Genomic DNA, 72089 nt, shown 5'->3' with positions numbered 1-72089 from the left:
CATCAGGAAGTCCAGTACCCAGTTGCACAGGGCGGGGTCGAGACCCAGGGAGCTTGATGACGAGCTTGGAGGGCACTATGGTGTTAAATGCCGAGCTGTAGTCGATGAACAGCATTCTCACATAGGTATTCCTCTTGTCCAGATGGGTTAGGGCAGTGTGCAGTGTGGTTGAGATTGCATCGTCTGTGGACCTATTTGGGCGGTAAGCAAATTGGAGTGGGTCTAGGGTGTCAGGTAGGGTGGAGGTGATATGGTCCTTGACTAGTCTCTCAAAGCTCTTCATGATGACAGAAGTGAGTGCTACGGGGCGGTAGTCGTTTAGCTCAGTTACCTTAGCTTTCTTTGGAACAGGAACAATGGTGGCCATCTTGAAGCATGTGGGAACAACAGACTGGGATAGGGATTGATTGAATATGTCCGTAAACACACCAGCCAGCTGGCAGACCAGCATGCTCTGAGGGCGCGGCTGAGGATGCCGTCTGGGCCTGCAGCCTTGCGAGGGTTGACACGTATAAATGTTTTCCTCACGTCGGCTGCAGTGAAGGAGAGTCCACATGTTTTAGTTGCGGGATGTGTCAGTGGCACTGTATTGTCCTCAAAGCGGGCAAAAAAGTTATTTAGTCTGCCTGGGAGCAAGACATCCTGGTCCGTGACGGGGCTGGTTTTCTTTTTGTAATCCGTGATTGACTGTAGATCCTGTCACATACCTTTTGTGTTTGAGCCGTTGAATTGAGATTTTACTTTGTCTCTATACCGACGTTTAGCTTGTTTATTTGCCTTGTGGAGGGAATAGTTACACTGTTTGTATTCGGTCATGTTTCCGGTCACCTTGCCCTGATTAAAAGCAGCGGTTCGCGCTTTCAGTTTCACGCGAATGCTGCCATCAATCCACGGTTTCTGGTTTGGGAATGTTTTAATCGTTGCTATGGGAACGACATCTTCAACGCACATTCTAATGAACTCGCTCACCGAATCAGCGTATTCGTCAATGTTGTTATCTGACGCAATACAAAACATATCCCAGTCCACGTGATGGAAGCAGTCTTGGAGTGTGGAATCAGATTGGTCGGACCAGCGTTGAACAGACCTCAGCGAGGGAGCTTCTTGTTTTAGTTTCTGTCTGTAGGCAGGGATCAACAAAATGGAGTCGTGGTCAGCTTTTCCGAAAGGAGAGCGGGGCAGGTCCTTATATGCATCGCGGAAGTTAGAATAGCAATGATCCAAGGTTTTTCCAGCCCTGGTTGCGCAATTGATATGCTGATACAATTTAGGGAGTCTTGTTTTCAGATTAGCCTTGTTAAAATCCCCAGCTACAATGAATGCAGCCTCCGGATATATGGATTCCAGTTTGCAAAGAGTCAAATAAAGTTTGTTCAGAGCCATCGATGTGTCTGCTTGGGGGGGAATATATACGGCTGTGATTATAATCGAAGAGAATTCCCTTGGTAGATAATGCGGTCGACATTTGATTGTGAGGAATTCTAAATCAGGTGAACAGAAGGACTTGAGTTCCTGTATGTTGTTGTGGCCACACCAAGTCACGTTAACCATGAAGCATACGCCCCCGCCCCTCTTCTTACCAGAAAGATGTTTATTTCTGTCGGCGAGATGCGTGGAGAAAGCAGCTGGCTGCACGGACTCCGATAGCGTCTCTCCAGTGAGCCATGTTTCCGTGAAGCAAAGAATGTTACAGTCTCTGATGTCCCTCTGGAATGCTACACTTGCTCCGATTTCATTAACCTTGTTGTCAAGAGACTGGACATTGGCGAGAAGAATGCTAGGAAGTGGTGCACGATGTGCCCGTCTCTGGAGTCTGACCAGAAGACCGCTTCGTTTCCCCCTTTTACGAAGTCGTTTTTTTGGGTCGCCGGCTGGGATCCATTCCGTTGTCCTGGGTGAAAGGCAGAACACAGGATCCGCTTCGCGAAAGTCATATTCTTAGTCGTACTGATGGTGAGTTGACGCTGCTCTTATGTTCAGTAGTTCTTCTCGACTGTATGTAATGAAACCTAAGATGACCTGGGGTACTAATGTAAGAAATAACACGTAAAGAAACAAAACAACTGCATAGTTTCCTAGGAACGTGAAGCGAGGCGGCCATCTCTGTCGGCGCCAGAGTGTGTGATTATCTGTAAGGTCCCTCGGTCGAGCAGTGAATGTCAAACACAGATTCAACCACAAAGACCAGGGAGGTTTTCCAATGCCTCGCAAAGAAGGGCACCTATTGGTAAATGGGTATACATTTAAAAAAAGCAGACATTCAATATCACTTTGAGCATGGTGAAGTTATTAATTACACTTTGGATTGTGTATCAATGCCCCCAGTCACGACAAAGATACAGGTGTCCTTCCTAACTATGTTGCCTGAGAGGAAAGACACCACTCAAAGATTTCACCATGAGGCCAATGGTGACTTTAAAACAGCCAGAAGAGGACTGGCCACCCCACATATGCGCTCTCTTTCTTTCTCTCTCTCAGAGGACCTGAGCCCTAGGACCATGCCCCAGGACTACCTGACATGATGACTCCTTGCTGTCCCCAGTCCACCTGACCGTGCTGCTGAGTTTTTCTTAGCCACAAAACAAAATGTGGAATAAATGGAATAAGTATGAATACTTTCTGAAGGCAATGTAAATACCTTCATCATCCTGTTTCAATGTCATGTTCAACATTGTACCCAAAAGCACAGTAACACTACTGAAGGATCCGTGAGAGAGACAGGAAATAGGATGTGACCGACTCACTGATACTTTTACAGTTTCCCCCTGAGGCTCGGATGTATGGCCAGGACATCCATGCTGATAGGGACCGCATGGGATGAATGAAGTTGCAGCATGAGAATGACTTGGTATTAACTCCATGTCATTATTAACTCACAGTGATTGTCCACAGACATGGTGGGATGGTTGAGGGGTTCTCACATGAGGCAGGGCGCTAGCGTATGGGTGATGTAATGTAGAGCTGATTCAGACATAGGGAAGGAATAGAAGAGTTACAGTGTGTGGCAATGGCAAAAATATATATTACAATTGAAAGATAACAAGTTTAAAGTGATATTTCCTCTCCCAAAAGCAACAGGTGGTGGTATTTGGCTTGATGCTAACTGAGCAAGTGCAAAATCACACTTGAATTCAAACCTTATGGAAGCGGAAATGTTGAATAATACTCTATTGCTTGAAGCACTTGAAGATCCGTTTTCATCCAACGTTTTCCATTGATCAAATCATGGCTTGGCCTAGCTGTTCTCAAATCACTTTGGTTTGCCTTTGGTTTACAGCTAACAATACTGTGTTGTTACTGTCTTAACCTGCAGTGAGCAGATATCAAAGAGTTCCTTGCAGATGAGGGTTAGACAGTTGTTATAGGCGAGGCAAGGGTTGGTAGTGATGGTAGGGGGGCCTTTGTTTACACAAGCCGATATTCCCTTGTGGAGATTTTTCTTGGATAAAAGCCTGGAGGATGTGCTTTCTGAAAACCCATTGCACAGAGGCATTCTCAATGAATGTACTGCTGAACTCTCGTGTTTGTCTGCAGCTGAATCCAATTCCAGGACTAAACGATAAAACAAAGCGTTATGGCAGATGAAATGGTGGACTCATCCTTGCCAAGATCCATTTGATTTCCACGATTGATTCTCCACTCACCCTTATTTGGGGGTAATTGGTGCTCTGAGGCAAGAGAATGCTTTTTGTAAAAGGACATCAGCCAACCCTCTCAGTAATCTGCTACAGATGGACTGGTGTTTCTATATGTTGAGTGTAGTTTTGGAGATTTTCCACAAAAATGTAATTATCCTTGTCCTTTTTATTGTTTTGACATGAAGCAACAGAGAAAGTGGATCCCACCATACACAATTGACACCAAGAGACATGCAATAAGTCATCACATTAAACAGTCAGCTTCATACATATACTACTATTCAAAAGTTTGGGGTCACTTAGAAATGTCTTTGTTTTTGAAAGAAAAACATTTTTTTTGTCCATTAAAATAACATAGAATTGATCAGAAATACAGTGTAGACATTGTTAATGTATTCTAGCTGGAAACAACATATTTTTTTATGGAATATCTACATTGGCGTACAGAGGCCCATTATCAGCAACCATCACTCCTGTGTTCCAATGGCACGTTGTGTTAGCTAAAAGGCTAATTAATCATTAGAAACCCCTTTTGTAATTATGTTAGCACAGCTGAAAACTGTTGTCCTGAATTAAGAAGCAATAAAACAGTCCTTCTTTAGACTAGTTGAGTATCTAGAGCATCAGCATTTGTGGGTTTGATTACAGGCTCAAAAGGGCTAGAATCAAGGATCTTTCTTCTGAAACTCATCAGTGTATTCTTGTTCTGAGAAATGAAGGCTATTCCATGCGAGAAATTGCCAAGAAACTGAAGATCTCATACAACTCTGTGTACTACTCCCTTCACAGAACAGCGCAAACTGGCTGTAACCAGAATAGAAAGAGGCGTGGAGTAGTACTCCCGGAGTCGCCTCTTCACTGTTGACGTTGAGACTGGTGTTTTGCAGGTACTATTTAATGAAGCTGCCATCGGATTCCAGCCGGTGACCCAAAACAACGGCGCCGCAGAAGGGGCAGACGGAGCGGTCTTCTGGTCAGGCTCCGTAGACGGGCACAACGCGCACCGCTCCCGAGCATACTACTCGCCAATGTCCAGTCTCTTGACAACAAGGTAGGCGAAATCCGAGCAAGGGTTGCCTTCCAGAGAGACATCAGAGATTGTAAAGTTCTTTGTTTCACGGAACCATGGCTCACTTGGGATACGTTATCAGAGTCGGTACAGCCACCTGGTTTCTTCACACATCGCGCTGACAGAAACAAACATCTCTCTAGTAAGAAGAAGGGCGGGGGTGTATGCCTTATGATTAACGAGATGTGGTGTGATCATAACAACATACAGGAACTTAACTCTTTTTGTTCAACTGACCTAGAATTGCTTATAATTAAATGCCAACCACATTATCTACCAAGAGAACTCTCTTCGATCAAAATCACAGTCGTGTATATCCCTCCCCAAGCAGACACCTCGACGGCCCTGATAGAACCTCATTGAACTCTATGTAAACTGGAAACCACATATCATGAGGCTGCATTTATTGTTGCTGGGGATTTTAACAAGGCTAATCTGAAAACAAGGCTCTCAAACTTTATCAGCATATCGAATGTGCGACCCGGGCTGGCAAAACCCTGGATCATTGTTATTCTAACTTCCACGACGCATACAAAGCCCTTCCCCGCCCTCCTTTCGGAAAATCTGACCACGACTCCATTTTGTTGCTCCCAGCCTATAGACAGAAACTAAAACAGGAAACGCCCGTGCTCAGGTATGTTCAATGCTGGTCTGACCAATCGGATTCCATGCTTCAAGATTGCGTCGATCACGTGGACTGGGATTTGTTTCCGCATAGCGTCGGCCAATAACATTGATCAATACGCTGATTCAGTGAGCGAGTTTATTAGCAAGTGCATCGGTGATGTTGTACCCACAGCATCTATTAACTTCTTTGGGACTGGGGGGGCAGTATTGAGTAGCTTGGATGAATAAGGTGCCCAGAGTAAAGTGCCTGCTACTCAGGCCCAGTTGCTAATATATGCATATTATTAGTATATTTGGATAGAAAACACTCTGAAGTTTCCAAAACTGTTTGAATGATGTCTGTGTGTATAACAGAACTCATATGGCAGGCAAAACCCTGAGAAAAAATCCAACCAGGAAGTGGGAAATCTGAGGTTTGTAGTTTTTCAACTCATGCCCTATTGAATATATAGTGGGATATTGGTCATGTTGCACTTCCTATATAGTGGGATATTGGTCATGTTGCACTTACTTGACATTTAGGCTTCCACTAGATGTCAACAGTCTTTAGAACCTTGTTTGAAGCTTCTACTGTGAAGTGGGGGCTCATAAGGGTTGTTTAAGCCAGGTGTCTGGCAGAGTGCCATGTGCTTGTGACGCTCGTTCACGTGAGAGCGACCTCTGTTCCATTGCATTTCTGAAGACAAAGGAATTCTCCGTTTGGAACATTATTGAAGATTTATGACAAAAACATCCCAAAGATTGATTCTATACTTCGTTTGACATGTTTCTACGAACTGTAATATAACTTTTCGTCTGAACTTTCGCATGGACTTGCCGGTGCGTCGTGATTTTGGCTTGTGTACTAAACCCATGAACAACAAGGAGGTATTTGAACATAAATGAGGGACTTTATCGAACAAATCAAACATTTATTGTGGAACTGGGATTCCTGGGAGTGCAGGATGATGAAGATCATCAAAGGTAAGTGAATGTTTATAATGCTATTTCTATATATATATATAATAATAATATATGCCATTTAGCAGACGCTATCCAAAACGCGACTTTTCTATAATGCTATTTCTGACTTCTTCTGTTGACTGCACAATATGGCGGATATATGTTTGGCTGTTTTGGTCTCTGTGCGCCGTACTCAGATTATTGCATGGTGTGCTTTTTCGGTAAAACTTTTTTGAAATCTGACACAGCGGTTGCATTAAGGAGAAGTTTATCTAAAGTTCCATGCATAACACTTGTATTTCCATCAACATTTATGATGAGTATTTCTGTAAATTGATTTGGCTCTCTGCAAAATCACCGGATGTTTTGGAACTACTTGTAATGCGCCAATGTAATCTAAGATTTTTTAAATATGAACTTTATTAAACAAAACATACATGTATTGTGTAACATGACGTCCTATGAGTGTCATCTGATAAAGATCATCAAAGGTTAGTGATTAATTTGATCTCTTTGTGCTTTTTGTGACTCCTCTCTTTGGCTGGAAAAATGGCTGTGTTTTTCTGTGACTTGGCTCTGACCTAACACATTGCTTTCGTCATAAAGCCTTTTTGAAATCAGACACTGTGGCTGTGTATCTTTAAAATGGTGTATCTTTAAAATGGTGCAAAATACTTGTATGCTTGAGGAATTGTAATTATGAGATTTCTGTTGTTTTGAATTTGGCGCCCTGCACTTTCACTGGCTGTTGTTGAGGTGGGACGCTACCATCCCGAATATCCCAGAGAGGTTAAAGCCTTCCCCAACCAGAAACCGTGGATTGATGGCAGCATTCGCGCAAAACTGAAAGCATGAACCATTGCTTTTATTCAGGGCAAGGTGACCGGAAACATGACCGAATACAAACAGTGTAGCTATTCCATCCGCAAGGCAATCAGACAAGCTAAGCGTCAGTATAGAGACAAAGTAGAGTCGCAATTCAACGACTCAGACATGAGGTATGTGGCAGGGTCTACAGTCAATCACAAACTTCAAAAAGAAAACCAGCACTGTCGCGGACCACGATGTCTTGCTCCTAGACAAACTAAACAAATTCTTTGCTCGCTTTGAGGACAATACAGTGCCACCAACACGGCCCGCTACCAAAACCTGCGGGCTCTCCTTCACTGCAGCCAATGTGACTAAAACATTTAAACGTGTTAACCCTGGCAAGAATGCAGGCCCAGACTCGTCCTCAGAGCATGCGCAGACCAGCTGGCTGGTGTGTTTACAGACATATTCAATCAATCCCTATCCCAGTCTGCTGTTCCCACATGCTTCAAGAGGGCCACCATTGTTCCTGTTCCCAAGAAAACTAAGGTAACTGAGCTAATTGACTATCGCCCCGTAGCACTCACTCTCGGGGACAAACTACCTGCAGTCCAGGACACCTACACCACCCGATGTCACAGGAAGGCCATGAAGATCATCAAGGACAACAACCACCCGAGCCACTGCCTGTTCACCCCGCTATCATCAGGTGTGAGTGTTGACGAGGACAAGGCTGGAGATCACTTTGTCATGCTGATTGAGTTAGAGTAACAGTCTGGAAGCTTCAAAAGGTGGGTGGTGCTTGGAATCATTGTTCTTCCTCTGTCAGGAAACATGTCCTGTCATCATGTCCTGTCATCATTGCTTTGCACAAAAAGGGCTTACAGGCAAGGATATTGCTGCCAGTAAGATTGCACCTAAATCAACCATTTATCAGATCACCAAGCACTTCAAGGAGAGCGGTTCAATTGTTGTGAAGAAGGCTTCAGGGCACACAAGAAAATCCAGCAAGCGCCAGGACCGTCTCCTAAAGTTGATTCAGCTGCAGGATCGAGGCACCACCAGTACAGAGCTTGCTCAGGAATGGCAGCAGGCAGGTGTGAGTGCATCTGCACGCACAGGTGAGGCAAGACTTTTGGAGGATGACCTGGTGTCAAGAAGGGCAGCAAAGAAGCCACTTCTCTCCAGGAAAAACATCAGGGACAGACTGATATTCTGCAAAAGGTACAGGGTTTTGGACTGCTGAGGACTGGGGTAGAGTCTTTTTCACTGATGAATCCCCTTTCCGATTGTTTGGGGCATCCGGAAAAATGCTTGTCCGGAGAAGACAAGGTGAGCGCTACCATCAGTCCTGTGTCATGTCAACAGTAAAGCATCCTGAGACCATTCATGTGTGGGGTTTCTTCTCAGCCAAGGGAGTGGGCTCACTCACAATTTTGCCTAAGAACACAGCCATGAATAAAGAATGGTACCAACACATCCTCCGAGAGCAACTTCTCCCAACCATCCAGGAACAGTTTGGTGACGAACAATGCCTTTTCCAGCATGATGGAGCATCTTGCCATAAGGCAAAAGTGATAACTAAGAGGCTTGGGGAACAAAACATTGATATTTGGGTCCATGGCCAGGAAACTCCCCAGACCTTAATCCCATTGAGAACTTGTGGTCAATCCTCAAGAGACAGGTGGAAAAACAAAACCCCAAACCCCAAACTCCAAGCATTGATTATGCAAGAATGGGCTGCCCAGAAGTTAATGGACAGCATGCCAGTGCGGATTGCAGAGGTCTTGAAAAAGAAGGGTCAACACTGCAAATACTGACTCTGCATCAACTTCATGCAATTGTCAATAAAAGCCTCTGACACTTATGAAATGCTATCTAAAGACACTGAGGCAGCAGACTTTGTGAAAATTAATATTTGTCATTCTCAAAACGTTTGGCCACGACTGTATATACTGTACTCTATACCATCTACTGCATCTTACCTACGCCGTTCGGCCATCGCTCATCCATGTATTTTTAAGTACATATTCTTATTCATTCCTTTACACTTGTGTGTATCAGGTAGTTGTTGTGAAATTGTTTGATTACTTGTTAGATATTACTGCATGGTCAGAACTAGAAGCACAAGCATTTCACTACACTTGCATTAACATCTGCTAACCATGTGTATGTGACAAATAAAATTTGATTTCTCAGAACAAGAATAGACTGACGAGTTTCAGAAGTCTTTGTTTCTCTACTTCCGGGTTGGAGTGAGTGGTCGCATCGGCACTTCGCTCCCGCAGGTAGTATAACTTTTTCATTACATTTCATTATATTTCATTATAGCACAACGGTTTGATTTGTCTAATCTTAGCAATTTCTTCTCAGCTAGCTACTTAGCCGTCTTTGTTTCAAAGATAATTGCGTAATTATCGTATTTCGCCGTCCTAACGTAGTCTTCATTAGCCAGCTAGCTAACGTCCACTGATTAGCTGCACTGGAGAAACTATTACACTCAACTGAATGACTTGATTAGTGTAGTGTTAGCTAGCTACATAGCTGTCTTTGCTGTCTTCGTATCTTCGTATCCAAGATAATTGTGTGGTTTAGGTTTAGAGTGTGTAGTCTTAGAGTGATTATCTTAATTTACCGAGGTTAGCTAGCCAGCTATTTGTCGTCCTTAACGTAGGAGACTCTGCTAGCTAGCCAACAGCTAGCCAACAGCTAGCCGACAGCTAGCCAACGTCTACCGAATAGACTCACAACCCGGTCGCATTCACAGGTAGTATCACATTTTCATTTCATGTCATTACAGTACAACGGTTTGATTTGTTTGATCGTAGCTAGCTACATAGCTAGCTACATAGCCGTCTTTGTATCAAAGATAATTGTGTAGTCTAGAGCGATTTTCTAGGTTAGCTAGCCAGCTATTGTCGTTCTTTTAACGCAACGTAACGTAAACAACACTACTAGCTAGCCAGCTAGCCCCCGAATAGCAGCACTGCAGAAACTATTACACTCAACGGAACGACTTGATTAGTGTAGTGTCAACAACGCACCCACTGCCAGCTAGCCTACTTCAGCAGTACTGTATCATTTTAATCATTTTAGTCAATAAGATTCTTGCTACGTAAGCTTAACTTTCTGAACTTTCGAGACGTGTAGTCCACTTGTCATTCCAATCTCCTTTGCATTAGCGTAGCCTCTTCTGTAGCCTGTCAACTATGTGTCTGTCTATCCCTGTTCTCTCCTCTCTGCACAGACCATACAAACGCCCCACACCGCGTGGCCGCGGCCACCCTAATCTGGTGGTCCCAGATTAACGACCCACGTGGAATTCCAGGTCTCCGGTAGCCTCTGGAACTGCCGATCTGCGGTCAACAAGGCAGAGTTCATCTCAGCCTATGCCTCCCTCCAGTCCCTCGACTTCTTGGCACTGACGGAAACATGGATCACCACAGACAACACTGCTACTCCTACTGCTCTCTCTTCGTCCGCCCACGTGTTCTCGCACACCCCGAGAGCTTCTGGTCAGCGGGGTGGTGGCACCGGGATCCTCATCTCTCCCAAGTGGTCATTCTCTCTTTCTCCCCTTACCCATCTGTCTATCACCTCCTTTGAATTCCATGCTGTCACAGTTACCAGCCCTTTCAAGCTTAACATCCTTATCATTTATCGCCCTCCAGGTTCCCTCGGAGAGTTCATCAATGAGCTTGATGCCTTGATAAGCTCCTTTCCTGAGGACGGCTCACCTCTCACAGTTCTGGGCGACTTTAACCTCCCCACGTCTACCTTTGACTCATTCCTCTCTGCCTCCTTCTTTCCACTCCTCTCCTCTTTTGACCTCACCCTCTCACCTTCCCCCCCCCTACTCACAAGGCAGGCAATACGCTCAACCTCATCTTTACTAGATGCTGTTCTTCCACTAACCTCATTGCAACTCCCCTCCAAGTCTCCGACCACTACCTTGTATCCTTTTCCCTCTCGCTCTCATCCAACACCTCCCACACTGCCCCTACTCCGATGGTATCGCGCCGTCCCAACCTTCGCTCTCTCTCCCCCGCTACTCTCTCCTCTTCCATCCTATCATCTCTTCCCTCTGCTCAAACCTTCTCCAACCTATCTCCTGATTCTACCTCCTCAACCCTCCTCTCCTCCCTCTCTGCATCCTTTGACTCTCTATGTCCCCTATCCTCCAGGCCGGCTCGGTCCTCCCCTCCCGCTCCGTGGCTCGACGACTCATTGCGAGCTCACAGAACAGGGCTCCGGGCAGCCGAGCGGAAATGGAGGAAAACTCGCCTCCCTGCGGACCTGGCATCCTTTCACTCCCTCCTCTCTACATTTTCCTCCTCTGTCTCTGCTGCTAAAGCCACTTTCTACCACGCTAAATTCCAAGCATCTGCCTCTAACCCTAGGAAGCTCTTTGCCACATTCTCCTCCCTCCTGAATCCTCCCCCCTCCTCCCTCTCTGCAGATGACTTCGTCAACCATTTTGAAAAGAAGGTCGACGACATCCGATCCTCGTTTGCTAAGTCAAACGACACCGCTGGTTCTGCTCACACTGCCCTACCCTGTGCTCTGACCTCTTTCTCCCCTCTCTCTCCAGACGAAATCTTGCGTCTTGTGACGGCCGGCCGCCCAACAACCTGCCCGCTTGACCCTATCCCCTCCTCTCTTCTCCAGACCATTTCCGGAGATCTTCTCCCTTACCTCACCTCGCTCATCAACTCATCCCTGACCACTGGCTACGTCCCTTCCGTCTTCAAGAGAGCGAGAGTTGCACCCATTCTGAAAAAACCTACACTCGATCCCTCCGATGTCAACAATTACAGACCAGTATCCCTTCTTTCTTTTCTCTCAAACTCTTGAATGTGCCGTCCTTGGCCAGCTCTCCCGCTATCTCTCTCTGAATGACCTTCTTGATCCAAATCAGTCAGGTTTCAAGACTAGTCATTCAACTGAGACTGCTCTCCTCTGTATCACGGAGGCGCTCCGCACTGCTAAAGCTAACTCTCTCTCCTCTGCTCTCATCCTTCTAGATCTATCGGCTGCCTTCGATACTGTGAACCATCAGATCCTCCTCTCCACCCTCTCCGAGTTGGGCATCTCCGGCGCGGCCCACGCTTGGATTGCGTCCTACCTGACAGGTCGCTCCTACCAGGTGGCGTGGCGAGAATCTGTCTCCTCACCACGCGCTCTCACCACTGGTGTCCCCCAGAGCTCTGTTCTAGGCCCTCTCCTATTCTCGCTATACACCAAGTCACTTGGCTCTGTCATAACCTCACATGGTCTCTCCTATCATTGCTATGCAGACGACACACAATTAATCTTCTCCTTTCCCCCTTCTGATGACCAGGTGGCGAATCGCATCTCTGCATGTCTGGCAGACATATCAGTGTGGATGACGGATCACCACCTCAAGCTGAACCTCGGCAAGACGGAGCTGCTCTTCCTCCCGGGGAAGGACTGCCCGTTCCATGATCTCGCCATCACGGTTGACAACTCCATTGTGTCCTCCTCCCAGAGCGCTAAGAACCTTGGTGTGATCCTGGACAACACCCTGTCGTTCTCAACCAACATCAAGGCGGTGGCACGTTCCTGTAGGTTCATGCTCTACAACATCCGCAGAGTACGACCCTGCCTCACACAGGAAGCGGCGCAGGTCCTAATCCAGGCACTTGTCATCTCCCGTCTGGATTACTGCAACTCGCTGTTGGCTGGGCTCCCTGCCTGTGCCATTAAACCCCTTCAACTCATCCAGAACGCCGCAGCCCGTCTGGTGTTCAACCTTCCCAAGTTCTCTCACGTCACCCCGCTCCTCCGTTCTCTCCACTGGCTTCCAGTTGAAGCTCGCATCCGCTACAAGACCATGGTGCTTGCCTACGGAGCTGTGAGGGGAACGGCACCTCAGTACCTCCAGGCTCTGATCAGGCCCTACACCCAAACAAGGGCACTGCGTTCATTCACCTCTGGCCTGCTCGCCTCCCTACCACTGAGGAAGTACAGCTCCCGCTCAGCCCAGTCAAAACTGTTCGCTGCTCTGGCCCCCCAATGGTGGAACAAACTCCCTCACGACGCCAGTACAGCGGAGTCAATCACCACCTTCCGGAGACACCTGAAACCCCACCTCTTTAAGGAATACCTAGGATAGGATAAGTAATCCCTCTCACCCCCCCTTTAAGATTTAGATGCACTATTGTAAAGTGACTGTTCCACTGGATGTCATAAGGTGAATGCACCAATTTGTAAGTCGCTCTGGATAAGAGCGTCTGCTAAATGACTTAAATGTAAATGTAAATGTTTCTGGCCATTTCGAGGCTGTAATCGAACCCACAAATGCTGATGCTCCAGATACTCAACTGGTCTAAAGGACAGTTTTATTGCTTCTTTAATCTGCACAACAGTTTTCAGCTGTGCTAACATAATTGCAAAATGGTTTTCTAATCATCAATTAGCCTTTTAAAATTATAGACTTGGATTAGCTAACACAACGTGCCATTGGAACACAGGAGTGATGGTTGCTGATAATGGGCCTCTGTACGCCTATGTAGATATTCCATTAAATAAATCAGCCATTTCCAGCTACAATAGTCATTTACAACATTAACAATGTCTACACTGTATTTCTGATCAATTTGATGTTATTTTAATGGACAAAAAATGTGCTCTTCTTTCAAAAACAAGGACATTTCTAAGTGACCCCAAACTTTTGAGCGGTAGTGTAAGTGTGTACCACTCTAGGGACACAGCACACTGCCACACTGCCACATTCAAGTACACTTAGACATGGACTCTTGAGGAATGAGGAACTCAAATTATGTGCAAAAAGGATTTTGAGGAAGCACACTTTCTTTTTGCTCTCTGGCCTCTTTAATTTTCAAACCCTGTCTTCATGTTCCACTCATCTCCATTTTCTCTGTGTGACTCCTGTGAAGGCTCACAGTGCTGCCTTGTTGTGGAGTGCTGCCTACTTCTTCAGATACTTCAGCAGTGGTGCTGCTGAGTGCATTTTAAGTCACCGATCAGGTGCAACAGTGTTTTTCTCTATTTTACATAATAAACACACTCGTATGTGCATGTATGCACACATACGTGATTGCATTTTCACACACACAAGCACTCACGTGTGCACATAGTACATGTGCACGGGTGCACTGATGCACACACACACACACACACACACACACACACACACACACACACACACACACACACACACACACACACACACACACACACACACACACACACACACACACACACACACACACACACACACACACACACAGAGAGAGAGAGATCTGCATTTTCCCTGACTGTTGTCTTTTGGCCTTGCTCTGTTTTCCTCTCCGTCTCTCCCGCTCTGTGCAGTCACAAATACTTAAGGTTCGGTGCATAAAGGAATGAGTTGTTGTTGCCTTATTTGTTTTGTACTCTCCCTGTGTATTATGCTGCTGTCGAGAGGAATGGGAAAAGCCTTTGATGCTCCGTTGCCTAGCAGATGCTTTCAGTTTGCTTACTGAATCTCTATACTGAGCCCTCTCATTCTCCTTGGCATGACATGGGCTATTGACTGCCACTGCAGATGGGATAACAGGGGCCTGTGCTTCCAAATACCGTTAGAGGATGGAAATAACTTCGACATTCCACACACATACTGTGCCTGATGCAACGGAGGGACCACTCCAAGACCCAGTTCAACAGCACCAAAAAACAAAAAATTCTTGGAAATCTCACAGAGACAGAGACTGAAAAAAACGTGCAGTTTAGTTACTGGATATATTGGGCTCTTGTCCAAACAGGGTGAATATTTTGCAAGTCATTTGGCATGGCATGGAACAAAAGAATGCAATTACCACGCAACTTTGGGAAACAGACACTTTGGCTAACCTAAAAACGATTCTGGTATACAATGGACTCCTTAAGTGTTATTGTTGTTGAATTTGTGCTGTAAATGGGGCATGCAGAAATATAATATATTGAAGTGGAACTAGTGAACACTGAACTGTAGTGCTAATGTTATAACTGGCTAAGAAATGTGTCACTCTTTCACATAACAGACTTAACATCTTCTACCTGTCTCCGACAACAAGATGGAGGAAGCAACTGTTCAATAAATCTTTCATGAGTTTCATTACTGCATATTTCATAGGTAGCCTGTCACTCTATAAATCAGCAAAGACAGCCCAATTCATCTTTGAAGTTCAGAGCTAAAAAGTGGAGCAGTGAAGTCAGACCAACTCATCTAGCATATTGTCTTATTGCAACTAAGAGAACCCAGTTATTAATGAGCAAAATCAAAACACCAGTAGAATCTTGTTAGCTTATCTATTGTGGTGTGAAATTCACTTTTAAAGCTATTGGAAGACGGAACAACAGGAACAATAGATAACAGCTCAAGAATATCAGTGAATTAAATTGGGTTATGATAAATAGCAGAGAATAGTTACTGAAACACACTTCCATAAGGCACTTACTTGCCTTATAACTCCTGTAAATCGTCAGAACGTGATGAAACTGAAATTATACTACAATCAACAAGATTGTAAGCATGTCTTTGATAGTTTGATGAATATGGTTGCTTCATTACTATGCCCTGTTGTTTTCTTGTATACAGTTACTATTGACATCGAGAAAGGACGCCCTGTTGAATACAGTAAATGTCACTTGCACCACTAAAAATGGTAAATTAACAGTGACCATACGAGACGTGCGTTCAACAAGGCTTCCGTTTGCAAACAGTCATAGCGAACTATTCTTGTTCACAGTTTGTTGATCATTGTATTAACACAAACATTCCAGTTTGTTAGTTTTAGCAACACTTTCTGGTAAAACGAAGGATAGATCATGTCAAATGTTGATTTTAGCTGCAGCTTCTGCAATAATCAGTGACTTTTTAGACCTTGGTACTGATGTCACGGAGTGGCTACCGATTTTAATGTGTGTATCGACAAGAAAAAGTGAGCAGCCGATTGGAAGAGATTCGAGTGTTATGTGGAGGAGGAAGTCATCCCTCATTACAACGACTTTGCCTTTTTCGCTCATTTTAGGATGAGCTGAGAAACCTTTCAGGTAATTTGCATGTCTAGACGGTCTCAGTGTTTTGATTAAAGTAACCTAAATAAAGATGTCTGAAACATTCCCAATGATGTACCTGGCTAATATTATCTATAAGGAAGCACGAATGCAACCCAACCGCTTAGTTAATTGACCAACCAGACAGGTGGGTGGGTGGGGTGTACAGTCAACCAACCAGACAGCTGGGTGGGTGGGGTGTACAGTCAACCAACCAGACAGCTGGGTGGGGTGTACAGTCAACCAACCAGACAGCTGGGTGGGTGGGGTGTACAGTCAACCAACCAACCAGACAGCTGGGTGGGTGGGGTGTACAGTCAACCAACCAGACAGCTGGGTGGGGTGTACAGTCAACCAACCAGACAGCTGGGGTGTGACAGCTGATATAATCAATCAAACGGTTATGTACATTAAGTATATTATTTATAAGGCCCCTTATCTATCAACAGTTGCACAAAGGGCAAATACCCAAATTCAAATATAAAAATGTTCAAGTACAATGTATTAAAAGAAAGAAGGTACAATGTATCCAACATTGTGAACAGAAAGCCTTTAATGAATAATACACCATTGTATCATTGCTAATTGCCTCTGTCTTACACACAGAACAACGGCAGGACTTAAATCAAATTTTGCTTTGTTTTTCCAGATATTGTGTGAGGAACTCAACCCTCTGGTTCCATACAGAGGAGAACTACTGGATTACTGGATTGGCTTCCATTCTATTAGTCTTACTCTGACTTACAAGGCCTGGTGTGATAACATGCGTCTTATCTCTTGGCTGGTACATATGACTATAATGCTTCTATTAGGCTGGTTCAGTCGTGTGCTAATACGCTGCTCTTTATCGTGACCTATTTTCGCAAATACAGTATATTCCAGATAAGAGTTAGATAAAAGCCATCGCAGGGGGAAAAAGGGGAGTTTTTTCAATCATGGCAGGATTCAATTAAATTATTTTGGGTTAATTTCAGTTTCAGGCTCGTATCTCTTTTTCCCTTTCATGCTGTCTGATGTTCATCTCTCATATAATCCAGAGAATTGGTAGCAATTTGCAGACAGAAACTAGTGTATGCGAAGTGCATAATGTTTTAGAAATGGCTGAGGTCAGTCACCCCACACAAAACCGACTGTTTCAAATGGATTGACAGCTGGAATGGTCCAGACCATACAGTTTTAAAGATTTTGTTGAAGCTGTTCATGGCTCAGATGTCAGAGTTCATTGGGAGGAAAGAAATAGCTTCAGGGCTTTTTCTACTCACGTCTCTTTCTCAAAACATCTCTTTCTCAAAACTTAAGCAGTTAATATCAACATATGAGATTATTATCCATTCCGTCTGCTGACGTCAGAGGATTTCCATTCCATTCCTGCCACCCGTACCCAGAATAATCACTCGATGATATATTATTGCATTGTTCGATGCCTGAATGAATAACCCATGGGTAAAGCACTGCTGGGGTTCATTACAACGATGCTGGCAGCCAATCTTTACTCAGAAGTGTCTGTGATTTGCAAAGGAAGTAAAAAAATCTGTGTTTTTAGACATATTTATTACTATTTTTAAACACTTCATTTGTGAGCTCTGCAAGTTAGACTTCAAGGTCTACAATTCCAAACATTAAAAAGCAGGTTATAATGATTTGGCACCCAATGTTTTCACCCCGATAATAATCAATTGTTTTGGGCTGGGCCAATGAATCACTGTAGGTAAACACACAAACACACACCCCAAAACACACAAGCACACACCTTTGGACCAACAGCAATGAGAAATTGAGCTAATCTTCCACTGTTGAAGTGCAATTGTTCAAAGTCCTTCAGTAAGATAAGAGTGCCAGAGAAGCACTACTCATTCAACCAACTCATACTTTGTTCTATACTTGAGGCTGATGTAGGAATTAAGTCATTAGCATATTACCCATATTTGGTCAAATTCAATGAATCAGCCCTCAAACACACACTGAAGAAGAGGTAGGAAGAGCATCACACTGTGTCTGTCCCTGTACTAGTTTGTCCCCATAGTTATCACTGTTTACTTACAGTCTGACTGCCATTTAACCTGAATATATTCTAATGTAATTTTAACAATGTAGTCATTTCTATAATACAAACCTGTTTTACAGGTAGACAAGTAGGAGTCATGTATGTAGAGCACATGTCATTAGGTGTGACTCATGAGAGATAATGAGATGTTTATTCAACCTTAGTATCAACTGGCCCTATAGTTATCCAATATAACCTTTGTCAGTTTAAAAGTAATATATTTATTGTTCTACCTCAGAGACCAAACAGTTGGCTCTGTAAAAGTTGTGCAACACCCCCACCAACTGGAAAGATAGCAGAATTACACCAAGTGGTGGAAAAAGTACCCAATTGTCATACTTAAGTAAATTATACCTTAGAGAGACTCAAGTAAAAGTGAAAGTCATTTAGTCAAATCCTACTTGAATAAAAGTCTAAAACGTATTTGGTTTTAAATATATCTAAGTATCAAAAGGAAATATTGCTAAAATATACTTGAGTATAAAAAGTAAAAGTATGAATCATTTCAAATTCCTTATATTAAATTAACCAGACTGCAACATTTCCTTGTTTTTTTAATTTACGGAGAGCTCGGGGCACGCACCAACACTCAGACATAATTTACAAACGAAGCATGTGCTTTGTGAGTCCGCCAGATCAGAGACAGTAGGGATGACCAGGTATGCTCTCTTGAGTGTGTGAATTAGACCATTTTCATGTCCTGCTAAGCATTCAAAACATAACGAGTACTTTTGGGTGTCAGGGAAAACATATGGAGTAAAAAATACATAATTTTCTTTAGGAATGTAGTGAAGTAAAAGTAAAAGTTTTTAAAAGTATAAATAGTAAAGTACAGATACCCCAAAAAACTACTTAAGTAGTACTTAAGTATTTTTTACTTAAGTACTTCATACCACTGATTACACCCATTACCCCGAGTAAAATTGTACTTAATTTGATGGTTTGCCTTGTGCAACCCATATTTCAAGTGATTATAAAAAAAACATGTTATTTGTTGAGATACAAAATTCAAAAAGGCACTCGCACATCTGAGCCATCTCTGTTGCAGGTGCATGGTTGAATAAGATGAGAAAAAATAAGAATCCCGAACACTACTCATTAGTATCACTGCTCTTTATTAAGCTTTACATATCAGCCTCAAGGCCTTCGTCAGAGCTTTTTGAAGGCTGATACATAAAGCTTAATAAAGAGCAGTGATACTAGCAAGAGCAGTGTGCAGGTTTCTTATTTTTTCTAATTTGTTAAGTTACAAACACACAAGCAAACAACCAAATCAATCCTTCCTTTAAACTGAGGCAAGTAGTGAAGTAAATAAAGATGTAAAAACCGAACACAATCCTCTCATCACCTCCCACCATAGCTATCAAATACCACTGTTATCAGGTAGGGAAGTAACCACAAGGCCTCATCTCTGAAACATCTTTAGGTTTCATCCAGTGTATTTTCTCTGTGAAATAGGCAGTAGCATCCTAAACACAAAGTACCTCTCAACTCCCACCATCTGTGGTTGCCATCTGAGCAGCCCTTTGCTTTTGACCTCTCAACTAACTGGAAAATATTAGTTGTAAAGACCTGACTGGCACGACTAAATGCGACTTTCATAAGCCGCACTCCCACTGGAGCATGGCCCCAGCATGGGTACAGACACCTCATCCCCTTCAGCCCACTTCTCATCCTCACAGTTGGACATAGGGTGTACAGACACCTCAATGTCCAGGCTGTTTTCAATGGTACCATCAACATCCTCTCTGCCATGTGCTGCTGGGCCCTGCTGCTCTGCTGACATCTGGACCTCACAGGTTTTACCTCTCCCCTCTGGGTTGGCTGGTTCTATAGCTTTCTGGAGGCTTGTCGCCCCCACCGAGGTGTGCACCGTCTCCATAACCTCCTCCACAAAGGCCCTGCAACTGAGGATGGTCTGGGGAAGTGGCACACTGCGGGCCAGCTCCTCCATGTGGCGGCCAAACTCCATGGTCTTGAGCTGGGTGACCTTGGCCCACTCCATGGTCTTGGCTGAGGTGATGATGGGGATGCGCTTGGCTATCTCATAGGCCTTCTGGAGCTTCTCAGCTCCCTCGGTGCGGAAGAACTCGTTGATGGCCTTCTCCGTCTTCTTCAGGTGACTGCTGACCATGCAGAGGCGCGTGACATTGAGGATCATGGTGATGGTGAAGGCGATGAGACACACAATGACGTAGTACAGGCCCAGGCCGCTGTGGACGTAGGCCACCCGTAAGGTGATGGTGTAGTTTGAGGTCCCTGCCGAGCTGGAGGCTATGCAGGTGTATCGGCCTCGGTCTTCAAAACTGACCGTTGTGATATTTAAAACGCTCTTGTCCTGAATCATCCATTTCCCACCTTCCGGAAAGAAATCAAAAGTTAGTTAAACCTGCTTTTAATAATACAATGTAAAACAATTCATCAGATGGTTTCAGGTAACTAGAAGTTGATAGAGTTGGCTGTATGTATTACCTCCCTCTTCCGCACCCAGAACGTGCCCTTTGGAATTGTACCACTGAATGTCGTCTGGCTTTCCAGTGACATTGCACTCAATCAGAGTGCTGGCTCCCTCTTTCACTATGATATCCCGGAGAGTAGGTAAACTGGCAAGGTAGTGGATGGATACCAGAGAACGGTTCTGTGTTCCATCTTTTATAATTTCTTCTGCATGTCCAGAGGCAAAGAGTAGTGTGATGATCATGCACACACACATGTGTGCTTGTGTATGTGTATGTGACATGTTGGGGAGCAGTACAATCTTCAGTTCACATCAAGGGAAAGTTCTCTAAAACCTGTAGAACAGGAGTGTGGGAGGGGTTGAACAGGTGTCGAGGTAAAAGCTATTGCAGCCAGTCAACATTTCAATCACAGCCAACCAAAATATATACATACACTGAGTATACAAAACATTAGGAACACCTGCTCTTTCCATGATAGACTGAAAGCTATGATCACTTATCAATGTCACTTGTTAAATCCAATTCAAATCAGTGTAGATGGCAGGGAGGAGACAGATTAAATAAGGATTTTTAAGCCTTGAGACAATTAAGAAATGGATTGTGTCTGTGTGCCATTCAGAGGGTGAATGGGCAAGACAAAATATTTAAGTGCCTTTGTTTGGTATACTTAGTGTAGTTGATCTACATCATAGCCAATTGTGGATCATAAATGTTTAAAAACAGTGGAAGAAAATAAAACGAGCAAATATGCATAAAGTAATCAACAACTATGATACCTGTAGTAAGGTACGTCAGCAGCTAACTAGCTAGCAAATGTCAGCTACACCTGTTGTTCAGTTAGCAAGAAAAAATGCCCTGATGGAGAATAATAACAGAACACTAGATGCCACAAAACATCTTAGATAAAGTAATAAAATTCATAACTACAACAGCCAACAAAAATAAAACGAACAATAGCTTTAGATTTGTTCTTTATCTACCTTCATGCACACAAACAGCAGCAACTGGTGAGTTCCGCATTCAGCAGTGGGCGTGGTCAAAATCTGAAGAAACCAACCTTGCGCCAAAGATGTTCTCGTCTATCCGTCGTTGCGCTCTCTTCTTCTTCGATGAGGTTAAACGGCAGTTGGCAGCCATTAAATGTTGCATTACTGTCATCTATTAGACTGGAGTACAACTCCCTTATACTTTGCTTGAACAAAATAAATAAATAAATACCCTACCATCTTACACTACACTCACAAAAAAATAAAACCCTATAATAATAAAAAGTAACGCCACCTGCTATTTATAATCCGCTATTTAAATCTATTTAGTCCTACCTCAGGCCAACAACCTGAACCGGGGACACCACCACAACCTGGGACACCACCACTTTTTTCTTTTTAACACACCCTGTAACTCTTCTGATGTCAAGTCTCGCACACCCAAATACCTCTCTGCAGCTGCCACCTCAACAATTTTCTATGACTTACATTCCATCCATGCAGTACAGTTAATAACCATTGCTATAAATGTTAAAAATCTAATCTGAATGAAACATATCACTTGTTAGCCTATCCCTGTTTACTGGTACAGATCTACTACTCACACCACTCCTCTTAGATAAAAGTAAAGGATCTCAGGATCCTTCCCCCGTGACCCATCTTCCTCTAGTTTCTTCACTGCCTCAGCATATGACAACTTCTGGAAACCTCAACCTGCCTCTCTTGCACCGGACATTTCTGATCCCCAGCTCTGTGGGCACCCTCACTATTAACACCTACCACTACTTTCCCCAATGCTACACATTCCTTTGTCTCATGCCCTTCTGCACGCCTAGGAACATCCGTCCTACACACTCCTGCCACAAGCATATAAGCTTGACACCTGTAACAATGTAATGTATTCGACAAAAAAGCTCGTACAGGATAACTTATATATCCTAACATCACTTTGTCGGGCAAAGACTCAACATTAAAACTCAAAAGAACAAACAATGACTGTTTCACCACTCACGCCACCCTGCCTGTGCCGCACCAAACGACGAGCATCACAAACCCTGGGAATCTTCCCCTTCAGTTGGTCAACTTCTACTTCTACCCAGTAATCACTCCTTTCAATGGCACCCTTTTCTTTAGAGTAAAACAATTCACAACTCTTGTCCCCATTCATTTAACATGGAGCGCCTGCTCCCTCTGACCAGCAGAAACACAAACAATTATCACAAGACCACTTCTGGTTACCCTCACCAACTCCACAGCACCCAACTATGTTTTCACCCACCCCAAAACCACAAATAGATCAGCCAAAAGGCAAGGGTTCACTTTTTTTCTCCAAAAACTTCACTACTACTACTGCCACAGACTCATCTTTTTCCTGACCCACGGTGAGGAGCCCAGTGACACAAGCATCACAGACGAGCTAAACGACTTCTATGCACGCTTTGAGGCAAGCAACGTTGAAGCATGCATGTGAGCACCAGCTGTTCCGGACAAATGTGTGAATCCGCTCGCTGTAGCCGATGTGAGTAAGACCTTTAAACAAGTCAACATTTACAAGGTCGCAGGGCCAGACAGATTATGAGGATGTGTACTCAGAGCATGCGCTGACCAACTGGTGAGTGTCTTCACTGAAATTTCCAACCTGTACCTGGCCGAGTCTGTATTATCTACAGTACATGTTTCAAGCAGACCACCATAGTCCCTGTGCCCAATAACACCAAGGTAACCTGCCTAAATGACTACCGACTTGAAGCACTCACTTCTGTAGCCATGAAGTGCTTTGAAAGGCTGATCATGGCTTACATCAACACCATCATCCCAGAAACCCTAGATCCACTCCAATACATACCACCCCAACAGATCCACAGATGATGCAATCCCACCTGAACAAAAGAAACACCTATGCGAGAATGCTGTTCATTGACTACAGCTCAGCATTCTAAACCATAGTGCCCTAAAAGCTCATTACTAAGCTAAGGACCCTGGGACTAAACACCTCCCTCTGCAACTGGATCCTTGACTTCCTGACAGGCCGCCCGCAGGTGGTAAGGGGAGGCAACAACATATCTGCCACGTTGATACTAAACATGGGGGCCCCTCAGTGGTGCGTGCTCAGTCCCCTGCTGTACTCTCTGTTCACCCATGACTGCGTGGCCAACTCCAACACCATCATTAAGTTTGCTGACGACACAACAGTGGTAGGCCTGATCACCGCCAACGATGAGACAGCCTATAGGGAGGAGGTCAGAGACCAGGCAGTGTGGTGCCAGGACAACAACCTCTCCCTCAATGTGATCAAGACAAAGGAAATGATCGTGGACTACAGGAAAAGGAGGGCCGAGCACACCCCCATTCTCATTGACGGGGCTGAAGTGGAGCAGATTGAGAGCTTCAAGTTCCTTGGTGTCCACATAACCAACAAACTATCATGGTCCAAACACACCAGGATAGTCATGAAGAGGGCACAACAACGCCTATTCCCCCTCAGGAGACTGAAAAAAGTTCTACAGCTGCACCATTGAGAGCATCCTGACTGGTTGCATCACCGCCTGGTATGGCAACTGCTCGGCCTCCTTGCGGTTGCAAGGCGCTACAGAGGGTAGTGTGTACGGCCCAGTACTTCAATTTGGCCAAACTTCCTGCCATCCAGGACTTCTATGCCAGGCAGTGTCAGAGGAAGACCCTAAAAATTGCCAAAGACTCCAGCCACCCCAGTCATAGACTGTTCTCTCTGCTACTGCATGGCAAGCGGTACCAGAGTGCCAACTCTAGGTCCAAAAGGCTTCTTAACAGCTTCTACCCCCAAGTCATAAGTCTATTTGCATTGACCCCCTGCATGTGAGAAAAATTATTTGATTTGATGTAAAAGCCACAGAAAAATATAAAAGCACCCATAATCTATGGACAAGCTCTTCAAAGTACGATAAATAGTCAGTAAAGACTGCCTATCTGCTACAACAGCACCTTGCATTACATAAGGAATATTCCTTCCCCTTTTCCAAATGGCACCATCACCTGCATATAACACCCCCCCCCCCCCGTATAACCTTTCCGATATCCCCAAAGATATCATCAATCATCATAGTGAATAAGATAGCACTAACTTGTGGAGTTCCATTTTCCGCCTCATGTTCTCTTAATAACTCCAATCCCACCCTGACCTGGAAGATTTGGTCAAACAAGAAATCCATAATCCAGTTATACATTCTCCCACTATTACCCATTCAATTTAATCAGTAGACCTTCCCGCCACATTGTATGCTTTTCCAATATCAATATATACTAATGAAATCACTTCCTTCATTGATAAAGCTTTGGTCATCTCAGTACTGATTTTAACTAATGCATCAAGGGTAGGTCTTCCTTTTCTGAATCCACTCTGGTATGGACTTAATAGATCCCTATGTTCCAGATAATACGTAAATCTTCCTACAATCAACTTCTATATTAATTTACAAAGATTTGATGTAAGTGCAATAGGTCTATGATTAGCAGTGTCATGACTGACCATGAGAATTCCAAATAGGTCAGATCCAGTTTGCATTGAATAACTTAAATCAGACCCCCTTTCACCAGTTGAGGGGGGAGGAAAGAACTAGTAGGGATTGATAGTTACGTCCTGTTGTAAATCAAGGGAGAAGATCCAAGCCTGTGCTCAGAATTCACCAAAGGAATGTGTTTTGTCTCAACAGACCTTTTCCCGCTGAAACTCTAACACATTCAAAAGCAAATACTGGAACAGTATTTCGAATGTAGAACATGCGGAATGATCAGAGGCGATCTATAGAACACGAATGTAATTTTGTTTGTTATTTTGTGATGTCATAAAAAAAAAATGTTTGCCGGCCTACTAGCTGCTACCGCAAATGTTCCGAATTATACGATGCGAGGTTATGATTAATAAGTTGACTGTTTATAGATGTGATAGGTAAAAACCTTTTAGAGTTTAATTCAGGAGATGGTAACTCTTTAAAGAACCACTTTCGTGATGCCCCAGATCCTAATGGGTTCATTTTTATATGATTAATTTAATTGAAAACCTGTTGTTTTGCAATCATGTTGTACCTTGCAATCATGACACAATATGCACCTACACATGCAGACCATACTTGCTATAAAGTTACGGAAAGCTAAACCGACAACTACACAAACTGAAATTAGATACATTGTAAACCGAGGTGTAGCTAGCAATGATTTGTTTTTGCAGAGATATATTGTGGTGATTGATGAACATTAATTTCTCTTGGCCCTACTATTGCATTAAAGACGCGGGTGGCGTTATGCTGTCAAATCCTCCCACGTTTCTAGTTTGTCCAGATGTTTTCAGCAACGGGTATTTTTTTCTTTGGTTGTCATATTGGCAGGTTTGCTAGCAACAAACTATTTAGCTAGCTTCTAGAAGAGTGTTTGATATGCAATGTAATCTCCTTGCAATGTAATCTCCTTGTAATTAACAGTCAGTGTTGACGTGTAAGGTAAGTGTCCATGGTTATTTTAAAAAGCAATAGTACACATGAACAACTGAATACAAAAACAATAAACGGGGAATGAACGAAACCCAAAACAGTACCATGTGGTGAAAAACACAGACACGGAAACAAACACCCACAAACACACAGTGAAACCCAGGCTACCTAAGTATGATTCTCAATCAGAGACAACTAATGACACCTGCCTCTGATTGAGAACCATACTAGGCCAAAACATAGAAATCCCCAAATCATAGAAAAACAAACATAGACTGCCCACCCCAACTCACGCCCTGACCATACTAAATAATGACAAAACAAAGGAAATAAAGTTTAGAACATGACATGACGAGTGCATGTTTCTTAGTTTTGTCGTGTATCTATGACATTTCAGCAGAGGAGGCTGGTGGGAGGAGCTATATGAGGACGGGCTCATTGTAATGGCAGGAATCGAATAAATGGAATGGTATCAAACATATATAAACCACATGTTTGACTCAGTTTCATTAATTATATTCCAACATTTACAATGAGCCCTTCCTCCTATAGTTCCTCCCACCAGCCTCCTCTGCTGAAATGTCATAGATACACGACAAAACTAAGAACCATGCCTGCAAGAACAGGTCACTCTGGAGTCAGATGTTAACAGATGTAGTGATGCGTTGTTCGCGAACAGCTCATTTCGAACAGATCTTTTTGGTGAACATCGGGAACCAACTCACATCTGAGAAAGAGCCATTCATTTAGGGTCATTCCATGAAAAGAGTGCATGCCTTTTGAGTAGAAATTGTGCACGAATATTGCATTTTAAAAGCCTTCTATATTAAATGTAGTGCCCTTTAATATAGGCCATAATGGGAATTCAATAAACATTTTTTTTAATATGAAAAAAGACTTGCTAAAGTGCCAAAATTCAGCATTTTGACATGTCCCTCAGTGCACCCTCTGTGAATTATAGGAAGATTTTAACCCACCCCAAAATTTCTTCAGGTTTTCACCATCATTGTAAAGCCCTAGTTATGTTGTTGCTTTGACAAAGTCATTTCTGAAGATCATTATTTATTTAATGTGATTAGTGATTAATTTACATCTGTCCCTTATTTTAAGGCAAACCCTGTTACATTAACTGAACTCTTGTTTTAATATGAATTCACTATTCCCTTTGAAAAATACATTTGCAAAAGAAGCAATGAACATCTAATAGTCAAATCATAGTGTAAACACAGGTGAGCTGGTTCTACTCTTTTTTACATTTTTGGTGTTATGTGGTGGAAAACTGAGCGGTTCAAGCATAACACATCACATACACATGTTTAGCAGATGTTATTGCGGGTGTAGCAAAACTCTGTTACCCATTGACAGGCAAGAAATGTTTTAACAATTGACCATTTTTTGTTAAGCTTGCATTCTATTGCCATTCCCTGTTGGACACAAAAAGCTTCCGTTCCCCGCGTCACAAGAGGATTTATGGCTGATTTAAGATGAAATTATCAACCCTGTCATGGTCAACCCTGCTACTTTATTTGCCACTTAATAGGCACTTACTTTAGTAATCTTGAGATGGGAAACATGTTTGAACATTGCTCTTTATGACAGAATGTTAGAATTAGGTGAAATCAAACGTTTTATTTGACCAAGTTTCACTTGAATTATTCAATTATTTTCATAAATAATAATTTAGTCAAGTAAAATGTAATTGAACTTTCATGTCAATATCTGACATAATGGTAGCCACATTTTCAGGTTTTACATTTACATTTTAGTCATTTAGGAGACACTCTTATCCAGAGCAACTTGACTTACAGACAATGTTCCCTCTAATTATTTTCTACACTGAGAAAATTTCAGGTCTGCTGAGCGCAAACTTGAACCAAATTGAGCATTTACTGTGAACACTGAGACTGTGCCCTCTTTAAGTTCCAGTTCCAGACAGTGGTCAAGTAAGCTACTGTGGCTAATGTAGGCCAAACATTGAAAGTTAAAATATATTTTTAAAAACTTGAAAGTCAATATACATTGAAAGTCAATATTAAAAAAACATTGAAAGTCAATATTTAAAAAAACATTGAAAGTCAATATTTAAAAAAACATTGAAAGACAATATAAAAAAAAGAAAGTTAATAATATTGAAAGTCAAAATAAAAAAAAACATTGAAAGTCAATATATTTTTAAAAACCTATGGAGAAAATGCATTCAATAAAATTTTAGCATGAAAATACTGTAGCAGTTTTATCATTCAGCCGACAGTAGCAGCCAATGTGTGGTGAAACATTGAAACATTGAAAGTCAATATAAAAAACCCAATTGAAAGTCAATATAAAAAAAACTATTGGAGAAAATACATTCCATAACATTTTAGCATGGAAATAGTGTAGCAGTTCTATCATTCAGCCTACAGTAGCAGCCAATGTGTGGTGTTCAATGTAGGCCTACATTCCATGGGACTTTTGAAAAAAAAAACATGCAGGGCTTGACATTAAGTAACCTCCGCTTCCACCTAGGTACTGTTAAGGTGTACTACTCCAGTGGTCATGACACCACCCTGGAATTTATCTCACAACTCATCTATCTCTTATCTTTTCCAGGGACCATCCCTTACCTCCCCCATCAACACCACTGACATAACAAATTGCAGGTATTCTTTATTTTCTGTCTGCAATTAACATTATTGCATGTCTAATCAAACATTTAAATTCAATAATTCAATAACTGTATTTTTACGTACCTGATCAACCTGTAACCTGTGTGTTTGCTTGTTTACATCTGTCTCCTACCCTGTTCCCTTTACTCTGCTCCTGTTCTCCAGGACCTAGGGGTTCTGCCTAACACTCAGACATGGAGCCACCTGATGTACTCCATTACCAACCACCCTCCAATTTTTCATGACATTATCTACAGCTACTGTTATTGTCATGTTGTCATTATCTGCTAAGAAAGAGCAAGAAAACTATCATAATGTCACGCCCTGACCTTAATATTCTTTGTTTTCTTTATTGTTTTGGTTAGGTCAGGGTGTGACATGGGTGATGTATGTGGGGTCCTTTACTATCTAGATGTTTATGTATGTCTATGGTTGCCTAGATTGGTTCTCAATTATAGGTAGCTGTTTATCGTTGTCTCTAATTGGGAACCATATTTAGGCAGCCATCTTCTTTGGGTATGTCGTGGGTTATTGTCTATGTCTAGTTGCCTGTGTTTGCACTGGTGGAGCGTAGCGGCACGTTTGTTTTGTGTCTATCTTTATTAAAAGTATTATGTATTCACATTACGCTGCGCCTTGGTCTCCTCTACAACTAACGTGACACATAATGTGAGATACACAGATTAGCTAAAAACACTAGCACTGCAAACACTCAGAACAAAGAGAACAGCAGTGCCTGGACTTTGCAGTCACTCTCTTCGAGTCCCCTTTCCCGAGACTGACTGCCTGTTGAGAACAAGTGACAGGCAGAACCTCCCATCCACACTGCACGCACCTCCTCTCTACTCCACACACTAGAATTCAGTATTTGTCTATGATTACCATGTGAGTGTACAAAAAAATCTATGAAAGTAAATTGATACACATGTACCAAAAAGAGATCAAAGTTTATACATTCTAAACTTAAATATTACTGTAAATTGTAACGTATCCCTTGATGGTATTTGTTAGTTCAACATTATTCATTGTTGTATCCTCTGACCTACGATAGATATATATTCAACCACAAGGGTGTACTAATGAGCTATGATAATTGTTTTTATCATAATAGAGAGCTACTAAGGAATGGCCAGTTTAATGGTACACCTCTTAATATCAATTTGCAGCAGAGTAGTCAACCCTATGGCAAAAATTGATGTCCTGAAGGATGCCATTGATGGACATCTCAGTCCATCACCATACCTTGTGTACCTTTTCGAGAGCATGGTGTACCAACTCAGTCTTGCGCCAGAGGACAAAAAGGTCATTCGGAGATGGTGCATCAACTACATTGTTGCTTTAAGCAAGGAGCTGCAAGCAAGGCTCCCAGACAACCTTGAAGCCTTGTGAAACATGGCCTTGTTCAGTGTTAAGGAAACACTAAAGAACAATAAAGGCACCAATGAAATTATTAAAGTAGCTGAGCTACTGGTATACCAGCCTCAAACAATTGATACAATTGTTTCCCACTGGAGAAACACCCATCAGTTTAGGTGGGACTCAACTGAAAATACAGTCAAGTTTTGGAGTGAAGTCAATAACTACACGGACTCTTCCGGGTCAATTTCATTTGAAGAACTGTGCAAAGCTGCACTCGCTGCCCTCTCCTTGTACACTCAAATGCAGAGGTTGAACGGCTGTGCAGCCAAATGAGTGTGGTCAAGTCAAAGTTAAGAAATAGAATGTCACTGCACACTCTCAACTCCATACTCCTGGTGAGGTATGGACTGAAGCTGGCTGGTGATACCTGTTACCAGCATAAACTACCAAGTGAAGTTCTGCAGCTGTTTGGCACCACAGCAGCATACAGCTTTAAGGCCACTCCATCCTCTACTGCTGGTTCCAGCTCCGTGACAAAGCAGTTGGACAGTGAAGATGAAGAGGATTTCCTTGCCAATCTGTGACTCGTCATATTTACAGTACGTATACAAGGAGTGGACTTTCTAGAACTGGTGGAGACACACAGCTGATGGTGGCAGTGTGCACTGCAGTGTGTGCGAGAACAGTGGCAATATCTGGAGGAAACCATTGAGCAGCTAGCCAGCCAAGCAGCACAACAATCTGGAGAGAGATGGAAAGAGATGCCTAGCGCAAACATCATTATTTGAGTTAAGTTGCTTGTTCAATAAGATAGCATATATAACTTGTTATTAGCTTGTACCTATAATTGTTGATCAGTTAGGTAGCATGTTAACTACCAATACACTGCTTAAAACTATAATTGTTCAGAATGTTTAGGTTTACTAGTTAAAAATAAAATAAATAAAATGTAATTGTTCAATAATGTGTAATTGTTTAATAATTAAATGTGTTGTGTTTTAAAATAAAAATATCTGATTATATAAAATGTGTAGGGTTAATATTACTTTTACAAATAAAAATATATGATAATAAATGAACAAATCTAAACTAACCATTGTCAAATCATAGTTTTTCGCAGATATGGCCAGTCAATTTGAGTAACGTTATTGTGTATTCTACGTAACGATGCAGTTTTACGTTATTACGCAATGACGCCATCGCGCAATGACGTCACAGCGTCATTTAGCAATAAATCGAACACCTCTAGCAACCCTAATGTGCTTATGTATTGATTTGTTGTTAATAAAAATGTAATATAAAATAAAAAGACCTGCCTCTAGCAACTTCCCCAGAAAATTAGTTGGAAAAACTGCGCATTCCCGCTTACGTTCTATATGGAACACGATCTACTAACGATATATCCCTGTAAGGCCGACGTCGGCGAGATGAACAGTATGTGTGAGTAGTAGAACTACTTACTCCCCAACAATGGTTTTGGACCTAAAAGCAACTGGGAGCTAATGCTTGTGTAATGTTCCCTCCAGGTCAGCAGTTGGCGTTGTGTACTGTTTTGAACACTATAAGTACGTGTTTATGCAGTAGAAGAAGAGATCCCTCACCATAACAAATTATCGTGTGACGTGGCTAATAGGGGGTTTTGTAGCTAGACCTTGCAAGATAACGAAGAAAATCAAGACTATCACACGAAATCTGGGATAAAATGTGTTAGTAACGTAAATAGATGGCATTCTTGATCAAAACCATGTGGCTTCTTTCTTAGACATGTGTCTATCACCTAGAAGACTTGGGAGCAATGACTTTAGCATAGAAAGCTAACAGCTAGTTAAGGGAAAGTGCAACAATGTCTAGCCATTGATGTGCTGTCACTGATGTTTTTTGGACACAGTTACGCTTGGCTCAGACAACTGTTATCTTAGCTAAACAATAACTATAAAAGTCTGAGTATCAGTCTCTATTCTCTGTAATTTAGTTTATCTATGTAGCTAGATTTAATCTGCAAGAATAGCCTGTCACTAGACTTCTCTTGCCCCAGGTTGTGACTGGACTCAATTTGAGTAACGCCTGGGGTAATGTGAACTTCTACTGTACATCCCACTTGTTTTGACTTATTGATTGGATATAAATGATTTAAAAAACTATGGTTTCAATGAAACATTACACAAATTCTTATTGTCTTTTCATCCAATAACAACAGGTATGTGTTAAGTAAAGATGTCAGACAGCGAAGCCCCTGGTGACCCTGCTGGGAGTTCAGAGGTCGCAGAGACAGAGGCCCCACCACTGCAGACCTCCACTGTGATGCCACCGGAGAGTGCTCCACAGACACTACCTGGAGAGAGCACCACACATGACTCCACAGATGTCCCCCCAACCAGGAACGGAAGGAAAACCAGGAAGAGACCAGATCCAAAACCTCCAGTTGAAGTCCACAAGACTCAGGAGGAGAAACCTAAAGTAGATGGAGAGCCAGCCAAGGTAAGACATGCATGGATACAGCAGAATGAAAGATTCAACAAGCTTAGCTTCTAACCTTGGGGCCTGGATATGGTTTAGTTTTTTTTATAGCTGTATAGGGTACAAACGATAGCCAGGTACACATGTTTTCTCCCTCCATCTCTCTCTCTCTCCTCCAGACATCCAGTGAGTCAACAGTAGTCCAGGGAGGATGGGGCTACTGGGGGAGCTGGGGAAAGTCCATCATGTCAACGGCCTCGGCCACTGTGGCCACTGTAGGTGAGGAGAACCAAAAATGGGGTTTTCTGCTTGTGGCCATTTTGTGTTCTCATTATGGTGTTAAACAATGTTTGCCCTTTCAGTGAGCATATGTAAACTTTAAAATATCTAAAAATACACTTTTATTATGTTTGTTTCATTCTAAGGTCAAGGAATCACCCAGGCTATTGAGAAGGCAGAGACTTCTCTGGGAATCCCCAGCCCCACAGAGCTGTCTGCACAGATTGGAGAGGAGGACAAACAAGAGGGTAATGATGGCATACACTGGTCATCAACACGATCAACACATGAGTCATCACTCTAGATTTAACATCAGCCGTGATAAGCCTTAGTATATTTAGGATGCGTTTGTTGTGGAGATGTAAACTGCTTCACTGTTGTAGCTATGCACGTTAGGTTGATGTCTGAGATCTACAGTGCGGTCTGAAATGATTGACACCCTTGATTTAATATAAGCCAATATTACTATAAAATATTTTATAGCTATTATGTATGCTACATTTTTTTTGTAAATATATATTTGTCTCCTAATACAATTTCTCAAAGAGATTTTGACCTCTAACAAAGTTAGAGGTCAAAATTGACATCCCTGTTTTCAATACCCTTCAACAGCTCACCTTGCGAGGATAACGGCACTGAGCCTTTAAAAAAAATGTTTCATGAATTGGAGAACGCATTGGGAGGGATCTTTGACCATTCCTCCATATAGAATCCTTTTAGACACTTGATATCCTTTGACTGCGCTTATGCTCGGCCCTCTTCAATCCAATCCACAGGTTTTCAATGGGTTTCAAGTCTGGAGACTGAGATGGCCGTTGCAAAACATAGATTTTTGTGGCCAATTAACAATGTCTTTGTGGATTTTGGTATGCTTAGGGTTATTGTCTTGCTGGAAGATCCACTTGCGACCCAAGTTTCAGCCTCATTGCAGAGGCAACCAGGACATTTTAGCCAAGACAATAACCCCAAGCACACATCAAAATCCAAAAAGAAATGATTATTTGGCCAGAAAATCAACATTTGCACTGTCCGTCTCTGGACTTGAAACCCATTGAGAACCTGTGGTTTGAACTGAAGAATGTAGTCCATAAGCACAGACGAAAGATATCAGGGATCTGGAAGGATTCTGTATGTAGGAATGGTCTAAGATCCCTTCCAATGTGTTGTCCAACTCATTTTAGAAAAAGGCTCAATGCCGTTACCCTCGAAAGATGAGGTATTGAAAACAGGAGTGTCAATAATTTTGACCCATAACTTTTTGAGAAGAAAAAAAGCATTACTTCTTAAACATAATCTCTTCCTCTGAGCAATTGAATTAGTATCAAATAATATAATTTAAGCAACAAAAAAATTGCAAAGAGTATAGCTGAGTATTTTAATTATTTACATTATACAGACTTTTTGCTCATCTTTATTAAGGGTGTCAATTATTTTGGACCTACTGTATTTTACTTCTAGGTGAACCCAGTAATGAGACTGATAAAGGGGAAGGAGATGGCGCATTGGCTATGGGAAGCGCCATTGGAATGTTCTCATCCCTCAGCAGTGTTGTTCAAAGCACCGTAAGAAACAATGCTTCTTTGCTTTTTTTGGCGATTACCATCATATGTTGTTTATGGGCAAAAGTGACTTGGTTACTGACTAAATGTATATCTATATTTCAGGGGAAAACGGTCCTAACAGGGGGTTTAGATGCCTTGGAGTTCATAGGCAAGAAGACCATGGATGTCATAGCAGAGGGAGATCCAGGGTACAAGAAAACAAAGGGTCTGATGAACAGGACTAACACTCTTTCTCGGGTGAATATTGTTGAATGGATGTCAGAGAAGCCACCCCCAGTGTTGGGCTTACACCTTATTGGTGTTGGAAAAATTGAATTCAAGGTTTTTGTTTTGGCTGAAGGTCTTACGGGAGGCCAAGGAGAGAGAGGAGCAGGAAACAGCCAAGGAGATGTCCTCCGACACAGAAAATAAGGCCCATTACGGAATGCTGTTCGATGAATTCCAGGGCCTATCCCACCTGGAAGCTCTGGAGATTCTCTCCAGGGAGAGTGAGTCAAAGGTGATAATGAGCAAGTTCCACATTTGACTTTGTACAAAGAAACAAGTAAACAGCCTCTCAAAATATGATTGATTGTACACTGTGCACAGCCTACCATTGAAATCAGTACAACCTTTTGCTAGCAATACTTTGCACACTTGTAAAGAGAGCACCTACAACCATTGCAACCTCTTGAGATATAAAAATGGATCCATAAAATCCTCCTGGCTCCTTTTAGTAGATGTTATTTATGACTGAATCTGTTGTGTGGTGTAGGTAAAGTCTGTTCTGACCACTCTGTCTGGAGAGGAGCTGGACCAACTTAAAGAGGACCTGGAGCTCATAAAGGAACCATTCTCTCTGGTGGAGTTTGAGGAGGAGGAGGTGAACGAAAAGAAAGGTAGCCTATCGTCACAGAACTGCAAGTCTACTATCACAATGTTACATTTACATTATTTTAGTACTACTAGTAAACAAAATAGATTTGGTGTATGCTTTTCTTCTGTGGGTGATAACACATCGGATATTTTTCAGTTGGCTTATCTTGTTTCTGTGATAATACAATGAACAAAATCAATACATTTGATTTATTCATATTTATTTTCAGATGAAGATGGCGCTGAGTTTCTGAGGGAATTAACGGGGGCCCTGGATGGACTACACATATCCACAACATCTGACAAACTTCGCAAGGTTGGCACAATACATTTCTCTCTTGATTTCATTTAAAGCCAGATATCTTTCCGTCTCATGCTAGTGGTCCAATATTGTAGCAGTGCTTGTTGCTATCTTCTGAAGAGTTTTGGTAGAACTGAGTTTTAAATGGACTGAGTTCACTACTCGTCTTTGCGTATTTGTGCCTGCAGCAATTTTTAGATTCTATATGGTTCTGTATTCTCCATTCATTGCAATTCAGGCAGCACCTCTTCTCCAGTTGATAGATCACTGATCTCTAACCTATTTTCTCTCTGCATACCCCTTATCAGGTGAGTAAGAATGCATGTGACCAGATTGCCCAAATGACCAAACTCATAAAGGAGGAAGGGAATGAAGAGGAAGTGGCAAAAACCTATACTGTTGAGGTATGAAAAAAAAAGGATCAAGATCATTATCTGACTGTGACTATTGAAATGGAGCTTTACTCCTTTCTGTTGTAACTACTGATGTGAGAGTTGTTGATTCCTCTCAGGATGTCCACTCGTTGGCCATCAGAAACCTGGCTGAGCTCACAGCCAGATCCATAGAGCAGTTCCACAAAGTGGCCGAGACGATTCTGTTCTGTACCAGCCAGGAGGTCACCACTCTGGAGCAGGCCAAAATCCTCTCGCAGTAAGTTCCTACACACCATCAGCCATCTACAGTTATATTACGAGTCATAGAATACAGCCTTCAAAGTGTTCACACGCCTAGACTTTTTCAGACTGAATTTAAAATTGATTAAATTGAGATGTTGTCACTGGCCTACACACAGTATCCCATAATGTGAAATTATGTTTTAGAAATGTTTACAAATTAATTAAACATTATAATCTGAAATGTCTTGTGTCAATAAGGATTCAACCCTTTTTTTAATGGAAAGCCTAAATAAGTTCAGGCGTTAAAATGTCCAGTCACATAATAAGTTGCATGGACTCACTCGGTGTACAATAATAGTGTTTAACATGATTTTTAAATGACTACCTTATCTCTTTACCCCACACATACAATTATCTGTCAGGTCACTCAGTTGAGCAGTGAATTTCAAACAGATTCAACCACAAAGACAGAGAGGTTTTCCATTGCCTCGCAAAGAAGGGCACCTATTGAGTATTAATTACACTTTGGATGGTGTATCAATACACCCAGTCACTACAAAGATAAAGGCATCCTTCCTAACTCAGTTGCTGGAGAGGAAGGAAACCGCTCAGTGATTTCACCATGAGGCCAATGGTAACTTTAAAACAGTTAAGGAAATAATGGCTATGATGGGAGAAAGTTACTCCACAATACTAACCTAAATGACCGAGTGAAAAGAAGGAAGCCTGTACAGAATAAAAATATTACAATAAAAGCATCCCGTTTGCAATGAGGCACTAAAGTAATACTGGGAAACAAACGTGGCAAAGAAAGTAACTTTGTCCTGAATACACCACCTTATGTTTGGGGCTTATTTGGAGTTTATTTATTTTTGAATTAAAGAATAGAACTCAACACAGGCAAAATCCTAATCGAAAACCTTGTTCAGTCTGCTTTCCAACAGACAATGGAAGACAAATTCACCCTTCAACAGGACAATGGCCAAAAATACACTTTAGTTGCTTATCAAGATGACATTGAATGTTCCAGAGTTGCCTAAATATAATAATAATATAATATATGCCATTTAGCAGACGCTTTTATCCAAAGCGACTTACAGTCATGTGTGCATACATTCTACGTATGGGTGATCCCGGGAATCGAACCCACTACCCTGGCGTTACAAGCGCCATGCTCTACCAACTGAGCTACAGAAGGACCAGAAGGCCTAGATTTGACTTGCATCTGCTTAAATCTATGGCAAGACTTGCTGTCTAGCAATGTTCAACAACCAACTTGACAGCCACCAATTGTGCAAGTTCTCCCACTTAAAAAGATGAGGCGTGTAATTTTCATCATAGGTACACTTCAACTATGACAGACAAAATGAGAAAAAAAAATCCAGAAAATCACATTGTAGGATTTTTAATGAATGTATTTGCAAATTATGGTGGAAAATAAGTATTTGTTCAATAACAAAAGTTTCTCAATACTTTGTTATATACCCTTCGTTGGCAATGAGAGGTCAAACGTTTTCTCAGTCTTCACAAGGTTTTCACACATTGTTGCTGGTATTTTGGCTCATTCCTCCATGTAGATCTCCTCTAGAGCAGTGATGTTTTGGGGATGTTGCTGGGCAACACAGACTTTCAACTCCCTCCAAAGATTTTCTATGGGGTTGAGATCTGGAGACTGGCTAGGCCACTCCAGGATCTTGAAATGCTTCTTACGAAGCCACTCCTTCGTTGCCCGGGCAGTGTGTTTGGGATCATTGTCATGCTGAAAGACCCAGCCACGTTTCATCTTCAATGCCATTGCTGATGGAAGGAGGTTTTCACTCAAAATCTCACGATACATTGCCCCATTCATTCTTTCCTTTACACGGATTAGTCGTGCTGGTCCCTTTGCAGAAAAACAGCCCCAAAGCATGATGTTTCCACCCCCATGCTTCACAGTAGGTATGGTGTTCTTTGGATGCAACTGAGCATTTGTCCGCCAAACACGACGAGTTGAGTTTACCAAAAAGTTATATTTTGGTTTCATCTGACCATATGACATTCTCCCAATCTTCTTCTGGATCATCCAGATGCTCTCTAGCAAACTTCAGACGAGCCTGGACATTTACTGGCTTAAGTAGGGGGGACACGTCTGGCACTGCAGGATTTGAGTCCCTGGCGGCGTAGTGTGTTACTGATGGTAGGCTTTGTTACTTTGGTCCCAGCTCTCTGCCGGTCATTCACTAGGTCCCCCCGTGTGGTTCTGGGATTTTTGCTCACCGTTCTTGTGATCATTTTGACCCCACGGGGTGAGATCTTGCGTGGAGCCCCAGATCGAGGGATATTATCAGTGGTCTTGTATGTCTTCCATTTCTTAATAATTGCTCCCACAGTTGATTTCTTCAAACCAAGCTGCCTACCTATTGCAGATTCAGTCTTCCCAGCCTGGTGCAGGTCTACAATTTTGTTTCTGGTGTCCTTTGACAGCTCTTTGGTCTTGGCCATAGTGGAGTTTGGAGTGTGACTGTTTGAGGTTGTAGACAGGTGTCTTTTATACTGATAACAAGTTAAAACAGGTGACATTAATACAGGTAACGAGTAGAGGACAGAGGAGCCTCTTAAAGAAGAAGTTACAGGTCTGTGAGAACCAGAAATCTTGCTTGTTTGTAGGTGACCAAATACTTATTTTCCACCATAATTTGCAAATAAATTAATAAAAAATCCTACAATGTGATTTTCTGGATTTTTTTTCTTCTCATTTTGTCTGTCATAGTTGAAGTGTACCTATGATGAAAATTGCAGGCCTCTCATCTTTTTAAGTGGGAGAACTTGCACAATTGGTGGCTGACTAAATACTTTTTTTGCCCCACTGTGTGTGTGTATATATATATGTGTATATTTTTTAAATATATTTTAAGAATAATGTGCAAATGTTGTACAATCCATGTGTGCAAGGCTCTTAGTCTTACCCAGAAAGATTTACAGCTGTAATCACTGCCACAGGGGATTCTAACATGATTCAAACAGAGATTTCTGTATTTCTTTTTCAATACATTTGCAAAATTTTCTAAAAACATGTTTTCACTTTGTTATTATGAGGTATTGTAAGGAGATGGGTGAGGAAAAAAATCATGTTTAATCAATTTTGAATTCAGGCTTTAACACATTGGCTCAAAATGGCCAGAAACAAAGTACTTTCTTCTGAAACTCGTCAGTCTGTTCTTGCTCTGAGAAATTAAGGCTATTCCATGCGAGAAATTGCCAAGAAACTGATGATCTCGTACAACGCTGTGTACTACTCCCTTCACAGAATAGCTCTAACCAGAATAGAAGAGTGAGAGGCCCCGATGCCCAACTGAGCAAGAGGACAAGTACATTAGTGTCAAGTTTGAGAAACAGATGCCTCACCAGTCCTCAACTAGCAGCTTCATTTAATAGTACCTGCAAAACACCAGTCTCAACATCAACAGTGAAGAGGCGACTCCGGGATGCTGGCCTTCTGGGTAGAGTTCTTCTGTCCATCTTAATCTTTTCTTTTTAATTGTCCAGTTTGTGATATGGCTTTTTCTTTGCAACTCTGCCTAGAATGCCAGTATCCCGGAGTCGCCTCTTCACCGTTGACGTTGAGACTGGTGTTTTGCGGGTACTATTTACTGAAGCTTCCAGTTGAGGACTTCTGAGGCATCTGTTTCTCAAACTAGACACTCTAATGTACTTGTCCTCTTGTTTAGTTGTGCATCGCGGCCTCCCACTTATCTTTCTATTCTGGTTACAGCCCGTTTGCGCTGTTCTGTGAAGGGAGTAGCACACAGCGTTGTACGAGATCTTGAGTTTCTTGGCAATTTCTCGCATGGAATAGCCTTCATTTCTCAGAACAAGAATGGACTGACGAGTTTCAGAAGACGGTACTTTGTTTTCTAGTGATCAATTAGCCTTTTTAAAATGATAAACTTGGATTAGCTAACACAATGTGCCATTGAAACACAGGAGTGATGGTTTCTGATAATGGGGCTATGTAGATATTCCATAAATAATCAGCCGTTTCCAGCTTCGATAGTCATTTACAGGATTAACAATGTCTACACTGTATTTCTGATCAATTTGGTTATTTTAATGGAAAGAATTTTGCTTTTCTTTCAAAAACAAGGACATTTCTAAGTGACCCCAAACTTTTGAAAGGTTGTGTGTGTGTGTTTATATAATACACACACACACACACACACACACACACACACACACACACACACACACACACACACACACACACACACACACACACACACACACACACACACACACACACACACACACACACACACACACACACACACACACACACACACACAGTTGAAGTCATTAAAACAACTCGTTTTTCAACCACTCCACAATTTTTTTGTTAACAAACTATAGTTTTGGCAAGTCTGTTAGGACATCTACTTTGTGCATGACACAAGTCATTTTTCTAACAATTGCTTACAGACATATTATTTCACTTATAATTCACTGTATCACAATTCCAGTGGGTCAGAAGTTTACATACACTAAGTTGACTGTGCCTTTAAACAGCTTGGAAAATTTCAGAAAATTATGTCATGGCTTTAGAAGCTTCTGATAGGCTAATTGACTTCATTTGAGTCAATTGGAGGTGTACCTGTGGCTGTATTTCAAGGCCTTCCTTCAAACTCAGTTCCTCAAAAGAAATCAGCCAAGACCTCAGAAAAGAATTGTAGACCTCCACAATCTGGTTCATCCTTGGGAGCAATTTCCAATCGCTTGCAGGTACCATGTTCATCTATACAAACAATAGTATGCAAGTATAAAACCATGGTACCAAGCACCCTGCCGTTATACTGCTCAGGAAGGAGACGCGTTCTGTCTTCTAGAGATGAATGTACTTAGGTGGGAAAAGTGCAAATCAATCCCAGAACAACAGCAAAATGACCTTGTGAAGATGCTGGAGGAAATGGGTACAAAAGTATCTATATCCGCAGTAAAACGAGTCCTATCTCGACATAACTTGAAAGGTCGCTCAGCAAGGAAGAAGCCACTGCTCCAAAACCGCCATAAAAAAAGCCAGACTATGGTTTGCAACTGCACACGGGGACAAAGATCATACTTTTTAGAGAAATGTCCTCTGGTCTGATGAATCAAAAATATAACTGTTTGGCCATAATGACCATCGTTATGTTTGGAGGAGAAAGGGGGAAGCTTGCAAGCTGAAGAAAACCATCCCAACCGTGAAGCACGGGGTTGGCAGCATGTTGTGGGGGTGCTTTGCTGCAGGAGGGACTGGTGCACTTCACAAAATAGATGGCGTCACGAGGAAGGAAAATTGTGAACATATTGAAGCAACATCTAAAAACATCAGTCAGGAAGTTAAAGCTTGGTCGCAAATGGGTCTTCCAAATGGACAATACTACAAGCATACTTCCAAAGTTGTGGCAAAATGGCTTAAGGATAATAATAACATCATAACATCCTTGTATATATATATATGGATAAAACACAGTATCTGTTAAAATCTAAATGTACAAAAATAAAAAGGCAGGTGTTGGAGAGGATTCACCCAACTTATTGTGGGAAGCTTGTGGAAGGCTACCTGAAATGTTTGACCCAAATTAAACCATTTAAAGGCAATGCTACCAAATACTAATTGAGTGTAAACTTCTGGCCCACTGGGAGTGTGTTGAAAGAAATAAAAGCTGAAAGAAATAATTATCTCTATTCTGACATTTCACATTCTTAAAATAAAGTGGTGATCCTAACTAACCTAAGACAGGGAATTTTTACTAGGATTTAATGTCAGGAATTGTGGAAAAACTGAGTTCAAATATAATTGGTTAAGGTGTTTGTAAGCAATATATATATATGTGTGTGTGTGTGTGTGTGTGTGTGTGTGTGTGTGTGTGTGTGTGTGTGTGTGTGTGTGTGTGTGTGTGTGTGTGTGTGTGTGTGTGTGTGTGTGTGTGTGTGTGTGTGTGTGTTGTTTTATCCCAAGACCCCGTCCCCACAGGAGGCCTTTTGGTGGGCTGTTATTGTAAATAATAATTTGTTCTTAACTGACTTGTCTAGTTAAATAAAGATTTTCAAAATATAAATATCATAGTATTTGATTGTTCTCTAACTCAACATTTTGTTCTCCCCTTACAGAATAACAATTCTTCTGTGTAAAGAGATATCATTACTTTCCAAGAGGTTCACCTCCTGTTTAACTACAATAGGGGTAAGATGGTAATTCTTTACGAACCTATATCACAAAGTATATTTAGCCTATCACTTAGCTAACACTCTTCGAAGCTACATTCACAGAACTCTGCTTCAGATGTTAATATTCAAGGCCTTGCAACTTTTCATCATGGAACTTGTGTACTTCATCACTATGACAACTAATAAATGGTATTTTGTGTTTCACAAAGTAATCCTCCTTACTTTAAAGCAGTGGTATTCAAAGTCGTGGTCATGACCCCTATTGCGTCTCGGGGGAATTGGAGTGTGGTCCCCAAAACAAAAATTAATTAAGAGAAAAGATTTGTAGCGGACAATATACAAATGTGTTTGGGAAAGAGGTTGATTAATGAGATGAAAATGTAATTATTTGAAGGTTGCTGGTTGATAAAAAAAAAGATAAAAACAGTTATAAGGTTGTCCTTGGATTTGGGGAGGGGTGTATGTGTCTTTCGGAGGGCCTGGGTAAAAAGTAGAAATTTCAGCTGAACCTTGTGAGAAATTGGCCAATAGAGTGATCTTAAACAAAAAATATGGTGGTGGATCTTGATTTTATGGGGCTATTTTGCTTCCACTGGTCTTGGGGCCCTTAAGGTCAATGGCATCATGAACTTGACCCAGTACCAGGACATTTTATCCAAGACAATAACCCCAAGCACACATCAAAATCCACAAAGAAATGGTTAATTGGCCACAAAAATCAACATTTTGCAATGGCCATCTCATTCTCTGGATTTGAAACTCGTTGAAAACCTGTTGGTTAAATTGAAGAGGGCAGAGAATAAGCACAGACGAAGGATATCAAGGATCTGGAAGAATTATGTATGGAGAAATGGTCTAAGATCCCCAATGTGTTCTCCAACTCATAAAACATTTTAGAAAAAGGCTCAGTGCTGTTATCCTCGCAAGGTGCGGTATTGAAAATAAGTGTCAATTTTGACCATTAACTATTTGACAACTTGTAAAACAAAATCTATTTCTCTGAGCAATTGTATTAGTATAAAATAATGTAAAGTAAGAGTACAGATTGTTGTACTTTTTTGAGAACGATAAGTTAAGAGATGAGAATTTTATTAATTGAAGGTTATGTGTTGATGTAAACAATCAAGTAAAATATACAGATTTTAAGGTTGTGATCAGACTTGGGTAGGGGTGTGGTCCCTGAAATTATGGCTTAAGAAATTGGGTCCCTGCTGAAAAAGTTTTAAAAACACTGCTTTAAAGAGCTTCAATCCATTAAAAAAATTGTTGCAGGGTGGTCGGTAACAAGATGATGCAATCTTTCCATGCTGCAATGCTGACATTAATAATTCTAATGAAGATTACTTTAGTTAATTAGACCCATATAGTAGTGTAAATCAGTCTGAATATGTGTATAAGATTCCTGGTTCACTGAGTCCAGAGACTAACGAGAGCAAAACATTTTGTTTTGCAGTCAAATAAAAAGGGAGATGTCCTCAATCCACTCATAACAGGAGTATTTTTGGAGGTTTGTATTTTTGTGCATCACTGCATATCACATAATTCTGTCTGAAACCTGACTATTGTGTGTGTGATTTACAAATGTGGTGCATTAAGTATCTATGTATCTCCTCTTCTTTAGGCTTCCAACAGTGCATCGTACATCCAGGATGCCTTCCAGCTCCTCATGCCTGTATTGGAGGTGTCCCACATTCAAAGGAGTGCTGACTCTACCCAACAGTGACCGTATCACTCTCTCTGCTGTGCTAGCAAGGGACTGACAAACAAAAGCATTGACGTGTCATTGCAGTTTTAAAAACATTTATTTCCTCAGCTCTTATTCATATTTAGTTTGAAGCCTAAACTAAATTGTCATTCCTCATAACAAATGCACCGTTTGATAGTGTTTACTCGTGGGGAATTGTAATGCTTTTGCTGTTGTGTAGCACAGTAGATAGACCAATGCACACTATTTGATGAGTCGAGCTGATGTGTTTGAATGACACTGACGTCTGCATTTCTCACGTCTCTATTTAACAATTACTATGATTCAATTCATTATTCATAACACCAGGATTCAGGATAACCTCAAGTTCTTAACCAAGTATACAGGTATCTGTATTACGGATGAGTGTGATATCGCTTTGCCATACCTCCCTATTTATCTGCAAATGTAATGTATGAACAGAATATTAGTAATTGAATGAATGAACAACTATTTTAATTGTTTTAATGTGAAAAGTGGTAACTTGCGTCTTGGAACTATATCAGGTTTTCCTTAGACAGTTGGAGCTACATAACCGTCGGGTATTTTATGCTTTCCAAATCAAAGTAATTTCTTAAACAAAATCCTATTACAGCTTTTTATTGATTGTGGAATACCAAAGCCCAAATGAAGATTTGCATAAATGTGATACTTTGTAAAGCATTTTGTTTTGTAAAAACCTTTGCAAGCCAATTAACTCCTGGATAATTGAGTCTTTATTGTGCTGAAAACTTACTGTACATGGGGGGTCATGACAACAAACCACATTGGCAACTATAAAGTTCAAAACTATAGATATGTAGCTTGCTATAATATTGTAATTCATTTTTCTTGGGGGAAACGGCTGTATATGCTCCGTGCTCTTCAGCAACTACAATCAGATTATTTGGGTCAGAGCTTCAAGAGAGAGTGAAGGTGCGCTTTTTTTTCTTCACTGCGCCTGCGTAAATGTTTATCTGACTTCCGATAGCAGCAAGTAAGCCAACGTTAACCAGTAACGTTAGCTATCAAGTACTAGCAGTAGCCCCAGCAGAAGTACAAGATCATACGACGGATCAGGTAAACATTGTTATTTGTGGTTTATACGGTTCATAGTAGCTAGCCAATACCATAATATGCGAGTCCAGCAAATTACCTAAGTGAGTTGGCTAGCTGTCATGCCGTTTTCCAGCTAACGTTAGCTTGTCATCTTCATACTAACCAAACGAACCAACGCTAGCAAACTGAGAACGTTAGTTAGCCATTTCGCTAACTAGTCTAAACTGATTCGGCTAGCGACCGTTGAATGTTATGGAAGATTGCAGTGATGTGACAAGTTCGTAATTTGGATATCACCAAATCGGGGGGGGGGGGGGTTAAATACCAAAAATAAAAACAATGTGTTACGGAAGATTGACGAGGTAGTTAACATTTATGTTCGCTAGCCACACTGGAGGTTAATGTTATCTACCGTGAACATACTATGTTTCCCCCTGTAATTGGGTTAGCTATTATCATTGTGTTAGCTACATAGCTTGTTCGTCATTCCATTGTTGCTAGCTAGTTAACCAAGTGTACAAGAGACGTTCATAATTTGCAGAAAAACAAAGTGGAGTCGTTTATCCAGCCAAGCTCGCTTGCTATTGAACTACCAGCTAACGTTAGTTAGCATCCCTCATACCGCAGTGATGATATCCAGGCCAGTCAGGTTTTGATTTAAGCGCCCAGCCATGTAGTTAGCTAAATGTGTGTGATGTTGAATCCAGCTACTGCACACAGTTTTTAACTAGCTATCATTTTGCATTTAAAATGTAATGGTTGATTAGCTGTATGGCCTATATGAATTTAAACCTTTTGTTCCCAGAAAGTTTTTTTTCTTCTTCGCCACACTGCTCCCTGAAGGTGCTGCAGAATTATCGGTGTTTTCAGTCCTTTCCTCAACCTGCAAAAATGCCAGCCGCACTTGCAGATACCAGTCAGATTATCTGTGAGGTCTGGGCAAGCAATGTGGAGGAGGAAATGAGGAAAATCCGACAGATAATTCAAAACTACAACTCCATTGCCATGGTAATCTATCGTGTCAAATATGCCAATACCCTATTTTTAATTTATGCTTAGTAGGTCTGGGAAGGTTTTGATATTGCATTAAAAAATGTATTTTATTTCATTCATTTAATGATGTCCTCCTTGTTCCACCAGGACACAGAATTCCCCGGAGTAGTAGTTCGACCAATTGGCGAGTTTCGCAGCACAGTAGATTACCAGTACCAGCTCTTGAGGTGCAACGTGGACCTTCTGAAAATCATCCAATTGGGACTGTCGTTTATGAACGAGGACGGAGACTATCCTCCTGGAACAACAACATGGCAGTTCAATTTCAAATTTAATTTAACGTGGGTGTTATTCCTTACATCCTTTTTACAATACAGCATAGCCAGTGATGAAATTAAAACTAGCATGCGTATGCTTATTTGGGTAGGATTTGTTGCCTCATTAGAGTACTTGAGTAATAGTTTGTTTTGTTCCTTTCTGGAAAAAAAGACTGATGTTCTTTTGTAAACAGAGAGGATATGTACTCCCAGGACTCAATAGACCTACTCCAGAACTCCGGCCTCCAATTCAAAAAGCACGAGGAAGAGGGGATCGACACACTTTACTTTGCTGAGCTCCTGATGACATCTGGTTTAGTGCTGTGTGAAAATGTCAAGTGGCTCTCCTTTCACAGGTAGGGATGTGTGGAGAAATGTCAGTGGGCCTAGGCCCTAGTTTTTCCTGGTGACCAGGTTCAGCTCTGGGCCCAAGTCATTAACTCACAACAGTGCCTCAATTGTCATTTGAGAAATGTTATAATGATCTACCTGCTGTTCTCATTTGCAGCGGGTATGATTTTGGCTACCTGGTGAAGCTCTTAACGGACACTCGCCTACCTGAGGAGGAACATGAGTTCTTCCAGATCCTCAATCTCTTCTTCCCTGCAATCTATGATGTGAAATATCTGATGAAAAGCTGTAAGAACTTAAAGGTAAAGACACATTCCTGGTAACCTGCTTATTCATTTATGTTATGGTATTAGCAAAGCCAATGAAAGCACTGTTGGCTGTAAAGCATGTCTGACAGTTTGAATCTGAGTCTCATGCATGCCTCAACTTTTTTGGCATGCTTAGCTTGATTAGCTAATGCAAGTCTTCAGGTCTCAGACAAGGTTACTCATCACACAAGCGTGGCTCATTGAACTGCCCCAGCTACACAAGCAATGGTGGTCTATTGGTAAAGAAATGTGACTGACATGAAATGTCCTTTGACTTCCCCAAAGGCTGAGGTAGAGCATATGGCTGCAGTTGGCTGACTGTTACCTGTGTGTTTGTTCAGGGAGGACTCCAGGAGGTGGCTGACCAGCTGGAACTGAAAAGGATTGGGAGACAGCACCAGGCCGGTTCTGATTCACTGCTCACAGGGATGGCATTCTTTAGGATGAAAGAGGTACCTACTATTCTATTCCTGATGTCTCCTATCTTCCATGACATTTTCAACATTGTGCTTACACCTGTCATGTCCTTTCAAATCAGTGGTCAGGAAGGAAAATAACCTTTTTAAGGTTGACAGTCCCAGTTCAAGATGTAGAAACTAGCTTTGATGATGGGGATGTGCATCTTGGGAGAACCTGAGTCTGACAATGATTCTGTTACTTGAAACCTCTGAAGTAATTTGTCTTTTGCAGCTTTTCTTTGAAGACAACATTGATGATGCAAAGTATTGTGGGCGATTGTATGGATTGGGCTCTGGGTCCACTCAAAATCAGAACGGCATCTCAAGCTCTTCCCAAGAGGAAACTAACAACAAGCACTGACTGACCACGAGGCCATCAAGTGGAAGACTCACTTGTTTTATCCCATTCGGTAGATGTTTCTCTTCTCCTCTCACTCCCAGAAGAAAACATGAGATTCATTTCTGTATTGAACTTCACCAGCTGCAAAAAGGGCATTGGTTACCACAGACTCTCCTCTTGAAACCATTTTGTTCTGTCATAGTTGATTTTTACTGCGTATTGCCATCATTCAAATTCCCTATTGTACCACCATTGAGCCTTTCTAGCACCCATCTCACAGGTCCAGTATTCGAAAACCTTTTATCTGTGTGTTACAGCATTGCAGTAACTACCATTCTTTTAAAAGCATGGGACCAGCTCGTGTATTGTACTACAAATGATAAGTGTAGCATTTAAGTGCTCAACAGCAATTCCCTGCACTCCTGCTTTTTCATAAACTTTATTTAGACCCAACTGTAACTCAAGCATCAGTAGGTATCGTTCCCAAATAATTTCTGTGTTGGATACATGCTTGTAGGGATTGTACACTTAAAAAAAAAAAAAAAAAATGATGCTGGACAGGTATGTAAACTATAATGTAAAATTTCACTGCAGCCAACCTGTTTTAGCATTTTTCCTTTCAGGAAGGAGATTTTTAGGTGGGTACCAGGTTGGTCTGAGTATGAACTTGTTTACAGGGGCACCCTGCAGTTCTGTGTAACATTTGCTTTTAATTTGTTCACCGCTCAGTTTAAACAGATGTTTTTGGTTGCTATTGTTTTTACAACATACATTGTTTGAAACAGTTGTATATTAAAACATTTTCTATTTTCAATGTGACATTTTTTGTATTTTGTCATGTCTTGTTTTAAGGCATGCCCAAAAATGTATTTCCTATATTTAGGCATGCCTTACTGAACCAATTGTGTCGCTGTTTTAAGGTTGAATTGGGTTACGTAGTTGGGCTGCATTCTGTCACATAACATAGCTACTTTACTTTTCATCCATATTGTATCCTCTTCATTATTGTGCCTAGGCTAGCATACATTTATCTTTCCCAGACCAAGCTTGAGCTGTTAACTGACAGCGCAAGACCTGCATCTGATTTAAAAAGGGTAAAGGTTCTAAGTTGTCTTGGACAGGTTCATTTCCACCCTGAGGTAGTTGGATCCTCTGCATAATTAAGGCTTTTCCACGTATTCCTCCAAAACATGAGGGATACTCGGAGTGAGGTATGTACACAGAATTGGGTGCCACTGTTTTGTAAATATAGGGTTCTAGTCTATTGCACATAAGTGCAATAAGTATCAAACCGCATTACTTCAATCATTTCATTCCAGACTAAAATGTTACACCTGATGAATCAGTACATCAATTTCTTTCATATTTTTAGGCTGGTGTTCATATACCCAAATCTCATGTAAGTCAGATGTATTTTAGTGAAAAGGTTTACTGATATACAGTGCCTTCGGAATGTATTCAGGCCCCTTCACTTTTTCAACTTTTCGTTAAGTTACAACACTTATCCTAAAATATATATATATTTTTAAATCTGCAATCAACACACACTAACCAATAATGTCAAAGTGAAAACAGAATTTTACAAAAGTTAGCCAATTTAGAAAAAAATAAGTATTCAGACCATTTGCTGTGAGACTTGCAATTGAGCTCTGTTTCACCCTGTTTCCATTGATCATCCTTGATGTTTCTACAACTTGATTGGATTTCACCTGTGGTAAATTCAATTGATTGGACATGATTTGGAAAGGCACACACCTGTCTATATAAGGTCCCATAGTTGACAGTGCATGTCAGAGCAAAAACCAAACCATGAGCTTGATGGAATTGTCCAACTACAGATCTGGGGAAGGTTACCAAAACATTTCTGCACCATAGATGGTCCCAAGACCACAGTGGCCTTCATCAATCTTAAATATAAGTTTTTAACCACCAAGACTTCCTAGAGCTGGCCACCCAGCCAAACTGAACAATTGGGAGAAGGGCCTTGGTCACTAGTCAGGATCGAGGCAAAGATGAACAGAGCAAAGTACAGCGAAAACCTGTTCAGGACCACAGACTAAGGCAAAGGTTCACCTTCCAACAGGACAATGACCCTAAGCACACAGCCAAGACAATGCAGGAGTGGCTTCGGGAAAAGTCTGAACTCCTTGAGCCTGGACTTGAACCTGATCGAACATCTTTGGAGAGACCTAAAAATAGCTAAGCAGCAACCCTGCCCATCCAACCTGACAGAGTTTGAGAGGATCTGCAGACAAGAATGGGAGACACTCCCCAAATCATCCAGAAGGCGAGGTCAGTACAGGCGCTTTAAAGCAGGGACCGAGAGACTGAAAAACAGCTTCTATCTCAAGGCCATCAGACTGTTAAACAGCCACCACTAACATTGAGTGGCAGCTGCCAACACACTGACTCCAGCCACTTTAATAATGGGAATTGATGGAAATTGATGTAAAATATATCACTGGCCACGTTAAACAATGCTACTTAATATAATGTTTACATACCCTACATTACTCATCTCATATGTATATGTATATACTGTACTCTATCATCTACTGCATCTTTATCTAATACATGTATCACTAGCCACTTTAAACTATGCCACTTTTGTTTACATACATTACTCATCTCATATGTATATCTACTGCATCTTGCCTATGCCGTTCTGTACCATCACTCATTCATATATCTTTATGTACATATTCTTTATCCCTTTACACTTGGGTGTATAAGGTAGTAGTTTTGGGATTGTTAGGTTAGATTACTCGTTATTACTGCAGTGTTGGAACTAGAAGCACAAGCATTTCGCTACACTCACATTAACATCTGCTAACCATGTGTATGTGACAAATGCATTTGATTTGATTTGAAATGCGGGTGTGCCAAGCTTATACTGTAGCATCATACCCAAGAAGACTCAAGGCTGTAATCGGGTCTGAATACTTACGTAGATTTGACAATCAATGATTTTATTTTGAATAAATTAGTGAAAGTGTAACCCTATTTCTGCTTTGTCATTATGGGGTATTGTGTGTAGATAGGACAATTATTTTTAAATCAATTATATTATAAGGCTTTTCGTGGTAATTATTCTAATCAAAGGAGAGACTTGAGAACCTGAGTAGAATGAAGCCACAGCATTTTATAGCTAAGTCCATCCTCCTGGATGTTCATGACAAACAGATGTGTGGAATGGGTCAAAAGATTAGGATTTGTATGAAATAAATGAATAATTCACAGTATCTGCTGTGTTGACTGTTCTCATTGTAAGGAAACCAGGGCTTGGCCCCCAAGATGAGGGTCCTCTCATTATCCATACCCGAGCCATCTCCTCCCTGGTACCTCATAGTACACAAACATCAACTCATTCCATGGAATATTGTCTTATCACCAAGCCACCGTAAATCAACTGTCAGCATTAAGCCTCAGAGGCTTCTCTCAGTTTACACTGGCACATGAGCGTTCTAAGAACCCTATTCTGCTGTCTCTCAGAAAAACGGTGTGAATGTACTAATACAGGAATACATTCTAATATGAAAGTATTGTGACTAACATGTAATTCTACCACATTCCCCCATTTTGAGACTCAGTCTCAACTTTAAAGATTACAACTTTAAAAAATACATTAATAAAACATCAAAGAACTGACGCAAACATATAGGATAGGTTTTTTGTCTCCCTTCCACTAGTATATTACCATCCGTTGGGTCACTGAGCTTATAACCTTAACCTAGTGCATAAATTCTTCATAGAACAAGAAACATTAAAGCAATAATGAATTGCATGGGTCTCTGCATGTGACCGGCTGCTATAGCACGGGCTCAGCTTCCTCTGAAGAAACTGAGCACGGTCTCCCAACTTCACCTCCAACATATTCTGAGCGTTCTGCAGATTTTTTTGGTGAGGTCATGATACACAGTCACCTGCAAGAACCCATGAAGAAAAACAAAAGATACATAAAGTTTATATAATTCAAGGCTATATCTTCATAGACGGTGAAAAGCAAATATTTAATCCATAATGCAGTGCATGCAACGATGGAGTTTAATAAAAAATAAGCTTTACTTATCTAGCACACTCCAATGGATCAGCATGGTGGAAACAATTATTTCCATTCCTATAGTACCATCTGTAGAAACAAATCTTGTTGGACAAATCCAGGATAGCCCTCTCTTTCCCCCGTGGACCGAATCACAGATATGGCTATGAACTATACACTTCATAATTATCAGTATTACATATACTTTAAATCACCCAATGTCTCTCGGCTTCCCAGTGAGGGTGATCAAACCACACTAGAAAGCCAGGACAGAGGTCATTCAAACCCTTCAAACAAGTGTTTCTTTCTCTGTTAGACTAATTAGAGAAACATTAATACATTTCTTAACCCTGGTTTACAGTAAGTTTCTTCAGTACACTTCTTATCAAAATAATTAATGTGTTTAATGAAAACTCAGAAAATAAAAACTGAAGAAAATTCCATGTGTGTGCCCCTTTATTAAGATACCTCTTCTCTAACCCATGAAACACCCACTAAAACCAAATGAAATAGATCACTCACAATAAATCAGACATAGTATTACAAACACCAACAAATATTCATAACAAGTGTGTTGTGTGTGGGTGCCTGTAAACTATATGGCAAAAAAAAAAAAATGGCCAAGCCTTATTTTATTTGGTAGCACCCTTGACGGCCAAATCCAGATACCTTTATACTTACAAAATTGCTAATTTCACTAACCGCTCTCCCAAGAAAATTCTCTAACCGCTCTCCCAAAACAATAGTTTCTGGAAACATTTCAAAGTGAGAGAAAATGACTACCCCCATTCCCCTGGAAGAGAAAGTGTATATATCGTTAATATTCACTATACTACCTCTTAATCAGCAACCCAAATGTTTTAATTACAAACAAAACATGATGAAGATAATTCCACTGTACTCCCTCCAATCATACATTGTTTGTTTTAATCTACCCCAACATTTATGTGCCATTAATTTAACATGCGCTGCCCTTATACACGGCAACATGTATCTCACCACTGAGTCTAACAATTCACTTCCTTACATGACTGGTCTCCCTTTCCAGTAATGTTATAACTTTAACCTTTTGCAATGATTTAGTAAAAATATAAACCTGTTGTTTAACAAATCTAGAACCTTCAAAAAGTTGGTGCTGTCTCATCAGCGTAATAGTAAAAACTAACTGCAATCCACTTTAATGACTTGACACTGTTCCACGTAACGGAAACAGATTATCGTTTGAAATGACATTACCTTCCTGCTCAAATTCACTGGTGTTACCTAAACTATAGAATTGAGTAATAATAATTAGAAATTGACAATGAACATCTCCCATTCAACTTAGTCATATCTCTACACCAAACTAACCCACTTCATTTCTTACAGGCCGCTCAAGTTCAGCGAGCACCAGTTGCTGACACCCACAGACTAAAACATGGAAACTCTACTCTTACCAGTAGAAAGAAATATAACCCATTCTCAAACAAAGTTCTGTGTTTACCTCTATCGTAAGGTTAAAAAACAAAACTTGACAACTTTCTCTTCTCCTTCACACTCATGAAATGTCCATGACTTAAAAATTAACATGTAATGCGCCCGAATTTATAAAATACATCAGTCAACCCATAAAGAAAAATATACATTTCACAATAGATGAGCCTCTTCCTGCCCACAACTTCAATTCATTGCTGTTGAAGCCTTGCTTTATCATGGAATAATTAATGCCTATTTTAAGTTATCAATTAAGATCATGGTCACAGCTCTTATCGCAATTGCATATCCGCTAATATTAGAATCCTTTAGATATAGGTAACAGTCCATTCTAATTAGACTACAGGTAATAAAACAAACACTTGCTGTTGTTGAGAAGCATATAGTCAATTCGTATTAATATTCAATTTAATGAATGAAATTACAACCCTATTTTCAGTAGTTTCTACCAGCAAACCATTGGGCAACACAAAAAATTATTAACTCGACTGAGAAAATCCATCGGTTAGGGTAAATTAACCAAAAGTGGACATACGCCAATCAGTTTCTGAGACTATTGCCCAGACTTTGTAGACAGTCATAATGCTTAAACCTTAGAAAACATATGTCTTTCACCCTTCATATACTTCTACTTTTGTACACACATGCAATTTGTCATATATTCACAGAATCCATATATAGCGTTAAAATCTTAGGTACTCATTAATTAACCACCCCATTTGCATTTCCAACGACTCCATCACCCAACTCCCAACAGAACCCCAAAAACATTGGTTTCCGGGACACTGCCCGGTGGGTCATGGGAATGATGCTCCTCCCGTGTTCTCAATGGTCCTCTAACCTCCCAGAAACCACAGACGTACCGCTACTGTCTAAAATAACATCCCACTTAATAATACAAAATTATATTTACTATGATAGGCAGTAGTGGACTGAATCCCAAGATAAAGTTATATATCAAAACTTATTATCCAAATCTAAATCAGATTATTATACACACTATTCAATACCTTATTATCCAAACCACAGATTAAGACTTATTTCCACATTCACACAACTCTCATATCACATTCACACAATGCTATTCCCAAACACACTTAATATGTGTATAACCTGCAGGAAAATTTTATAACAGGGCCCAAATTTGGAATGTCAAATCTTTTGCATTTTACCATAACCAATAATGTGATTAACATAGTGTTGTAATTCTACCAGTCTGTAACCTAACAAAATGTGGGAAAAGTCAAGGGGTCTGAATACTTTCCGAATGCATTTTTACATTAACTAAGTCATAGACTGAATAAAATAAACATCTACATCTAAACCATTAAGATTGGAATTGCTGCGAGGCTTTGCGGAGAGAGGCTGTAGTTCCATAACTGCTGAAGAAAGCCACTGCTTCTTGCTGGAGGAAATCAGGAACTGTAGCAGAATTGGAAATACAGAAGAACTAAGCAGTACTCCAGAACCTTTGGGTATGGATATTTCTGAAATGGGAGAGCAAGAATATTAACAAAAAATACGTATTCAGTGAACGGTATTCAGTGAATCTTTTTAAAGATGCACTCTTGTCACGTGAATTTTCTATCCCAATGATAATAACTGACAATCAATAGCACTGACCATACCCTGAGGTTTTTAAGACCATGGGTATAATAATAATTAGTCAAAGACTCAGCTTATGCAAAAGGTTAGTAAAGTTTATTTAGAGAACATTCTAAAGTCAAGAATACAAAGACATCTATTTTGTAGCTGTGCACATACCACACTCCACACAAACAGTAGATTTCCTACGCACATACATACACACAAACAGAAGATATCCTATGCACATACTGTCTCACTACCCAGCCGACAGAGATCAGGGAGACCTTGACCTTGAGACGTACTCCCTGTTCTCTCCCAAATCTCTAGTCAGGTCGGCGCCGAATTTTGATCAGACAGTCTGTGTTTAAAATACCATAAAGACCCCAATTCTGACTAGAACTACACATTTATTGATTATAATTTTATACATTCTAATCAATTCCATACAATTTTATTTATTCTAATCGTTCAATTAACAGATAAATCCCATGAACAACTATGCAGAAATCGCTCCGCCATTTCCTGGTTGCAAAAATTCTATTAGTTTGCCTATTTTCAGTTTGTGACCAAACAAGCCAGTGTAGTGCAGTGAATCATTGTACCATCTAAACCTCTGTGAAATATCTTTTGCATAACCAGTTGGCAATTCTCCAACCGGGATTTTGGGAAAACCAGGGAATTTATTGAATATTCCCGGAATTTTGCAACCCTAGTTTTAAGTATGAGACTGTATTACTTTGACATAGTCTGGAATTTCAGCCAGCTTTTTGTGTTGCCCAGAAACCATGGTGATTAAGGGATTAAGGATTCAGTGTCAGGTCTGAAAAACAAAATTGTACATGAACTCAAGCTTTCACTTACACCAACTACAGTGAGCTACAAAAGTATTTGGACAGTGGCACATTTTTTGCTGTTTTGCCTCTGTACTCCAGCACTACGGATTTGAAATTAAAGTGCAAACTGTCAGCTTTAATTTGAGGAGTTAAATATTCCTTCAAATTAAAATTGACACGAAAGGCTGCTAATAATAATAAAACTCAGCGCTATTGATACTTTGCTACTCATTCATTGCAGCTGCAGCCCGAGCGGAAGTACGGAGAAGCACGTTTTGTAATACCGTTGAATAAAAACTTAAACATGAACTCACTCATAAAAACAGCAGCTCTTTGCTGTATTCATTGACAATCTTTCTGTTGTCATGGTTTTACAAGTTATTTTATCTTACGTAGGCTAGTAGCCTATTAAACTAGGCTGTGGCCAGGGTCATGGAAGCTCTATAGCGACGGCGATTTGAGGTATCCTGATTGGGCAGCGCAATAGGTGCACTCAAATTAGTCACAGATTTTCCGGTCCGCCGAGTAGGCGGAGTTTGTGTCATGGGAAGACTTTGCTTTCCCGGTGCGCAGGACTTTTGAATCAAGTGCACCTGCCGGCAACAGCTCAACACGATTTAAAAAGGAGTGCAAGCCTTTATCGTTCATTGGCTTTTTCACAGAAAAATTTGGTGATCGACTAGAAATGTCTTGAAGATCGACCGGTTGGCGACCACTGATCTAAGGAGATCTCTGAAGCTGCCATGCTAATCTTCTACCGTTAAAATACATTTGTGCATGCACAAGTCATTTTTACAACAATTGTTTACAGACAGATTATTTCACTTATAATTCACTGTATCACAATTCCAGTGGGTCAGAAGTTTACATACACTAAGTTGACTGTGCCTTTAAACATCTTGGAACATTCCAGAAAATGATGTCATGGCTTTAGAAGCTTCTGATAGGCTAATTGACATCATTTGAATCAATTGGAGGTGTCCCTGTGGATGTATTTCAAGTTCTACCTTTAAACTCAGTGCCTCTTTGCTTGACATCATGGGAAAATCAAAAGAAATCTGCCAAGACCTCAGTAAAAAAATTGTAGACCTCCACAAGTCTGGTTCATCCTTGGGAGCAATTCCAAACGCCTGAAGGTACCATGTTGATCTGTAAAAACAAAAGCATTCAAGTATAAACACCATGGAACCACGCAGCCGTTATCGCTCAGGATGGAGACGCATTCTGTCTCCCAGAGATTAATGTACTTTGGTGTGAAAAGTGCAAATCAAACCCAGAATAACAGCAAAGGACCTTGTGAAGATGCTGGAGGAAACAGGTACAAAAGTATCTATATCCACAGTAAAACGAGTCCTACGAGTCCATAACCTGAAAGGCCACTCAACAAGGAAGAAGCCACTGCTCCAAAACCGCCATAAAAAAGCCAGACTACGGTTTGCATCTGCACATGGGGACAAAGATCATACTTTTTGGAGAAATGTCCTCTGGTCTGATGAAACAAAAATAGAACTGTTTGGCCATAATGACCATCGTTGTGTTTTGAGGAAAAGGCGGGAGGTTTGCAAGCCGAAGAACACCATCCCAACCGTGAAGCACGGGGGTGGCAGCATCATATTGTGGGGGTGCTTTGCTGCAGGAGGGACTACTGCACTTCACAAAACAGATGGCTTCATGAGGAAGGAAAATTATGTGGATATATTGAAGCAATATCTCAAGACATCAGTCAGGAAGTTAAAGCTTGGTCGCAAATGGGTCTTTCAAATGGACAATGACCTCAAGCATACTTCCAAAGTTGTGGCAAAATGGCTTAAGGACAACAAAGTCAAGGTATTGGAGTGGCCATCACAAAGCCCTGACCTCAATCCTATAGAAAAATTGTGGGCAGAACTGAAAGCGTGTGCGAGCAAGAAGGCCTACAAACCTGACTCAGTTACACCAGCTCTGTCAGGAGAAATGGGCCAAAATTCACCCAATTTATTGTGGGAAGCTTGTGGAAGGCTACCCGCAATGTTTGACCCAAGTTAAACAATTTAATGGTAATACTACCAAATAAAAATTGAGTGTATGTAAACTTCTGACCCACTGGGAATGTGATGAAAGAAATAAAAGCTGAATGATTATTATAAATTATTCTCTCTACTATTATTCTTACATTTCACATTCTTAAAATAAAGTGGTGATCCTAATTGACCTATGAGAGGGAATTTTTACTAGGATTAATTTAAACTGAGTTTAAATGTATTTGCCTAAGGTATATGTAAACTCCCAACTTCAACTGTATATTTAAAATATAGGACAAACACACATCACTACACAAAGAGAGACCTAAGACAACAACATTGGCAGCAACAGATAACACAGTATGGTAGCAACACAACATGACAACAATGTGGTAAAAACACAACATGGCAGCAGCACAGCATGGTAGCAGGACAAAACATGGTACAAACATTATTGGGCAAAGACAACAGCACAAAGGGCAAGAAGGTAGAGACAATAATACCTTACACAAAGCAGCCACAACTGTCAGTAAGAGTGTCCATGATTGAGTCTTTGAATGAAGAGATTGAGATAACTGTCCAGTTTGAGTGTTTGTTGCAGCTCCTTCCAGTCGCTAGCTGCAGCAAACTGAAAAAAGGAGCTACCCAGGGATGTGTGGGCATTTGGGGAACTTTAACAGAATATGACTGGCAGAATGGGTGTTGTGTGTGGAGGATGAGGGCTGCAGTAGGTATCTTAGATAGGGGGGAGTGAGGCCTAAGAGGGTTTTATAAATCAGCATTAACCAGTGGGTCTTGCGAGGGGAAAACAGAGAGGACCAGTTTACAGAGGAGTATAGAGTGCATATCTGATGGCCGAATGTAAAGAACATCGAGCTGCTCGAGGGCACCCTTACCTGACAATATATAAATTACGTCTCCCTAATCTAGCATCAGTAGGATGGTCATCTGAATCAGGATTAGTTTGGCTGCTGGGGTAAAAGACGAGCGATTACGATAGAGGAAACCAATTCTAGATATAGCCTTAGCCTGCAGCTTTGATATGTGCTGAGAGATGGACAGTGTACCATCGAGCCATACTCCCAATTACTTGTATAAGGTGACTATCGGGTATGAAGTTAAGACCCAGATGCAGACAACGTCAAATAAATAATGGTTTAATAATCCAACAGGGGCAGGCAATAGACAGATCAAGGCAGGCAGGGGTCAGTAAACCAGAGGTGGGTCAATGGTACCAGACGGCAGGCAGGGTCAGGGTGGGCAGAGGTTAATAATCCAGAGGTGGGGCAAAGGTACATGTCGGTAGGCAGGGTCAGGGGAAGGTGGAGACTAGACAGGGAAGAGTCATCTCGAAGTCCTGGTTGGCTCGCCCCGACTGGCCGGTGGACTGGGGGTGGAATCTGGAGGACAGGCTGGCCAACGACCCAATGAGTGTGCAGAATGCCTTTCAGAACCGTGACGAGAACTTTGGTCCCCGGTTGGAGACCATGTCCACCGGGAGTCCATGGATCCGGAAGATGTGCTGCACCATAACCTGGGCTGTCTCCTTGCCCGACGGTAGTTTCGGGAGAAGAATGAATTGGGTGGCTTTGGAAAATCGGGCGACCGCAGTCAGGATGGCAGTGTTCCCCTCAGACGGGGGAGACACGTAACAAAATCCAGGGATATATGGGACCAGGGACAGTGAGAGACAGGCAGTGGTTGGAGAAGACCAGCCAGAGTTTGCAGAGGAGTCTTGTTCTGTGATCAGACCGTGCAGGCAGCGAGAAACATGGCAACATCTGGAACCATAGCAGGCCACCAAAAGCGTTGTCGCACGAAGGCCAGTGTCCGAGGAGAGCCTGGGTGACAGGCAAGCCTGGAGGAATGGGCCCACTCCAGGACTACGGAGTGGACAGCGTCAGGCACAAACATCCAGTTCTCTGAGCCCCTCCCAGGGCTCAGCTGGGACTGCTGCACCTCCCGGACCTGTTTCCCTATACCCAAGCTGAGTGCCATCGCCAGGCACGAGGTGGGAAGGATTGTCTCGGGCTCCGGGGTGGTAACCGTGGGGTTATAGCAGCGAGACAGGGCATCCGGCTTGACATTCTTGTACCCCGGCCGGTAGGAGAGGGAAAAGTTTAACCGGGTAAACAGCAGGGCCCATCTCGCTTGCCTGGAGTTGTGGCGTTTGACTGTGCAGAGATACTCCAGGTTTTTGTGGTCGGTCCACACAATGAATGGATGTTCCGCCCCTTCTAGCCAGTGCCTCCATTCCTCCAATGGCATCTTCACCGCGAGAAGCTCCTGATTCCCCACATCGTAGTTCCTCTCTGTGTCATTGAGATGGTGGGAGAAGAAGGTGCAGGGATGCAGCTTAAGGGCCAGGGCAAAATGTTTGGACAGGACAACCCCACTCCGACATCTGATGCTGATGCTTTGGATGTCGGAGTGGGGGCTGTCCTGTCCAACGTTCTGCCCCTTAAGCTGCATCCCAGTGCCTTCTTCCTTCACCGGAATCAGGAGCTTCTTGCGGTGAAGATGGTGTTGGAGGAATGGAGGCACTGGCTAGAAGGGGCGGAACATCCATCACGAACTGACTCCAACACAAACCGACTAGAAGGGTCAGGATGAACCAGGAGAGGAGCAGTGGTGAAGCGGTGTTTAAGATCCTGGAACGCCTTGTCAGCATGCAGAGGACCACATGAATGGAACCTTGGTAGAGGTGAGTGCAGACAGGGAGGAGGCCAGGGTGCTGTAACCCAGGATAAAGCGGCGATAAAAGTTGACGAACCCCAGGAAGCGTTGCAGCTGCACCCTGGACATAGGCTGAGGCCAATCCACCATCGCTCTCACCTTCTCGGGATCCATCTGGACTCTCCCAGCAGAGATGATGTAGCCCAGAAAGGGAATGGTGGAGCGATGGTACTCACATTTTTCCAGTGTGGCAACCAAAACACTCTCATCGGCCCCAGAGTCAATGAGGACCCGAAAAGATTTGGACTGGCTTCCCCACAACAGAATGACATGAAAGGGGTGCGAGTAAGGGAAGCAGAAAAGTTCTCCATGAGACCCACCAGAGTACTCGCTCCTACCGGTGAGCCTGGTCTTTTACTGGGCAAGAGGACACAAAATGACCAAAAGTATTGCAATACAGACTGCTCCTTGTGTTGATCCTGTGTTGCTGTTCCGCTGGCGATAAACTAGCTGTGACTAGTTGCGTAGGTTCGGGAAACAGTGCCTCGGCCATATTCAGTGACTCTCGAGGAAGGTCGGAAGACTTTGGGTGCTCTCGGCAACGTTGTGGACTTCCGGGATGACTCGGAGGTGAGGTGGAATCCCTGGACGTGCGAGCTAAATTGAATTTCCTCTCCATCCGTCGTTCCCGCAATCGCCCATCGAGGCGGATGCTCAAAGCAATGAGGGAGTCAAGATCCGTGGGTAACTCCTGAGCAGCAAGTCCGTTCTTAACCTCCTCCGAGATGTCATGCAGGAACATGTCGAGCAGTGCTTCCTGGTTCCATGCACTCTCTGCTGCCAACGTACGGAAATCCACCTCATAGTCGGCCACTCTGGGGGCATCCTGCTGGAGCTGGATTAGCTTCCAGGCAGTTTCTCTCCTGGAGAACAGGGCATCAAAAACCTTCCTCACGTCTCCCACGAATCCCTCCAGACTCACTCACATGGACAGCTGTTGTTCCCATACGGCGGTAGCCCAGGTGAGAGCCCTCCCAGACATCAGCGTGATGATATAGGCTATCTTGGAGCGATTCGACGGGAAGGAGGAGGGCTGAAGCTCGAACACGAGGGCACACTGAGATAGGAAAGCCCGACAGGTGCTCGGCTCTCCATTAAAGCATTCCGGGGAGGTAAACCGGGCTCCCGGGAAGGTGGAGTGGCTGGTGGAGCGGCGCTGCTGACCGCTGAGTTACTGAGAGGTGGTGGGGTTACCACCGTGGCAGGCTTCCCCCCAGGCAACCAGCGGAATTGCTCCAGCAGCATGTCCAACGCCCGGTCATGGTGCTAAGCCAATGTTTGGACCCCCACCTTAAGACCACGAAGCAATTCCTTGTCCCTACCAATGGAGGCTCCTTGGGAGGAAATGGCGTTGCACAGCTGGCCAGGGTCTGCTGGGTCAGTCATGGCTAGTTCGTACTATCAGGTATGAAGGTAAGACCCAGATGCAGACAACGCCGAATAAACAATGGGCAGCCCCTGTGCGTGCACCTCTCTGATATCATAAAAGTCCCATTTCTAAATTGAAGGTACACTACAAATACAATTACAAATATAACCAGAGTATACCACACATTAGGAACACCTTCCTAATATTAAGTTACACCACCCACTTTTGTTGTCAGTACAGGGCAGGAACTCTACAAGGTGTCGAATGCGTTCTACAGGGATGCTGGCCAGTGTTGACTCCACAGTTGTGTCAAGTTTGCTGGATGTCCTTTGGGTGGTGGACCATTCTTGATACACACGGGAAACTGTTCTTGACACAAACAGATATGCCTGGCACCTACTACAGTACCATACCCAGTTCAAAGGCACTTTAAATCTATTGTCTTGCTCATTCACCCTCTGAATGGCATACATACACAATCCATGTCTCAATTATCTCAAGGCTTAAAAATTATTTATTTATTTAATTCATTCTTTAACCTGTTTCCTCCCCTTCATCTACACTGATTGAAGTGGATTTAACAAGTGACAATAAGGGATCATAGCTTTCACCTGGTCAGTCTATGAAATGCGAATGTGATCTTGACTCAGAAAAGGTTGGTGACCACCGACCTAGAGGAAATAGCAGGCTGCCCGTCTCACTTCATCTGGCCACGCCCTGCAACAGCTCTTCTAGTGCCACCCCCCAGTCACCTAACAACCAGCGCACTGTGCCCAGGGTCACGTACAGGGACAGTTGTGTCAGAAGCTGGAAGAGGACAAGAGCCATTACAGTTGGTTCAGATGAGACACAAGAGGCACCACTGTCTTCAACAGAGTAGATATTTCCCAAAAAGTCTACAAAAGTACATTTGCTGACTATATGGTCAGTATCAGTCAATATCGCTCTCCATCCCATCAACAGAATAATTATGCAAATCAAATCAAAGTTTATTTGTCACGTGCACCGAATACAACAGGTGTAAAACTTGAAACAGTGAAATGCTTACTTACAGGCTCTAACCAATAGTGCAAAAAAGGTATTAGGTGAACAATAGGTAAGTAAAGAAATAAAACAACAGTAAAAAGACAGGCTATATACAGTAGTGAGGCTATAAAAGTAGCGAGGCTACATACAGACACCGGTTAGTCAGGCTGGTTTAGGTAGTATGTACATGTAGATATGGTTAAAGTGACTATGCATATATGATGAACAGAGATTAGCAGTAGCGTAAAAGAGGGGGTGGTGGGTGGAGGGACAGAATGCAGATAGTTCTGTTAGCCAATGTGAGGGAGCACTGGTTGGTCGGCCCAATTGAGGTAGTATGTATATAAATTACTATGCATATATGATAAACAGAGAGTTGCAGCAGCGTAAAAAGAGGGGTTGGGGGGGCACACAATGCAAATAGTATGGATAACCATTTGTACGGTAGAGGTCTTTGGCACCTCTAAGGTAGAGTGAATGGGACAGGTCACTTTCACCAGAGATCTTCGCCAGACTGGCGGGCGTCTTTCAGTAAAACTGGGTCGTTTTTCTTTGCGATTACCTTGGCAGCGTCGAAGCTGGAGTCCACGGCGAGATAACAGGGTGATACATTTGATTTGATAAATGCACAGCGTGTTCCATTAGCATCAAGTCAGCTATTCAGAGGAACCGTCTTTTTCTCTACCTGCGTTACACAGTGCAATTTTACACCGACATGCAGTTTTATTAATGAAGATGGGTAAATGTTAACAAATTATACTAATTGCCTAGTTGGTTGCTGAATCAGAAGAGCTTAATATTGTAAATATGCGTTCTAAACTGGAAAAAATAGGAAAACATTTCAACTTTAAATTAGTGCTCTTTACCCATACATGCAACAGAGAGCAACAAAGGAGTGGCTCAAGAAGAAGCACATTAAGGTCCTGGAGTGGCCTAGCCAGTCTCCAGACCTTAATCCCATAGAAAATCTGTGGAGGGAGCTGAAGGTTCGAGTTGCCAAACGTCAGCCTTGAAACCTTAATGACTTGGAGAAGATCTGCAAAGAGGAGTGGGACAAAATCACTCCTGAGATGTGTACAAATCTGGTGGCCAACTACAAGTAACGTCTGACCTCTGTGATTGTCAACAAGGGTTTTGCCACCAAGTACTAAGTCATGTTTTGCAGAGGGGTCAAATACTTATTTCCCTCATTAAAATGCAAATCAATTTATAACATTTTTGACATGTGTTTTTCTGGATTTTATTGTTGTTATTCTGTCTCTCACTGTTCAAATAAACATACCATTAAAATGATAGACTGATAATTTCTTTGTCAGTGGGCAAATGTACAAAATCAGCAGGGGATCAAATACTTTTTCCCCTCACTGCATATCATATACAAACGGGACAGTAATGGTATACACAGTGTATGCAGTGCATTCAGAAAGTATTCAGACCTCTTGACTTTTCCCACATTTTGTTACGTTACAGCCTTCTACAGTATATACAGTCTTATTACAGCCTTGTTCTAAAATTGATCAAATAAAAACATGTCATCATCAATCTACACACAATACCCATAAGGACAAAGCGAAAACAGTTTTTTTGTGCAGATGTATTAAAACTTTAAGAGATACCTTATTTACATAAGTATTCAGACCCTTTGCTTAGCGACTCAATTGAGCTCAGGTGCATCCTGTTTCCATTGATCATCCTTGAGATGTTTTTTGAGATGTTTCTACAACTTAATGTGGTAAATTCAATTGATTGGACATGATTTGGAAAGGCACACACCTGTCCATATAAGGTCCCACAGTTGACAATGGATGTCAGAGCAGAAACCAAGCCATGAGGTTGAAAGGAATTGTCCGTAGAGCCCAGAGACAGGATTGTGTCGAGGCACAGATCTGGGGAAGCGTACTAAAACATTTCTGGGGCATTGAAGGTCCCCAAGAACACAGTGGCCTCCATCATTCTTAAATGGGAGAAGTTTCGAACCACCAAGACTCTTTCTAGAGCTGGCCGCCTGGACAAACTTAGCAATAGGGGGAGAAGGGCCTTGGTCAGGGAGGTGACCAAGAGCCCGATGGTTACTCTGACAGAGCTCCAGAGTTCCTCTGTGGAGATGGTAGAAAGTTCCAGAAGGACAACCATTTCTGCAGCACTCCACCAATATGGCCACCATTGTTCCTGTTCCCAAGAAAGCTAAGGTAACTGAACTAAATGACTATCGCCCCGTAGCACTCCTGTCATCATGAAGTCCTTTGAGAGACTAGCCAAGGATCATATCACCTCCACCATACCTGATAACCTAGACCCACTCCAATTTGCTTACCGCGCCAATATGTCCACAGACGACGCAATCACCATCCCACTGCACACTGCTCTGATTGTAGAATAATAATGAAGACATCAAAACAATGAATGAACAAATATGGAGTCATGAAGTAACTAAAAAGTGTTAAACAAATCAAAATATTATTTATATTTGAGATTCTTCAAAGTAGCTACCTTTTGCCTTGATGACAGCATTAGACACTCTTGGCATTCTTTCAACCAGCTTCACCTGGAATGCTTTTCCAACAGTCTTGAAGGAGTTTCAACATATACTGAGAACTTGTTTGCTGCTTTTCCGTCACCCTGCAGTCTATCTTATTCCAAATAATCTCAAATGGTTTGAGGTAGTGTGATTCTGGGGGCCTGGTAATCTGATGAAGCACTCCATCACTCTCCTTCTTGGTCAAATATTCCTTACACAGCCTGGAGGTGTGTTGGGTCACTGTCCTGTTGAAAAACAAATGATAGTCCCACTAAGGGAAAACCAGATGGGATGGTGTATTGCTGCAGAGTGCTGTGATAGCCATGCTGGTTAAGTGTGCCTTGAATTCTAAATAAATCACAGACAGTCTCAGCAGCAAAGCACATGCGGAGATCCTCCGTTCACCTACACTGCATCTTACAAATTCTTACAAAGACACAGCAGTTGGAACCAAAAATCGCAAATTTGGACTCATCAGAACATAGGATAGATTTTCACCGGTCTAATGTCCATTGCTCTTGGTTCTTGGCCCAAGCAGGTCTGTTCTTATTGTTGATGTCCTTTAGTTGTGGTTACTTTTCAGTAATTTGACCATGGCCTGATTCACGCAGTCTCCTCTGAACAGTTGATGTTGAGATGTGTCTGTTACTTGAACTCTGTGAAGCATTGATTTGAGCTGAAATTTCTACTTTGGTAACTCTAATGAACTTATTGGGTCTTCCTTTCCTGTGGTGGTCCTCATGAGAGCCAGTTTCATTATAGCACTTCATGGTTTTTGCGACTGCAACTGAAGAAACTTGTTGAAATTGCCCTCATTGACCGCATTGACTGACCTTCATGTCTTAATGTAATGATGGACTGTCGTTTCTCTTTGCTTATTTCAAATCAAATTGATTTATATAGCCCTTCGTACATCAGCTGATATCTCAAAGTGCTGTACAGAAACCCAGCCTAAAACCCCAAACAGCAAGCAATGCAGGTGTAGAAGCACGGTGGCTAGGAAAAACTCCCTACAATATGAAAAAGCTATTATCAATAGGCCAAAAGTATAGCCTATCCATTTAGTGAAATGAAAAATATGTGCCACATATGAGATGCAATAGCAAAATAGCTGGACATTTGGGAAGTGTGGAATTCTACAAAACAGCTGCTGGTTGTCAAAGAAAGAGCAGCGCATAGAGAAGCAGAGGAAAGGTTGTTTTAAGTTGTTCGATATCCACTTGTAGGCGTAGGCTACTTTTTATCAATCATATGGCGAGCCACTATGTGCCCCTGCAACGGCATAGTAGCCTACATATTTGGATAAATGAATGTAGTAAACCATAGCCTAGTCTACCTTATTGCAATTGTGGTTTTCGAAGTGTGAGGAACTTTCCCCAGGACTGTCTGGAGAACGCTGAAGTTGACAGTCCAGGAGAGACGACTGATCAGGGCCTAGTTTCCCCGTTGTGATGTAACTTACAGGAGCAATCAGAAGTTACAACATCCATTTTGGACTTATAAATTAATGATATGTACCCATTGATTCTTAAAGAATATAACTTATAAATGCATCACGAGTACCCCATCAGAACCCAAAATAGAGGGTTGTTTTACTCCGTTTGTTAAAAAAAAACCTGAAAGCAAACACTACATAGATTTAAAACATGGCTAAAAACATAATTTTGATATCATGGACTGTCAGTCCTAAGCCCTGTCTATGAATTTGAGAGTGGTATCGTTTCTCCAGCTCCATCCTTCAGCTTTTTACGGAACCAGGGGTAGGAGATCCACTTTGTTATTCTTTCTACTACTGATTGCCGCTTTAAGCATACATCATTATCTACTACCCAACTTTTTAAGTGTTTCCCAAACAAGCACACAGAGTAAACCTGTAAGAGCGACAGCTAAGAGCGTTGTTGGAGGCACTTTTTGGTTTTTCACGATTCCGTTGGGGGAGCTGTCCAGTTCTTTGGTGCTGAAATCGATGCTGCTTGCGTCATAAGCAAGCACAACTAATAGCCCACATTTCATGTGAAACATAGGCTAGGCCTGTACATTTCGCAGACCAGTTATTATGAATGAAAATAAATTACAACATTCACCAGTAAACAATTTTCGTCATGTAGTATTGATTGATTTTAGGATTTGAAACCCGGTTGTCTTCTTTTTTCCATGGTACTTTAGCACACTGCACCACAATGTTTTGACTTCTGTGTTATATCCTGATCTCTGTTTTTTTTTTAATTGCATCATGTATTTCTGTTTTACTGTTTTGTAGATAATGTTTCCATGTCAACATGTTCACCTATGTCTAAATGTTTTACGGACTACAGATGAAAATGAGCATGTATATACACCAACAGACTGCGCAGCAGGTTATTTTTGAGAGCAACAATCTGCTGAATAGCAGTCATACAGTATACTGTATTATTATTATTGCTCCGCTGACATCTTACAATGGCTTGGCGCTTATAATGTTCCAGGTGTTTCCTATTTGTACTGGATAAGATTTAGCTTGGGATAAAACTAATCTTGACAAAATATTACATACACACATTTCAAATATTACATTGAGCAAAAAATATAAACACAAAATGTAAAAGTGTTGGTCCCATTTTTCATGAGCTGAAATAAAAGATCCCAGAAAAATCCATTCATACAAAAAGCTTATTTTTCTCAAATTCTGTGCACAAATTTGTTTAATTCTCTGTTATTGAGCATTTGTCCTTTGCCAAGACAACCCACCCCCCTGACAGGTGTGGCATATCAAGAACTTGATCATTACACAGGTACATGTTGTTCTTGGGACAATAAAATGTGCAGTTTAGTCACACAACACAATGCCACAGATCAAATCAAATCAAATTGCTTTATATATCCCTTCGTACATCAGCTGATATCTCAAAGGGCTGTACAGAAACCCAGCCTAAAACCCCAAACAGCAAGCAATGCAGGTGTAGAAGCACGGTGGCTAGGAAAAACTCCCAAGAAAGGCCAAAACCTAGGAAGAAACCTAGAGAGGAACCAGGCTATGTGGGGTGGCCAGTCCTCTTCTGGCTGTGCCGGGTGGAGATTATAACAGAACATGGCCAAGATGTTCAAATGTTCATAAATGACCAGCATGGTCAAATAATAGTAAATCAGAACAGTTGAAACTGGAGCAGCAGCATGGCCAGGTGGACTGGGGACAGCAAAGAGTCATCATGTCAGGTAGTCCTGGGGCATGGTCCTAGGGCTCAGGTCAGTTGAAACTGGAGCAGCAGCATGGCCAGGTGGACTGGGGACTGCAAGGAGTCATCATGTCAGGTAGTCCTGGGGCATGGTCCTAGGGCTCAGGTCCTCCGAGAGAGAGAAAGAAAGAAGGAGAGAATTAGAGAACGCACACTTAGATTCACACAGGACACCGAATAGGACAGGATAAGTACTCCAGATATAACAAACTGACCCTAGCCCCCGACACAAACTACTGCAGCATAAATACTGGAGGCTGAGACAGGAGGGGTCATGAGACACTGTGGCCCCATCCGAGGACACCCCCGGACAGGGCCAAACAGGAAGGATATAACCCCACCCACTTTGCCAAAGCACAGCCCCCACACCACTAGAGGGATATCTTCAACCACCAACTTACCATCCTGAGACAAGGCTGAGTATATAGCTCACAAAGATCTCCGCCACGGCACAACCCAAGGGGGGGGGGCGCCAACCCAGACAGGATGACCACAACAGTGAATCAACCCACTCAGGTGACGCACCCCCTGCAGGGACGGCATAAGAGAGCCCCAGTAAGCCAGTGACTCAGCCCCTGTAATAGGGTTAGAGGCAGAGAATCCCAGTGGAAAGAGGGGAACCGGCCAGGCAGAGACAGCAAGGGCGGTTCGTTGCTCCAAAGCCTTTCCGTTCACCTTCCCACTCCTGGGCCAGACTACACTCAATCATATGACCCACTGAAGAGATGAGTCTTCAGTAAAGACCTAAAGGTTGAGACCGAGTTTGCGTCTCTGACATGGGTAGGCAGACCGTTCCATAAAAATGGAGCTCTATAGGAGAAAGCCCTGCCTCCAGCTGTTTGCTTAGAAATTCTAGGGACAATTAGGAGGCCTGCGTCTTGTGACCGTAGCGTACGTGTAGGTATGTACGGCAGGACCAAATCAGAGAGATAGGTAGGAGCAAGCCCATGTAATGCTTTGTAAGTTAGCAGTAAAACCTTGAAATCAGCCCTTGCTTTGACAGGAAGCCAGTGTAGAGAGGCTAGCACTGGAGTAATATGGATTGGAGTAATCAATTTTTTTGGTTCTAGTCAGGATTCTAGCAGCCGTATTTAGCACTAACTGAAGTTTATTTAGTGCTTTATCCGGGTAGCCGGAATGTAGAGCATTGCAGTAGTCTAACCTAGAAGTGACAAAAGCATGGATTAATTTTTCTGCATCATTTTTGGACAGAAAGTTTCTGATTTTTGCAATATTACGTTGATGGAAAAAAGCTGTCCTCGAAATGGTCTTGATATGTTCTTCAAAAGAGTGATCAGGGTCCAGAGTAACGCCGAGGTCCTTCACAGTTTTATTTGAGACGACTGTACAACCATTAAGATTAATTGTCAGATTCAACAGAAGATCTCTTTGTTTCTTGGGACCTAGAACAAGCATCTCTGTTTTGTCCGAGTTTAATAGTAGAAAGTTTGCAGCCATCCACTTCCTTATATCTGAAACACATGCTTCTAGCGAGGGCAATTTTGGGGCTTCACCATGTTTCATTGAAATGTACAGCTGTGTGTCATCCGCATAGCAGTGAAAGTTAACATTATGTTTTCGAATAACATCCCCAAGAGGTACAATGTATAGTGAAAACAATAGTGGTCCAAAAACGGAACCTTGAGGAACACCGAAATTTACAGTTGATTTGTCAGAGGACAAACCATTCACAGAGACAAACTGATATCTTTCAGACAGATAAGATCTAAACCAGGCCAGAACATGTCCGTGTAGACCAATTTGGGTTTCCAATCTCTCCAAAAGAATGTGGTGATCGATGGTATCAAAAGCAGCACTAAGGTCTAGGAGCACGAGGACAGATGCAGAGCCTCGGTCCGATGCAATTAAAATGTCATTTACCACCTTCACAAGTGCCGTCTCAGTGCTATGATGGGGTCTAAAACCAGACTGAAGCATTTCGTATACATTGTTTCTCTTCAGGAAGGCAGTGAGTTGCTGCGCAACAGCCTTCTCTAAAATTTTTGAGAGGAATGGAAGATTCGATATAGGCCAATTTTTATATTTTCTGGGTCAAGGTTTGGCTTTTTCAAGAGAGGCTTTATTACTGCCACGTTTAGTGAGTTTGGTACACATCCAGTGGATAGAGAGCCGTGTTTTATGTTCAATTTAGGAGGGCCAAGCACAGGAAGCAGCTCTTTCAGTAGTTTAGTTGGAATAGGGTCCAGTATGCAGCTTGAAGGTTTAGAGGCCATGATTATTTTCATCATTGTGTCAAGAGATATAGTACTAAAACACTTGAGCGTCTCTCTTGATCCTAGGTCCTGGCAGAGTTGTGCAGACTCAGGACAACTGAGGTTTGGAGGAATACGCAGGTATAAAGAGGAGTCCGTAATTTGCTTTCTAATAATCATAATCTTTTCCTCAAAGAAGTTCATGAATTTATCACTGCTAAAGTGAAAGTCATCCTCTCTTGGGGAATGCTGCTTTTTAGTTAGCTTTGCGACAGTATCAAAAAGGAATTTCGGATTGTTCTTATTTTCCTCAATTAAGTTAGAAAAATAGGATGATCGAGCAGCAGTAAGGGCTCTTCGGTACTGCACGGTACCGTCTTTCCAAGCTAGTCGGAAGACTTCCAGTTTGGTGTGGCGCCATTTCCGTTCCAATTTTCTGGAAGCTTGCTTCAGAGCTCGGGTATTTTCTGTGTACCAGGGAGCTAGTTTCTTATGAGAAATGTTTTTAGTTTTTAGGGGTGCAACTGCATCTAGGGTATTGCGCAAGGTTAAATCGAGATCCTCAGTTAGGTGGTTAACTGATTTTTGTCCTCTGGCGTCCTTGGGTAGGCAGAGGGAGTCTGGAAGGGCATCAAGGAATCTTTGTGTTGTCTGCATATTTGAGCTGTTCTTGAGATAATATGGACTTGGTCTTTTACCAAATAGGGCAGTCTCCTTTTTACCACCCCTACCTTGTCACAGCTGATTGGCTCAAACACATTAGGAAGAAAATAAATTCCACAAATTAACTTTTAACAAGGCACACCTTTTAATTGAAATGCATTCCATGTGACTACCTCATGAAGCTGGTTGAGAAAATGTCAAGATTGTGCAAAGCTGTCATCAAGGCAAAGGGTGGCTACTTTGAAGAATCTCAAATAAAATATATTTGGATTTGTTTAACAGTTTTTTGGTTACTACATGATTGCATATGTGTTGTTTCATATTTTGATGTCTTCACTATTATTCTACAATGTAGAATAGTAAAAATAAAGAAAAACCCTTGAATGAGTAGGTGTCCCCCATTTTTGTCCTAAGAACAGACTCAATTTGTCAGGGCATTAACCCTACAATGTGTTGAAAAAAACATTACACATGCTGACTCCAATGCTTCCCACAGTTGTGTCAAGTTGGGTGGA

General features: G+C 41.9%; 3 protein-coding genes across 4 annotated transcripts; 2 read left to right on the top strand and 1 right to left on the bottom strand.

The window, feature by feature from the left end:
* Positions 1–18952: 18952 nt before the first annotated feature.
* LOC123999883 (microfibrillar-associated protein 3-like) lies at positions 18953–21738 on the bottom strand. Its single transcript, XM_046305893.1, has 3 exons — positions 21630–21738; positions 20663–20982; positions 18953–20548 (listed from the first exon to the last, which is right to left on the bottom strand). Exons 2-3 carry the CDS (start codon positions 20928–20930, stop codon positions 19776–19778), a joined length of 1041 nt encoding a protein of 346 aa, XP_046161849.1. The 5' UTR covers positions 20931–20982; positions 21630–21738; the 3' UTR covers positions 18953–19775.
* Positions 21739–31664: 9926 nt separating this feature from the next.
* fam114a2 (family with sequence similarity 114 member A2) lies at positions 31665–44793 on the top strand. Of its 2 annotated transcripts, none has more exons than XM_046305617.1 (14): positions 31665–31808; positions 32300–32580; positions 32739–32838; positions 32985–33086; positions 34297–34400; positions 34503–34637; positions 34741–34899; positions 35155–35278; positions 35486–35571; positions 35865–35960; positions 36068–36207; positions 42300–42372; positions 43810–43863; positions 43978–44793. In XM_046305617.1, the coding sequence occupies exons 2-14, from the start codon at positions 32317–32319 to the stop codon at positions 44077–44079; spliced, it is 1539 nt and encodes a 512-aa protein (XP_046161573.1). In that variant the 5' UTR covers positions 31665–31808; positions 32300–32316; the 3' UTR covers positions 44080–44793. The 2 variants fall into 2 exon arrangements, with proteins under 2 accessions (XP_046161573.1, XP_046161575.1); XM_046305619.1 differs by having other exon boundaries at positions 31701–31817.
* A 210-nt stretch (positions 44794–45003) lies between these two features.
* Positions 45004–48724, top strand: cnot8 (CCR4-NOT transcription complex, subunit 8). The gene is made up of 7 exons (XM_046305620.1): positions 45004–45159; positions 45944–46146; positions 46279–46472; positions 46643–46804; positions 46957–47101; positions 47449–47559; positions 47798–48724. The coding sequence occupies exons 2-7, from the start codon at positions 46030–46032 to the stop codon at positions 47924–47926; spliced, it is 858 nt and encodes a 285-aa protein (XP_046161576.1). The 5' UTR covers positions 45004–45159; positions 45944–46029; the 3' UTR covers positions 47927–48724.
* The last annotated feature ends 23365 nt before the right edge of the window (positions 48725–72089 follow it).

This window comes from Oncorhynchus gorbuscha, linkage group LG16 (genome assembly GCF_021184085.1).
Source record: "Oncorhynchus gorbuscha isolate QuinsamMale2020 ecotype Even-year linkage group LG16, OgorEven_v1.0, whole genome shotgun sequence".
NCBI lineage: Eukaryota > Metazoa > Chordata > Actinopteri > Salmoniformes > Salmonidae > Oncorhynchus > Oncorhynchus gorbuscha.
The sequence above is the reverse complement of the archived record's forward strand: the minus strand, read 5'-3'. Positions and strand labels throughout refer to the sequence as shown.

What these genes read in the sequence shown, in the direction of transcription:
- LOC123999883 (XM_046305893.1), bottom strand. Translation starts at nt 20,930, where the DNA reads ATGTCACATACACATACACAAGCACACATGTGTGTGTGCATGATCATC. An exon ending in TCTGGGTGCGGAAGAGGGAG is followed by an intron (nt 20,549 to 20,662) that starts GTAATACATACA and finishes TCTTTCCGGAAG; the next exon opens with GTGGGAAATGGATGATTCAG.
- fam114a2 (XM_046305617.1), top strand. Translation starts at nt 32,317, where the DNA reads ATGTCAGACAGCGAAGCCCCTGGTGACCCTGCTGGGAGTTCAGAGGTC. An exon ending in GGCCACTGTGGCCACTGTAG is followed by an intron (nt 32,839 to 32,984) that starts GTGAGGAGAACC and finishes TTTCATTCTAAG; the next exon opens with GTCAAGGAATCACCCAGGCT. An exon ending in CCTGTTTAACTACAATAGGG is followed by an intron (nt 42,373 to 43,809) that starts GTAAGATGGTAA and finishes TTTGTTTTGCAG; the next exon opens with TCAAATAAAAAGGGAGATGT.
- cnot8 (XM_046305620.1), top strand. Translation starts at nt 46,030, where the DNA reads ATGCCAGCCGCACTTGCAGATACCAGTCAGATTATCTGTGAGGTCTGG. An exon ending in AATTTCAAATTTAATTTAAC is followed by an intron (nt 46,473 to 46,642) that starts GTGGGTGTTATT and finishes TTTTGTAAACAG; the next exon opens with AGAGGATATGTACTCCCAGG. An exon ending in AAAGCTGTAAGAACTTAAAG is followed by an intron (nt 47,102 to 47,448) that starts GTAAAGACACAT and finishes GTGTTTGTTCAG; the next exon opens with GGAGGACTCCAGGAGGTGGC.